Source organism: Lynx rufus, unplaced genomic scaffold (assembly GCF_022079265.1).
Source record: "Lynx rufus isolate CCGP_SWC_20201006 ecotype Redwood Valley unplaced genomic scaffold, mLynRuf1.p SCAF_1, whole genome shotgun sequence".
Taxonomy (NCBI): domain Eukaryota; kingdom Metazoa; phylum Chordata; class Mammalia; order Carnivora; family Felidae; genus Lynx; species Lynx rufus.
This window is the reverse complement of record NW_025814823.1, coordinates 77,606,082-77,678,170: the sequence shown is the minus strand read 5'-3', so window position 1 is coordinate 77,678,170 and position 72,089 is coordinate 77,606,082. Positions and strand designations below refer to the sequence as shown.

The 72,089-nt window shown below is 43.3% G+C and overlaps 1 pseudogene; it reads right to left on the bottom strand.

The window, feature by feature from the left end:
* Window positions 1-41,087: 41,087 nt before the first annotated feature.
* On the bottom strand, window positions 41,088-43,932 carry LOC124508758 (60S ribosomal protein L29-like; annotated as a pseudogene).
* Between the last annotated feature and the right edge of the window lie 28,157 nt (window positions 43,933-72,089).

Here is a 72,089-nt window from a genome sequence, read left to right as displayed (position 1 = left end):
TTATAGGTTTATATTGCAGACCGATCCTGAGGCATTTTATATCACTGGGCTTAACAGAACTCTGTGTATTGAAGGAAAACATCCTGTGGCCGCTCTTCAGGGGTAATGTCTCTAGGTATTTCCAACCTTTGCACTGTTGACACTCTGGGGTCAATAACTCTTTGTCACGGAGCGGGGCTGTCCTGTGCATTGCAGAATATTCCTCTGCATCCCTGGTCTCTACCCCTAGATGCCAGAAGCGTCCCCACTCCTGTTGTGTTATGACAAGCAAAACATCTCAGACATTGCCAAATAACCTAAGAGGGGCAAAATCAACTCCCGCCCTATATTGGATTATGACCTCCTTGAAGGAAACTGAATGGGCTCTCACTTATACAGAAATGCTAAAATGTTGGACACAATCTTATAGCTCTTAAGGTCTTTCTTTTTCTAAGAACGAATCTTTAAAAATACATGCAGTGAGTGTTGGCATTATTTATTGATAGACATTTTATGTGGAGTCACTTTGAAGGAGTTTTGTTTGGAGGTGTTTTGTGGTTAAAATCTGAACTCTTTATTCTCTCACATCAGTTTGGAATTCAATTTAAGTGGCCATAGTTGTGCCCTGATTAAAATCATTTGCTCAACAGCTACAGGTGAAATGAACAAGCAGAGGGCTGAAGGAAATGAACTTTAGAAGGGGCAGAGGCTTCCAAATGTTTTAAACATTGTTTCTGCTTTCTTTTATTTTCTTCCCGGTAAGGAAACCCATTTGGAAGGAATAAAATAACTGACCTCGTTGTGACAGCTCATTATTTATTGTTTTGTTTTTATACAACAGGTATACAATTTTACTTCTTCATACATTGATGAAAAATCCGTTACAAACTCTGAACTATTCAGATTACTATGTGGTGCAGTGGAAATGATGTCCATATTCATTAACAAAAGAAATCAATACCATTCTGAGTCATGGGGCCACTGTTTCCTATATAAAGAATCAATCTTAGCCACCCAAACCTAAGAGAATCTTACCTAATATTATGGGCCATTTACAAGGCCTATCCCCTGAAATTCGTATTTATGTTCGCAAATACTTGTGATCATAAATATTTAACTACAGCTGAATTCTGAGTAAACACAAATAATTAAGGTAGGTAATAAAGCATTATTTTAAAGAAGGAAGTTGTAACCCTAAAAAAGACAGGTAGGTATTGTAACAGTCTCACACAACAAGCTGAAAACAGTACGAAAACCAAAACACTACCAGAACAATTCACAATAAAAAAAAAAAAAGAAAAGAATTTCAGGGGTGAATAAGTGAAGGGGGTTGAGAGGTACAATCTTCCAGTTAGAAAATAAATAATACCCAGGGATAATGTACAGCATAGGGAATATAGTAGATAATATTGTACATAGACTTATCATAGAGATCATTTCATTATGTATATAAATATCAAATCATTGGGGTGCCTGGGTGGCTCAGTCGGTTAAGCGTCCGACTTCAGCTCAGATCATGATCTCGTGGTTTGTGGGTTCAAGCCCCGCCTCAGGCTCTGTGCTGACAGCTCGGAGCCTGGAGCCTGCTTCGGATTCTGTGTCTCCCTCTCTCTCTCTGCCCTTCCCCTGCTCACACTCTCTCTCTCTCTCTCTCAAAAATGAATAAATGTTAAAAAATAATAAAATAAATAATCACTATGTTGTTCACCTGAAACTACTATAATGTTGTATGTCACTTGTACTTCAATAAAAAAACAATTTCAGGGAAGTGGAGTATAAAAAGAAAAAACCGTAAGGCTATTATGAAATCATAAAGACTTATTTGTGAATCCGAAGCCAAAACATCAACAAAATGATAAGGTGAAAAGCAAATAACGTACTCCAACCATTGTGTGCCTCGTCTCCGTGATATAAACAAAACAAAACAAAACAAAACAAAACAAAACAAAACAAAACATCTCACCTAATCTAAAAGATTCCCAATGCTGGAAACTAAGTTTTTGGTTCTTAGTGAAAATTAACATTTTTCTGCAGATTAATTTTAAATAATAAGATTGTGGGGATCTTTTGAATAAGTGCTTATAATTGAATGACTCCCCCTAGAAGAGACATAGGATGACCTTCTTGTGCTCTGTGGTAGAAAGTGTGCCTGGAATCATCTTAACAGGGGCAACTCCTTAGTTCCTATCCCACCACTCCAATGCTGGGGACCCTCTCACAACCAGGGCTGTGAAGCGGGCCTGGGGTCACACTATTGCTTGATACAATCTAGGAAGAAGGAGACTGGTGCTTTCAGAGTTCATCAAAATATAGTTTTGAATTTTTCATCTACTACTCAGTTCACTGAGAAGAGAAATTCACAGCATCGGATACAGAACTATGCCATCCAAAATAATATAAAAGACCATCAGTGACCTAGATTCCAACACTGAGCTACCTAAGAGGAAGTACCTGACTCAAGGAGCTTCCTCTAAATTTCAGGAAGACATTCATACGAGGAAGGTGTTTTCCCCCTTGAAGGGCAGAGGTGTTTTTACGGGCACCTGCACCCAGTGCTGGGTGAGGAAGGGCAGAGATGCAGGCAGGACCCAGGGCTTCAGTGACCCTTTATTCCCTCCAGGAAAAAGGGTCCACAGGCTGTGTGAGTGTGCCTGTCACTCGCCACCCACCCCCCACCGTGGAAATAGGGAGCTCAACATCTGGGTGGAGAAAGACAAGGAAATATGGGAACAGAAATAGTATTTTTCTGGAGTCTCAATGAGAAACTTCTGCCCAGTTCTATTGTGACACACTACAGGCCCCAAGAGCAGAAAATGCTGTCCTTTCCATCACCCTGAAATGCCAGCCCATAAGAGGCTGAGGCACCTCACATCTGGCACTTAACGTACCCAAGAACTGTCGGTCTGAGAGGCCTCAGCAGCCAGGGAGGAGTGAGGAAACAGAACAGCTCCCTGGTGAATTCAAGCAGATGGAAGAGTTCAGTGACAACTCTTTAAAAATTAAATGAGAGCACTCCAGGATGTTAAGGCACGTCGGAAAACACATGTTTGGAGGGATGTTGTTGTTGTTTTTTAATCTGATTTTTGAAGTAAAGAGTCAGGTGCTAAATTGAATGTTGTGGAGGTCTAGAAGGTCAAACAGGAAAATTATTTCAAGTCGTCGAAAACTATAGGCGAAGATAGAAATTGTGAAGGCAAAGCTAGGGAACTTTCGGGAGCGATTCATAAGACTTACCGGAAAAATGTAATGAGTAGAAGATAGCCAATTAAACAAATAATAAAAGAAAATTTCCCTCCGAGGAGGAATTATGTCTGGAAATCGAAATTATTGAAGTATGTCTGGAATTGAGTTCCAGATGGGATTGAAGAGAAAAGACAAATATCTAAGTGTAGACTTGGTCCAAAATCTCCATATTTCAAGGTTAAAACAAAACTCCTTACGAACCTATACAGACATACGAAAACAAGCTCTTATACTGTTATTTTTAGGCTTTGCACAATGCTTGCTACTATTTTAAATACAATCAGTGGATTTCATCATTTAGTGAAAATGCAGTGTTTCAATACAAATTAATGTAATATTTTATTACAGTAGCAGCATGGTGGAAATCGCAAGACCTTTGGAGTTAGGCAGACATGACCTTTTTAACCTATGACCTCCAGAAAAGAATCTATCTTATGGAAGCCCCAGTGTATTCGCATGTAAAGTGGGGATATTTATGTTGCAGAGTTGTGTTAAGTGCAATGATTGGTTAATTTCACAGACGTGTATTGAGCCCCTACTCTGTGGGCATCATCGTGCTACGCCCAGGGCATACAGCTATGATCGACACAAATATAATCACCTTTCAAGAAGCTTAGGACATAGACTATGGCAGTATAGACAGATATTACATGGCTAACCTTATCATTTGCCATTTCTTATAGCTGCGGTAACTCTTCCAGGGAGAAGGGCGGGATGTGCTGTGACAGCAGATCGTGGGTGGGGATGAACTCAGAACTGGTGTTGGGGTTCATGTAGACTTCCTACACAGCAATCAAGGTGGGCTCTGAGGGGTGTGTTGATACAATGAGGAGAAAACAAACAAAGGGAAAAGTGGAAAACTATGGAGCCTACCAGGTAGAGGGAAAGGCATGGACATGGGGAGGTGGTGTGGAGGAGTTTGGTAGTTTCCAAAAACTGGGAGAAAACTCATGGAGGTCAGCAAATGATGGCCGTGAACCCAATCCCGCTGCCCCCCTGTTTCTATACAGCCAGTGAGCTAAGACCAATTCGTGCGTTGTTAAATGGTTAAAAAAATGTTAGATCTCATGTTGTCCTCTTACCACAAGAAAATAACATAAAATGAAATAGTTAAAAAAGAGAATATTTTGTGACACAGACACATGAGAAAGATGTGAGATTCAAATTGCAGGTTCCATAAGGTTTTATTAGAACGCAATCTCATCCATTTACTTATCGGCTGTGACTGCGTCTACATTATGGGTGGTGGGTTTGAGTGCTCGCACCAGAGATCAGGGACCTACGAAGCCTGAAGTCTGTACCATCCGCATCATTGCAGAAAATGTTTGCCAACCTCTGAAAGAGATAAAACACAAATTCAGGGAAGAGTAGAAAAATGAGGCACTGATGAGGTAAGCAGGACACAAATCATAGGCGGTATTTAACAAATAGTAGGCTGTTGATAAATGATTGTTATTATTACTGAGCTAGAAATCTAACCACAGCCCATATCACTGCATCTACAGGAAAATGCATTTCAATATCCCAGCCAAACAACTTTAATATCAACTGTTGGATCATAACCAGTTCTTTTTCGGAAAGCTCAAGAATTCCTTTATTTAAAAAATTGTTCTGTTTTCTATACAAGCTCTTAGTTCATAAACAAGTTTATAAAAAATGAGGAACCTTTCTTTATGTTCCTGGTTGTACCTAGAGCACAATTAGCTGCCCAACGGTAAAGAGAGATAGTGTTATTAGCAAATGTTGGCAGAACAATTTTTCTGCTCTGAAAGTAAAGTCAATTGTAGTGCTATGTTACGAGATTATGAGCCAAAAGAAATATTAGATTGAGCCAAATGGGCCACTTTATTCCAGGTTACTCAAATCAGAAGGGACACATCTTGGAGAGATTACAAAGCAAATTAGTTAAGAGGATATTTTCAAAGTGGGGAACGCAGCAATCACTATTGAATACTAGGAGTTGGGCAGTTTTTTATACAAATGCTGCTTTGAAATTTCAATCAACGATTAGTTTTCCTTGCTAATGGGGAAGATAAGTAGAGACGTTGCAAAAGCATGAATACCCCCAAGTCATTTTTGTCTGGCTTTGGTATGCACTCTATGTGTTCTTGGCATCCTGCTCACCTTAACAATTACATTCAATTAATTTAAAAAATGATATTTCCTAGGCACTAACAAATGATGGTAGGGAGAAGTCATTCAGAAACAGCTTGAGAAAAGCTGTCCTTGAATCTCAACACGTGCTCTTGTATCAGTGCGGATAATTCCTGGAAGTGTCGTTTAAACAGCAGAACAATGACAGCTGTCAATATTTGCCACATGGAGAGGGCACCAGCTTGGTGACGAAGGAGTATTCCAGATTCCTTTGGAGAATTCCTTTTGCCAAGTGCTACAAAATTTCATGTGACCTAAATCTCCCCATTACAACTCCATGTCCTAATTCTTGACTCAACCTGATTCTCGCGCCTTCCTAGGACCTTTATGTGTCTAGAGCTGATGCAGAAATTTCTTGACAGTGGAGAGAAAGTAATGAGACACGGCAAAAAAGGAAAGATAAGAAAACCTAGTCTGTTGAGTTGGCTATGATGGAGTAACACCTAACTAACTGTATTCTTCTCTGAAGGGACCAGGTAACAGAAAATGGAAACTCAACAATCTGGCTTATGAAATACAAATAAGCCGAACCAAATCCCCATAAATAAGTTAATTAATAGGCTGCAACCAGATAGAAACCAAAGACCATTCAGAAAAGGGAAGTGTGGTAGAAATACTCTTCTGAAACTTTTTTTCAGGTTTTATTTATATTTTTTTGAGAGAGAGAAAGAGAGAACATGAACAGGGGAGGGGCAGAAGGAGAGGGGGAGAGAGAGAATCCCAAGCAGGCTCTGTGCTGTCAGTGCAGAGCCCAATGTGGGGTTCGAACTCACAAACTGTGAGATCGTGACCTGAGCTGAAATCAGGAGTGAGATGCTTAACCGACTGAGCCACCCAGGTACTCCAGAAATACTCTTAAAGTAGCCATGTACGATCTCTGTCTCTCACTGGTTTGGGGTAATCCCACACCTTTAACTCAGGTATTGTCTATTACTCTTCCCTGTCAAAATCCCACCCTTGATCAATGTTTCTCCACGTTTTCACCCAGGATGTTAAGAACTCCAGAAGAAAAAAAGGTACAGTGATACCGTCAGATGCCGCCATTACAAATACAGGATGTCTAACAATGACAACAAACACTGGTCCCGTGCTAAATTTGCTCTCTCTATCCTGTGCTCTGCACTGGTTATTTCCAACCATCTTGTCCTGTTTCAGATCACTGACTTTCTTATTACCCACTTAATTTAAGCAGATGACCTCACCTTCCCCTTCTCAAAGAAAAGACAAGCCATCACAGGAGATGTTTTCATTTTCTGTCTCTAGTGATGACTATCTAAACACACACACACACACACACACATGCACACACACGTGCCATGCACATTGACTCTTCCTCTGCTTGCAACAGGAGATATGTTTGTCCCCGCCTAGAATAATCCCTCCATCTGCCTTAGGACACTGTTCCCTCCTGACATCTTCAAGGACTTCTTTCTCTTGATGATTTTTCCCTTACATCTTTAGCTTTTTTTCTCTCTATTGGATTCTTCCAAGCACTACTTAAACATTCTTCATCATTCATCCTAAAACAAACACTTGACCCCACTAGCTACAGCTGTAGCTCTTTCCTCCACTTCAACTAACTTTTTCAAAAACTTGTTTATACTTGCTATCTCTAGCTCTTCCCTTTCCTGCCCTCCTCTCACCCCCGAAATCCACCATCCACCCTTTTGCTTCAATGCAATGCCTCTCGTTGAGATCACCATGACTTCCTTGTCAATAAATCCAGTGGACACTTCTAGCTTTATCATTCTTGACCTTCCTGCAGTTCTCGGTCACTCCCTGCTTCTTGAAATGTTTCCTCTCATGGCTCCATGACCACAAACTCTTGTGATTGCTCTCCTGCCTCTTTTAGCCAGTCCTCTTTGCCTTCCCTCCTACTCCCTCCATCCTCCTGACCCATTTTCAGCTTCTCTTAATTTTGTCTCCTTGTCACAATGCCCCTTGGTGAGCTCGTCCTCTCCGTGACTTCAGTTACAACCAACAAGCTGCCAACTTTCAGCACAACAGAAATCCAGGCTGGGTTTCTGTTGTGTTCCATAGTCCCAACAAAATCCCAACAAAACTCTCCATCCAACAAAAGGCATCTCAAACTCAAAATATCCAAAATTGAGAACCTTCATCCGTACGGTCCTCAAACTTCTGTTTCTACCTTGATAGGTGGTTCCAACATCTGGTTAAATTACCCAGAAAGTTGAGACTCTTCATTACCCTTCCTCCTTCAAACAAACCTACAGTCTTATTGATTCTATCTCTTAAATGTCTCTCTTATGTGTTCATTGTTTTTCATTCCAACAGTCAATCCCCTAGGATGATACTACCTTTTCTAGTGAATTGTGGGAAGAGCTTTCTAAGGGACTTTGTATTCCAGTCTTGATTATCTTCAGTCCCTTCTCCACAGTGGCAGCATGACTTTTTTTAAAAAAACACAAATCTGATTATCTTTTCCTTTTGTATAACATTCTCATTAAGTTTTTTGGTCACACACTGGCAAAAATCACCCTTACCATGGCTACTAAGGATTTTATCAAATCCTCTAATTCGTCAACCCTATAATTTTCTTTTCACCCACCAATGTCTTCTTTTTCTTGTTTATGACTGCTTTGCATTGAAATCACGGGATTAAGCAAGCATTACAATTGGAAAAACCATCACGTAGGGGTTTCCAAACATAGCCATGTTTTCGTTCTGGGCTTTTCTAATTACTAGATGTGACCTTGGGCAAGTTTTTTTTTTTTTTTTTTTTAAACCTACCTGTGTCTCAGTTTCCTCACCTATAATGGGGATGCTAGTAATAATTCTACCATAACTACCTCAAGGTACTATTTTTAGGGTTGCATCGGTGATTCCTGCAAAGTAGTTTAGAAAGAGCTCGGCACATAGTCAGTGCCCTGAAGGTGTGGCCCACTGTTTTATTACAGTCATTTCCTTGCAACTACTCAGACTCCCTTGAGGCTAGTCTCCTAAGCTCTTTGCTGGGCAAACTCTAACACAGGAAAAATACAAACGTATACACCTCTGGCCTGTCCCCTACAGAAAGTAGTGGCCAGATCCCTCCAGCACACAGGTAGCCCGATTACATAAGCCCTAGGCTCCTTGCAACACTCCAACAAAACACCGGGTTTCCTTGTCATAACGAAAAGATTTGTGGATACCTTTTCCAATTCTCAAGCCTCCTATCACCTCCTCCCCACAAATCCTCATCTTCAGCTGATGAGTTTGCCTCATGTTCAGTTGAGAGACCAGAAAACGTCAGACTGAAACCCTGTGACCGTCTCCTCTCAAATCTAAAACCCTACCTGAGTCAGCGCCTACTTCTGCCTGCCCTTCCGAAGAGTGGGGCGACATTTATCTCATCCAAGAACAATACACAACCAGTCCAGGCTCCCACACCTTGCCCCTTCCCAGGGATGTGGCTCCGTTAGCTCTCTGTCCGTCCTGCCTCTGTCCACCTCGCCCTCCGCTGATCACTCTTGCGAGCATTCTGGATATTCCGCCCCTCCCCTCCCAGGCACATTCTTGTCTTCCTGTCCGTCTACAGCTATGGCTCCACTTCTCTGCTCTGCTGACAGCTAGATTTCTCAACACTTCCCATCCCAGGTCTTCCTCTTTATTTCCCCTTCTTCCAACTGAACTCTGAGCAGGTGTAAGTTTTTAAATTGCTTCCATTTATTTTGGTCACATTTCTTTTTTTCTGTTCACTCGAAGGTGACATGTGATTTGCAAAAAGTCTATGTCTGAATATGTTTAGAACAATATCTGCTGATAAGTACAAATAGAGATTCTAATTAAAGGACAGCTTAGGGTTACAGTTTAATTGGCCACATTTTTTTTTTCCTCAGTGGAACATAGAATATCAAAGTGTCTTATAATCGGTGCATCTGAGTTGTGATGAAATGCTGTGCCACAGACACACAGACACCTTCATTGGTCACCCAGGAATGCATGCTCTTCTCCCCAACCAGAATTCTTTTCTTTTCCAGGTGCTTATCCCGATCCTAAATTTGTCTCTTTATCTGCTGTGTAACTATTTCCTCAACTGGGGTCTTTGAAGACAAAACCCCATCGGTTTGGTTCACCCAGGATACATTCTGCCAACAGAATGACTGGTTCCTGATGGGCTTTCACTACATATTTGTGGGTTTGCTGAATCAGTGGATGAAAACCTCCTTTGGGGAGCTCACTGCATGGTAGTAACAGAACGTTGGTTGCTATAGGCTACGAGGAAGTAAAAGACGGCCAACTTTGCTTTTCGCCATTAGTCTTTCGGTTCTTAAGTACTAAAACAAACTTGCTGTAAAACACTTTAACATGAGAACACTCCAGGGCTTTATAAAATAAGACATGGAAAAGGCCATTGGTTTTTATTTAGCAGAACAATTAGGATAAAGCTTTCAGATTTGGTTGCCGCATTACCCAGGTGAACCTTATTAATGAGATGACCCAAATGTACAGCCAGGAATATCCTGTAAGCATGGTTGCAGACCCCCAAAACGCGACATTTCCAGAAGACAGAAGAGAAGACAAACATAAACAAAACCCTGGAAATTTCTTGCACAAATCCAAAGCAAATATTCCCCATCTGGGTTTCCCTTTGTGCAACCGTGGATATAAACCAGAGTACGGCAATCATTCCATAATCTCTCAAGTCCTTAAGCGAAGGATAAATGCAATTTTCTCTTCTGGGGACAAAAATATGAAGTAAACTCTGATTTGGAGCGGGTGTCAATGCTTAAGTGGACCATAAATCATAATTATACCTAAATGGTGCCTGATCTCATCTCTTGATCTTAGTTCTTCTTTTTAAAGACAAAATGAAATGGCAGAAATCCCTAAACAAGTTATGTTTCCCTGGAAATGTGGATTTGTCCCTTTGGTTCTGCATAAGGATCAGAGTTATTCCAAGAGACGTCATCATTTTTGTCCATGTATTTGCACAGTCTTTTGCTGCTATGGTAAGAAAAAAAAAGCATAACTGAATCACAAAAGCAATTAAATGTCTACAACTTGCATTTGAAAAATCAATTACAAGCTGCCACGACAGACCTAAGAAGTTGAACAAATAAAATATAATAATTTGTTTCCTCCTGGGGATAATGTGAGACTAAATGAGAAAACATGTATTAAGGGCTCTTTGAAAATGTCGTATCAGCGCATGATATTAACAACCATCATTATTTTTCCTACGTTTTCTGGCTCATTAATTTATATCCAGATTTCAAAAGATTTATGCACCACTTTTAATTCTAAAAAGCCAAATGAAATAACAATTTTCAAAGAGATTGTATGTAAATTCACACAGGAGACTGTTTCTAGTGTGCAAAATGATTTCGAAAATTTGGTTTCTTTTTGAAATCCTTTTTAGAAATGTTAGACCAAATGTCACCAGGAGAGGGCAGTCATGCTTCATACTTTCACAGCCTGCTCTTTCTTAGCTTGGACAGGAATAGTCATTTCAATTTTTCATTGCAAATCAAAGCATAATTATAAGCTAATGTCCTATTCTGCCACCAGCCTCAAAGGGCATCAGAGTATGTTCTATAAATGAAAAGAAATTGTTAGTTCTAATTACATGTAAAATTAGCATTGTATGCTCTGGAACTGCTTGCTTCTTCTTGGTTTCACTCTTCATCTTTAAATGGAATATCATTGGAGGGACAAAGAGTAGCTACCACTATCCTTCATGGATTAAATTCCATGCATTATAGTTTAATTCAAATATTTGATTTATTATTCCTAAAACTTCGATCACTTCCAATGAGATTACTATGTTTTCGTACCTTCTGCATTTCTCAGCAAGGACACTTACATTTACTTAGAGAAATGAAACAGAACAAAGCAGTGAATTTTGTTTTTGTCAACCAGATACCTTCTTTATGGTTTCACGTATTCAGGAAAACTAAACATCGTGGATTTGGCATAGGTCCTGACCTCGCTGGTCGGGTGAATGTGACCATGTGTACAAGTGAATCATGACTTTCTCAGAGTCTTGGAGACGGAGTGCAGTGAATCGGAACATAAGATGTATCAGCGGAATAGCACTTTGATGCGGAAGGAGTAACATTCTTAGCGACCGTGAAGAGCAGTGGAGCTCCAGGCAAAATTCTCAAGTAAGCAACTATCTCACTTGAGTGGGGCACTCTCATCCATTTGGGCACCAATACCCCCTAGTTCAAGCCAAATTTAGCCGAGCCAAGAGCACTGGATGGAAACTACCATGAAGCAGATTTTGGGTCAACTTGCACTGAACTTTATAACAATCAGGGCCAGTGATGAGATAATGGTTTCCGTGAGAAATGACTTAGCGATTAAAGACTGAAGGAGCCAATGAAGTTGAAGCAGCATGTCTTTAAGTCAGTTTGCAAATCTAGAATGCTGCAGAGTTGATACATATTTGTCGGACATCTACTATGTGCAAATTGCGGGCTCCATGACCCTGGTGTCTTTATCGTGCCCCAAATCCTACTTGGGTGCCATTCTAGAGCCAACGTTTGAAGAGATACTCAGTGGGTTTCCCTTTCCTTTCAAGTTGCAATTGGTCCATGGATCTGAATACTCTGCTGGTTTCTGAGTCTCACAAACCGGTATAGTCTACAGGAAAGGAAAGTGTAGAATAGATTGATCCTTGTTCCACTTTGCTAGGTGACTGCCGGTGAGTCAGGGGCAGCAGCAGTTGCGTTCAGATGCTGAGCTGCTATTAAAGCCTCCCTGTACCGCACCCGTCAAAATGCCCCTCCCCTTCCCAAATGTCCTTTCCCCAAAACGTGCACATCGATGTTCTCAGGATATACGAGCTCTTCACTGTGAGCAAGAAAAGCCAGGCTTGGTCTATTGCACCTGCCTCTTGTTTAGACACAGGGGCCGAGCTTCTGTTCACCTCATCTCTTCTGCCCTTGATCCCCTGCACAGGGTCTCTTATCCAAGCTACTTCTCTTTGTCCATCAGTGCCCAGGGGGATCATGAAATCCCACGGCCTTGGAAGGTCTTCAGTAATTCTCTTTTGATCCCTGTGCCCATCCCTTGAGGATACAAGCCAGGCCCCCTAAAGCACCCTCCAAATGGCCTTTTAGGCCATCTCCGAGGGGACATTTAGTAACCACTACATAGGGGCCACGTGATACCTACCAGGCAGCTAGGTGAGCCCGGCTTTACGTGAACTGCTTCGTTTCATATTCAAAACAATACTACGAAGTTAATTAAGGGAATTAATTAGCGATGGAGATCAGGAAGCCCAACCAACAAAAAGTGACCTGGGAAATAACCCTGCCACATCCTGCACCAATTTGGTTGAACCACAAATGGAAAACACATTGTGTTTCACATCCAGAATGAACACCCAGTAGTGAGTAGCCCAGGTTAAATATGCTTCATTTACTAAAACTGTGGGAGGAGACGTAGAGCCATCAAAACCCAAAGTGATCCAAGCCAACGTCTCACTTGATTCTAGTGCTCCGATTCAGTCTTTAAAAAAGCAGAGACGTGATGCCTTTTTCTCCCTACTCTTTTTTTTTTTTTTTTAATTTTTTTTTTTTAATTTTTTTTTTCAACGTTTATTTATTTTTGGGACAGAGAGAGACAGAGCATGAACGGGGGAGGGGCAGAGAGAGAGGGAGACACAGAATGGGAAACAGGCTCCAGGCTCTGAGCCATCAGCCCAGAGCCCGACGCGGGGCTCGAACTCACGGACTGAGAGATCGTGACCTGGCTGAAGTCGGACGCTTAACCGACTGCGCCACCCAGGCGCCCCTTTTTCTCCCTACTCTTACTACCACTATTCCATTTGTTTATACCAAACACTTGCAACTGAGAAATAACATTCCTTATTTATAAAGTGGAATGAAAATGTTACCTCTGCCAGAAGAACAGCTTCTAGAATTCATGAGATGACCATAGAACCAGCCCACGGGAAATGCTCGGGACGTGTCGGCTATTTTCATGATTTGCAATATCATCAGAATGTCCTTCCTAGAGACAAGCTCCTGTGTCCCTTTTTGTTCCTTCCTGTGTCTTTGGAGCCTGCAACAGTGCCTGGAAATTATACACGCCCAAGACATGACTGTTCGTTGGTGTCTGGCATAATGACACAGTCCGGGGCCATGACACCAAAATGTTCAGAGAGCAGTATTTCCACCCGGCTGTACCACGTGAGGTACATATTCTATCTCTTTTTACTTCAGGTCTTAATTAAAAAAAAAAAAAAACTTTTGTAGCATTTATTTATTTTTGAGAGAGAGGGAGAGGGAGAGAGAGAGCACGGGCAGGGCAGGGGCAAAGAGAGGGAGACAGAACCCGAAGCAGGCTCCAGGCTCCGAGCCATCAGCACAAAGCCCGACGTGGGGCTCGAACCCACGAACGGCGAGATCATGACCTGAGCCGAAGTCGGACGTTTAACCGACTGAGCCACCCAGTTGCCCCAGTGATGTGTGTGTATTTACGCGAATAATTCTTTTGGCATGAAAGCAGCCTTCCAGCACCTCAGCAACATTCTGACCCAGAACCCGGGCTGCTCGTCTGAGGTGCTCTTGGACCAGCAATGTATCTGAGCAGTGAGCAAGATGTAGTTGGAAATGCATGTGGGTAGGCAACGTAGGAAGCAGACAAAACCAAGCTAGGGCCCCATGGTGTAAGGGTTGAACGTGAGAGGGGCACCCGGGTGGCTCCGTCAGGTAAGTGTCTGACTCTTGATTTCAGCTCAGGTCGTGATCCCAGAGTTGTGGGATCGAGCCCCACATTGGGCTCTGTGGTTGGCATGGAGCCTGCTCTTGAGATTCTCTTTCCCTCTCCCTCTTCCCGTCTTCCCCACTTGTGTGCTCTCTCTCTCTCTCTCTCTCTCAAATAAAAAGAAAAAACATAGTTAAGAAAAAGATTGAACATGAAGAGTAGTTAAGAAAGGGCAAGTTGAAGTTCAGAATGAGGCAGCAAGAGAGGGGGAGCTTTGAGGGAGATGTGGGACCCCAGCTGAAGCAGTATGGAGATTCTAGAGCTTCAAGAGAGGTTGTTCCAGCCAGGCTCAGACGACGTGGGAGGTTTGTTCTTCTAAGTCCGTGACTGCTCATCTAGTCCTGTGCTTTAGACCCAACCTTGTCTTATTACAGGACTTACCCTGTCATATTCCCCCGGGGCCCGGAGGAAGCCCCGTTAGCGTTACTTGCCAATCCACACCGTGCAATTCAGGTAGCCGGTAGACCAGAAGCCCGGTCCTCCAACCTGACTGGCAATTTAAGATCTGACCTCTTTTTCTCTTCTTAGGCACATCTTTTATCTTTTGCAGCAATTGTTAACCCTTGGGGACTTCTGTCTCTTTCAGAGCAAGGGTCTGAGAGAATCCTGGGCCCCAAGTGTTGTTTCTTCTAAATGAAGGATGGTCCATAAAACTTTTTTTTAATGTTTATTTATTTTTGAGAAAGAGAGACAGAGACAGAGCATGAGCAGGGGAGGGGCAGAGAGAGAGGGAGACACAGAATCCGAAGCAGGCTCCAGGCTCCGAGCTGTCAGCCCAGAGCCCGATGCAGGGCTCAAACTCACAGACCACCAGATCATGACCTGAGCCAAAGCTGGACGCTTAACTGACTGAGCCACGCAGGTGCCCTGGTCCATATGACATTTTAAAAGACCATCTATCTAAACTATTAACATGAATTCTTTTCCCCCTCGGGATTACAGATCATCTCAGGGGTGGACTGGGGAAGGTGGCAGAGAAAGCAGGTGGATGTTACCTGAGCTAACCCTCCACACATCTCACTGAATCATGTACTTAATTCATTATTGTCTCGTGGCTGGGGTCATACATGCACAGGACTGAGAAAACTGTCTGTGTTGGGATGAAAGTCCACAGTATGGCTCACCCAGCATTTTGTTACGAGAAACGCCTGGTTAATGCTTAATTTTGTAAAGAGCAAAAAAGAAAGACGGCTTTCTTATTAACCAGGCAGAAGCAAATTCAAATATACTTTGAAGTATTAATAATTACTGATACTAAAGTGCATTCATTTGTTGATAGTTACACTACTTTATGTTTTCTGATCTTTTAAATTCAGTATTAACCGCTGTTTAGACTTTAGATCCAGATGATGAATCAGAACTATGGTTTCCCAGAGAACTGGATTCTTTCTGTCCATGGCTGACTCATGTATATTTTAGAAGCTTCCCCACCAACTCCCACTTCAACATGGAAGCATTCAGGTTCATTCATTCCTAACTGGAAGGTAAATTTTGTTCTGTAGGAAAAGGAATCTCTCTATTAAATTGGGAGCACATATGGTCTTACTGGGAGCACTTCCAGTCTTGCCAGCAAAATAAAAAACTCGTGTGTGTGCATGCCTCTGCGCCCTTCTAAATTTTGTGGTAAATTGTTTCACGTGCTATCACCTACAGGTTATTTCACGGGGCTTTCTCGGTACGGAATGGCTGTGCTGAGTTGTGCAAGTTTTCACCAGCCTTTTCGCTCTCACACGTTCCCTCACAAACTTTGAGTCACATGCCGTGGAGTTAAGATTTATGCTCACTAAAATTTATTGTCGATTATTTATGCCAGACGCTGTGCTAAGCAGCCGTGTGTTTGTGCTCTTTATACAACCCCATGATGGGAGGACTACTGTTATGTCCAGGCTGAAAGTCGGAAGATTGAGACCAAGAGATATGGAACAGCTGGTAAATGGCAGGTGTTAGATTTTAGCCCAGAGCCTTCACGTCTGAACTTTCGCTGAGCGTTTCGCTCGGACCCTAGCAATGTAAAAATCAAAGCCAGCTCGTGCCATGTGGAAAAAAGTTAGAAGATGATATGTAAACAAAAGAATTATACTATGATTAGTTTCAAAATACTGTTACTAAACGTCACGGGAGGGGGATTCTCTTACATTAAGTCCCTACGATGTGCATTCCACCACTCCGGGCGCCTTGAATATGTTATGTCATTTCATGATCGAGTTAAATTTCTAAAGAAGCTACGAAATGCAGAGGACCAATGAGTGTCAGGAGTGGTGGCTGGGGATGGCCAGGGAGCAGACTGGAGAGGCTTCTGTCTTCGTGGAATGGACACTAAGTGTGTCTTCCACGTGGTGAAGCCCGCTATGGGTTCATCAAGCACCAGGACTCATTCCAGGTGGGCACACAGCCAGACCCATTTCCCAGCCTTCCTTGAACCGAGTGGGCTCCTGGGACGGATTTCTGGCCAGTGGAATGTGAGCTTGAGTGAGACTGCCCGCTTCCGGGCTTGGCCTCTGCAAGTGCCACCTGCCCCTTCTCCCTTCCCTCCTCTGCCAGCTGGAAACAGAGCACCCCATGCCGACCCTGCGCCACAGGGCACAGTAGAGCCGCCATATGGAAGAAGGTCTCTGAACAATGGCGGGAGAGACAAATCATCCTCCGGGGCGCTCAGCGGCTGGGGGGTCACAGCTCGTTACAGCCACGAGCTTGCCCTGAGTAACTTGGATGTGAGTTTGGTTTTAGACACGGAGACAGTATGTGTTTTGAAGATGAATCTGAAGCGTCTGCTGCTTGGCAAGAACTGATGCTTGTGACAAACTATGGGCGAAAAACACTCCACTTTGGGACGGCTTGCCAATTCTTGTCAAAACGATTTCTAACTGGCCCCACAAAAACCTATACATCGACCGAAGAGGACCTTTAGTATTCTTGTAGAACACCAGCTCTCAAATTGACTGTGTACAAACAGCACCTGGGGAAAAATTCAGATTCTAACTCACAAGGTTTGAGGCCTGATGGTTTTTCCTTCTAATAATCATCCGAGTGATTCTGACGTGGATGGTTAAGGGTGAACTCCATGTTGGAAAAAGCTGCCTCAGGTCTAATCCCCGGTCGTCGAGGTCCAGGCTTTCTGAGACTAACGAGGAGAATAAAAATAGCACCAGTCAATATCAAGGGCGGCACAGGCCGGATCTCTGCACGTGACACGAGCGTTGCACTAAGGGGGGTGTGGTGCCGGTGGGAACAAATGCCTGACTCACCTTGATCCACCTGGAGGGACTTCTGCCTCCCAGCGTTCCAACGGCCCGGGTATATGGAGGGCTTAGCCAATAGGACCCAGCGGCTTCTCCAGGCCACGTATTCCTGTTATATATTGTATGGATCAGTATGACGTCAATAACTCAAATGATGCTGCATATGAAACGCATATGAGAATTTGTTCCTGAAATCACGGTTCCGTTGTGAGAGTCCGACGGCGTTTCTAATAAAGCTGAGTTCCCTTGGGGCCTTTGTCCCTGCAAACGGACCACCAGAAACCGTAAAATCTAAACTGATGCGTTTGCTCTTGCTGGTTCATGAACTTATTCGAGTACAGATGATGGCATTTCTTTCCCGACAAGCTCACCATTGTGTATTCCTCTCCTTTTCCCTCTCGAAGGTGACAGGATGGAGCAGGTTCCATTACGCCCCATCTCGGCTTAATCCCTTGCTGTTACGAGAAGTGGAAAATGCAATTAAATGCACTTCTAAAACCTGCCCCCGGAGAACTGTTTACAATATTGGCTGCATTAAACAGGCTGAGCACGGCCGTGCGGCCACTCTCTTTGCATCTGGTGGCTTTGCCGAGCTTGGTGAAACCCGTTTGTAAATTAAAGCATTCAATCAGCTGGTCTAGGAATAAATTCCAGTTTGTTATAAAAGAATATAGTTTAAATAAACACTCTTGTGAGCTTTCTGTGGGGTAGGGTTTCGGGGTGGGAGGCCTGGCAGGAGACTCCATGGCGGCTGAATTTGGGCTCCGTTTTGCTCAGAAAATGTCAGAGGAATTTAAATATTAACAGACCTTAAAATTGCCTTAAAAGTAGGATTTTTAAACCAAGCAGGACTTTTCTGCCCGCACCTTAAATGTCAATCCATTATTTGGTTAAGCGCCATTTCTTTAGGTAAGGGCTGTCGCTTTCCTGTCTGACCCTACAGTCCTTCCGCTCCTGTCACAGGGAGGGGTGCTAACAGGTGAGTAGGAGCCAAGATCAGATGAAATGTGGTCTTGGATCCACCTAGGGCTTGGTGGGTGGCTGTAATCAGGACACGTAGCCTCTCGGTGATGCCATTGGCCTGTTTGAATAGATGTCATCAGACGGATGAGGTTGTCACACTTTCTGTCCACAGCATCCTTGCTCTGTCTTTAAGTGGCTGGGGAGTGGATGGGTTGGACACTCGGGGCAGACATTCCTTCAACACGTTTCCTCCAGCGGTCAACTTCCACACCGCCACTTGCTTCTGAATATCCTTTTTCCGTCTCAAAAATGTTGCTTTTCTCTTTCCATCGGTTAACGATCATATTCCCAGGCATCCGGCACGCACGGGCCAGGCCTGTGCTGGACAGGGCTAAGTGATCGCTCTGGCCTCAGGGGTCCTTCACCGTCTTCTTCTGTGTCCTTTCTTCTCGGTCTTTCATTTTCAGTAGTTTTTTTAAAATATTTTTTAATGTTTACTTATTTTTGAGACAGAGACAGAGCATGAGCAGGGTAGGAGGCACAGAGAGAGGGAGACACAGAATCTGAAGCGGGCTCCAGGCTCTGAGCTGTCAGCACAGAGCCCGACACGGGGCTCGAACCCACGAACAGCAAGATCATGACCCGAGCTGAAGTCGGACGCTCAACTGACTGAGCCACCCAGGTGGCCCTCATTTTCAGTGTTAACAGTGTTTGCATTTTAGTGCAAAAAATAAAGAGCTGATTTCTGCCACTCACTGCTCATCCCAACACGGGGAGTTTCAGAGCACGGACATTTTGTCTCCAGGCTATTATTTGTCACTGCGTCTCTGTCTTCCTGTCCCCCAGTCTGTTTCTCCATCTCTGTCCCCATCCCGTCCCCCCTCTGTTACCCTGTGTCTCCATCTGTCCCCTCTCTGTCTGTCTCTGTCCCCTCACTTTCCCTTCTGTTGTTTCATCTCTGTCCCCCCGTCCTCCACGCATCCCTCTCCTCCTGTAAGGTGTTAAGTAAACCCAAGATGACTTGGCCATTCTCATCAGGAGCAGCAGCAAATGTGTTGAGAGGCCGATGGGAGTCAAAGCACAGAACTAAGTGCTCGGGATCAAAAGAGGCATCATAGAAAGACACCGGTTCCTGTGTCCCCAGAACCTTCCATCAGAGAACACTCTCAGCTTCAACAAAGGTTTAGCCCCACTGATCCACCAGCCCAAACTGACTAAGGAGCTTGTGGGTCAGTCTTCTTGGACCACGTGCCCACGGGTCTCACTGCCCCTAGAGGTTGAGAACCCCCTGTGCTCATACAGTCGTGGCCTCTCACCGTCCCCGGCACACTGGACCAGCCTTCGTAACTGTCTTCAGTTCAGAATCCATGGTTTTCCTCTCAGCTTTCTTTTTCCTTGTTGGGATTAAGGTCTTAACATGCCTCCAAGCCCTGGGAGCTAGTGTCCCACCATCAAACCTGTCCCACCATCAAAGCCGAGTCTCATCAGCTCCACCTTCTATGCTCCATAGACCTCCAACTGCATCCTGAAACCAGGGGCCAGGGGCCCTCTTGTGTACCACCTGACCCTGGCATTCTGCACACATGGGGTCTGTCAGTGTGCTTCTCAACCAAGATGGAAGCTGTGTACACAGACACGTTCACCAGAAGGAAACCAGAGTGGACTTCCAGTCACCCTCCCCAAGGGTGCTCAGCTTTGCTCTTCGCAGCACGCAGCCCTTCCAGGCCCAGCTTCTTCCCCCCACTGGAATCCCCGGCTTTGGATTCCAGGCTTCAGCGTGTCCCACAAGCCCTACCACCCCACTCATAACTCCGTGAAGGAGCAGGCTCACAATACGGTTAGAAAGACTTACATTTGGCGGAACGTAATATGAGTCAGTAATGGTTATAGTATTGCCACAAACAAGGAATCTCACAACAAGGGAAGCAGGGCGCTTGGGAAGGGAGGAAATTCGTGGTAGACTCGTAGAGGTAAGTGTTCTCAGGGGGGCTAACAACAAATACAAAGTAGAGAGGGGGGCGTAGAATGTAGGAACAAGGGCTAAGATTAAAATGCAAAGGTGGGAAATGGGAACATCTTGCAGAACTGTAGGTTTCATTTAGGATGATCATAACAAATCTTCAGAGACGTCACTGAGATCGGACAGGGGTGTATACCAAGCTAAGTAGTCAAAAGAAGTTTCCATTGACAGCCAAGAGAGTTAGATTATAATCCCAGCTCTGCCTTGGCCAGGATGTATAATTTTAGACAAGTTATTTATCCCCCAGTGACCTCATTTAATTCAGGTTTTAGGTGTTAAGGTGTGTGTACATGTGACCCATATTGCTTTTTGTGATAAAGCACTATATAATAAGGTGACTCTGTGAGATATTCTAATGAGGGACTCCATAAGAGTTCTGAAGGAAAGACGATGTTGTGAAGTTAGGAAAATTAATAAGGAGTCCATCACATGATGATCAATGGGACAGAAATGTAACAGTAGGGAATTAGCCAAAGGTCCTCTATAATTATGGTGTCGACTAGTGTAGTGAGTCTAAGAAAACAGAATAGAATATGAGAGTCTTTAAAAAGAAGGAAATTTACAGAATGTCTTTGTAATTAGAAATGGAAGAGGTGAAAAAAGTCATAATGACATAGTTTTTAACTGAGTTATAGCAAGAATGATATTGCCATCACTCAAAATTAAGAAATTTGAAATAGAAACGAGATGTGGGGTTGGCAAATGTTTTCTATAAAAAGCCAGATGGTAAAAAATTTTTGTGGCCCTATTGTCTCTGTCAGCACTGCTTAATTATGCTGTTAAAGCACAATGGTAGACAACATGTAAGCAAATGGCCATGGATGAGTTCTAATAAAACTTTATTTATAAAAACAGGCAGTAGGCCAGATTTGGGCCTTGGATGGATGGTAATTTGCTGACCCCTAAGCTAGATGAGTTGACATTGGAAAGGTTGAGTTTTGAGAAATCACAAACTTAAATGCCTATAGTATCTACCAGCTCCCCCAACTGTGTGAATCAGTTCAAAATAAGTACTAAAGAATGGTGGGTCTGCAGCAAAATGAAAAGCGTATGTTATACGTGATGAAATTTAAATTCAAAACCCTGAAAGTAAATGTTGTGTCAGCCAATCAAAACAAGTGGCAGACAAGTGAAGAGGGCATCCAGTCAGAGACAACGTGAAGTAGATATATCACAGGTTGATATTATGGAGTTATCTATACCAATTGGATGACTAATTCTATGAGGTTGACTTGTCTAGGAAGAAATTAGAAGAAAAAAAAAATTATGAATTTCAGTGTCAAGTTCTGGAACATGCCCACTTTCGAAAACAGAAGCATGTGGAAGTCACCAAAGGTGTGACCCAAGCAAGACACAAGAGGATAATCAAGGGGAAAATATTTTCCTGAGGAGCTGAAGACAGAGGAGTCCGAAGAGGAAGGAGAAGTCAGGTCAACAGGATGCCATGATGCTTGGCAATCACAGAGAGCGCAAGCTGACAGGAGGCCGCTTGGTTTGGAGTGTGCAGGGCATTGGTGTCCTTGGAGAGGCTGTCTCGGTGATGAAGTGTGAGCAGAAATTTTAGGATTTTAGGTTACATTGTAAGGATAAGACATGGACAGGAACACATTTGTAGACGGAACATTCGATGTAGGGACAGACAAGCCTGGGTTCAACCCTCTATTCAATCCTTCTTAGCTACTTAGGTAATCCTGTTATAGTTAATTTACTCTCTTTGAGAGTCAGTTCTGTTGTTTTTAAAATGACGAAATTAACATCCCCCTTCAGGATTGAGATACAGCAGAAATGAAACAGAGGCGTGCACACGGTGGTGTGGGTGCCCGGCACGTCTCAGCCTCTCAACATTTGCTGCCCTGTCGCCTTACCTCCCAATCCTCTTGGAATGTAGATCTGTGTTTTGAAAGCTATGGTGGTCAACACTCAGCTCTATCCTGGCCTAAATCGACCACAAGTTCTTGTCCATGTGACAAACTATAGGGTCAAGTTGAAGCCATGAGATAGCCCATTGCTTCGTGTGAGGGAATGTACCATCAAAAACCAGACCTTGCTTGTATGTCTGCTCAACCAGTTGTCATCCAATGCAATGTTGGTTTTTTTCACTCTAGGTGGTTTTATGCTAAAGGAGAAGACAGCAAGATTTTTTTTTTTCTTAATGGTAAATAACTCTCTTTACTATCGTTTGAAGAAAAAGGACTTTCACTTCAAAATTAATAATAGATAAGGAAAAAGGATTCTACCCTATGATTAAGTCAATATGAACATAAGACAATTGTGAACTCTTTTCCCCTAATTGTTAAGCACATAAATTAAAGTTTCAAGGTCTCAGGGAATTAATAGTTAACACTACTTCAATTGCTCTAAGATCATTTCATCCTACAGAACAAACTTTGAGAGAGTTTTTAATAAGAATATTTTGTAGCTCATATTTAATATACAGTTGACTTGAACAATACAGGTTTGAACTGCATGGGTCCACTTACACGTGGACTTTTTACAGTTCGCACTATGAATGTATTTTCTCTTTTTAATGATTTTCTTGAGAACATTTTCTTTTCTCTAGATTACTTTATTGTAAGATAGTACAAAATAAATATAATGTAAAACATAACACACGTTAATCAACTGTTTATATTATCGGAAAGTCTTCCGGTTAACAGTAGGCTACTAGTAAGGAAGTGTTGGGAGGGTCAAAATTCTACATGTATTTTTGACTGCCTGGGGATTGAACACCCCTAACGCCTACATTATTTAAGGGTCAACTATAATCCGTAATAAAATTAATGAATTTTGTAAGCTTCATATGAAGCCCTGGCATACTTTTGATATTATTTGCCTGATTTAAATAATACTTTACAGTGATTTTTGCTTAGTACTTTATTAAATATCAGTTCCCAAATGCTTAAGATGAACTTTATAATACCTGTATTTAAGATGAGGAAATTGATCCTACAAAGGTTAATGAATTATTACCAAAGGTCTCAACTTTTTTCTACCTGGTCTCATCTCTGATGTTTCTCCTTGCACAGGAGAAATACCCACTTCTCCAGAGATCCCTCTAAAGCCTGAAAACCACTGAGAAAACTGGGTTTGTATCTTCATCCTCATTTGAGGCAGATCCAGAGCCTGGGATAATTGTCTGCCATTCTAAGAGTGAGAGGCTGAGGTGATTGGAAAATATGAGGAAGCCAAGTAGTGTTAGGGAGCATGGCTATAGAACTGAGACCCAAGGTGGGTGACCAGCAGTCCAAATCACAACTCCATAAGTTACGGCACAAAACAGATTTCAATCTGCAGTTCTCCCTAGTACCAGAAGCCTTATCTGCCAGATGGACACCTAAGAGAAATCTTAAGCCTAATACTTCTAGGAGACTTATATATTTTTTTTTTATTTTTTTTTTTAAATTTTTTTTTCAACGTTTATTTATTTTTGGGACAGAGAGAGACAGAGCATGAACGGGGGAGGGGGAGAGAGAGAGGGAGACACAGAATCGGAAACAGGCTCCAGGCTCTGAGCCATCAGCCCAGAGCCTGATGCGGGGCTCGAACTCACGGACCGCGAGATCGTGACCTGGCTGAAGTCGGACGCTTAACCGACTGCGCCACCCAGGCGCCCCGAGACTTATATTTTGTAAAGGGAAGAGGAGAGAGTTAGTAAGGATGAGTCTTTGCAAAATTTGACTGTAAAGGCAAGGGATAGACAGTGGAGTTGGGGTCGTTATTTCAAAGAGAAAACAGACTTAATGCATTCTTTCATCCATTGGCCAGATAATTGTCATCTCCTCCGTAGTAGATGAATGCGAGGCATGGGGAAGACAATGATGAACAAACACAATGAGTCCTCTGCAGGATCTTTCCACCTGACACAGCCTTGGGTTTTGAAGCAGTGAGTGGCTGGGGAGGTGGGCACCAATCCAGCCCCTGAGGAGAAGGGCTTGGCCAGCCAAACCAAGTCAGCTGGAATCCAGGGCAGAATTCCATTCTTAGAAGGGACTAATGGTACAAGACAGGAAACCAAGACAGACACTCAGCCCCAGACTAAACAAACACGGGGGAGTTGTAGGGCAAGATTATAACGTGATGCACGGGGAGTGCACAGGCGCTCTGCACGGGCTCTAGGAAGGACAGCCATGAGCTGAGACTGACTGTACACCCCACTCAATGTGCAGGAAAGGACCCACCGACTAAAGAACATATGTAGCTGGGGGGGGGGCTTAAGCCAAGATAAAACGAGACTTAGCCTTTAAAGGACAATCATTACATGGCATCTCTTAAATGGTCAATTTTGGTGTGTGTGTGTGTTTTAATTTTTTTTTTAAGTTTTTATTTATTTTTGAGACAGAGAGACACAGAGCATGAGCAGGGGAGGGGCAGAGAGAGAGGGAGACACAGAATCCGAAGCAGGCTCCAGGCTCCGAGCTGTCAGCACAGAGCCCGACGCGGGGCTTGAACTCACCGACTGCGAGATCATGACCTGAGCCGAAGTCAGACGCTCAACCGACTGAGCCACCTAGGTGTCCCTGGTGTGTGTGTTTTTTTTTTTTTTCAACGTTTATTTATTTATTTTTGGGACAGAGAGAGACAGAGCATGAACGGGGGAGGAGCAGAGAGAGAGGGAGACACAGAATCGGAAACAGGCTCCAGGCTCTGAGCCATCAGCCCAGAGCCCGACGCGGGGCTCGAACTCCCGGACCGCGAGATCGTGACCTGGCTGAAGTCGGACGCTTAACCGACTGCGCCACCCAGGCGCCCCTCTGGTGTGTGTTTTTAAAGTTAACTTTTATTTCTGAAACTCTCACATTTTCCCTCAGTCCAAAATTTAGATTACCATGAATGTTATAAAAGAAATCCAATTTGATTGTACCTTCTAAAAAAGTAAGACAATGTTTTTTTGTTATTTTTGGTGTATTCATGTCACTCAACAAACATCCATGGTATTATCCCCTCAGATGTGAAAGAAGGATTGAAATCTGTCTGAAGTTGGTGAACCTGAATTTAGAATTTAGCCTTGTCTATACGACATGCAAATATACAGTCAAGTAGATCAAGTATCCTGGAGATTTAACGCAAACTCTTTCAAACTATTTCCTGATATGTGGTTAAATAGTTCATCAATTGAAATGTTTGGGTTGAGCATCAGAATAATGCCAATTTCCAAGTACTTCCAGATTTTTCAAATTTTCGTGATTTTTTAAAATACTATAAACTACTAAAGCAATCCACATTTTTACATAAAGAGATTACATAAAGCATTTCCTACAGGGCTTGCTGGCAAAGATTATGGCTTTAGTTCTCTTGCACCCCAAGTACCCGAAAGTCTACTGGGAGTGTTAGCAATTGCTAAAAAATTATTTGATTCGTATTTCATGTAAATGTGAGCTGACTCAATATCAACAGGTAATGTTGGGTATACAGATGGTCCCCCACTTAGGATGGTTTGACAAGACTTTACAGTGATGCAAAAGTAACACACATTCAGGAGAAACTGAACCTCAAATTTGGAATTTGGATCTTGTCCAAATCTTGTCCCAGGCCAGCTTGTCCAGCTGAGTCACCCAGGCATCCCCTGGTTGTTACTTTCAGTACGGTATTCAATACATGACATGAGATATCCCACATCTTATTATCAAATAGGCTTTGTGTGAGACGACTGCCCACCTGCAGGCTACTATAAATGTTCTGAGCACATTCAAGGCAGGCAGGGGTCAGATGTGGTGTTGGGTAGGCTAGGTGTTTTAGATGCATTTTTGCTGTTACGACATTTGCAACCTACAATAGGTTTTTCGGGATGTAACCCCATCATAAGTTGAGGAAGTGAGTTTTGTGCCCTGCTGGCAAAGGACCACCAGGATGACTATGGGTGATATCCTGAAAAGCTGATCTGGAGGGTCTCTGAGGGCAAGAACATATCTATTCTGCTACCATAACTGAAATGTTTGGAATACTTAGATGGACAGAGAGGGCTGTCCCTCTAGAAGGACCCATAGAACCGCCACGGAATCAAGACTGAGTGTTCATTCATTCAACAAATTTTTATAGAATACATGTTCCATGCCGCATACAGTGTAGGCTGGGGATACAGGGTAGCCTAAGTCAAAGGCTCTAACCCCAGTGAACTCCCGCTCTTATGAGGAACACAGAAAGTAAGCAAGAAATCAAAAAGAGCACAGTCCCTGGTTGACAGCTATAGCCGTAGTAGGTGGCCAGGAGCAAACAGCTAGCATATATAAGGGTGTTAAAATCCAGAAATAGTCTTAGAAATAAATGCTAATACTACTAGTTCTTTCCTTAAAATATCTTTACAATTATTCCATTTTGTTCCTTCCTTCCTTCATCAGACTACCTGTTAAGTGCCTAATGCCAGACATTTTGTGATCCGATAGGACTACAAGCTTGACAAGCATGTGCTTTGAAGAATAATGCATGTAAACAGCATTACTGAATGTGCTGATAGATAGATAGATAAGATATGATACAGATATCCCTATAGGAATTCACAAGATGGAGTGCTCAGTTCTGTGTGCAGGACGTAAGGAGGGCTTCCAAGAAGAAGGATGTTTCACTGGAGTTGAGCAGAATTTCATTACGTGATGAAGAACTCACGAAAACCCTCCCAGGCACAGGGGCAGCTAGGATAAAGGTGAAAGTATTTTGGAAATGGCGAGTCAGGTGGCTGAGCAAAGGAATTTTGGGAACAGCACCAAGATGGCTCCCCGGAGAAGGGAAATGTAGATGTGTTCTATGACGCTCAAAGATCATCTGGAGCGGGGAGGAAAAGGTTTTGCTGATTTTCATTTGATTCGATTCATCCAATTGTCTACATGAAGCACTGAGAACGCCGTCTTTGTGTTCTCTTATGTTTATCCTCCTATAACTTCAAGTGGGGAGGAAAGCACCATGTACACAACCTTAGAAGGCAATTATTTATGACTATATTATAATCTGCATAGAGCTCTTATTAGCACTCACTCTTCTCAGCCACAAAAGATCATTAATAAGGTGAAAGACCTAGATATACAGTGAGGGGGATTTGCTCAGGGTTTTATTTCAGTGATGGAGAACACTATATAAATCATGTTTTAGCAATGATAAAATGTGCGGCAGCAAATCTAAGTGTCATATATCATAAGGAGGATTTTGTCAAACAATATATTTCATCCTGCTGACATAACACTATCAAACATCTCAGACACAGTCTCTGCCTGGCTACATAAATTTAGTGTCAATTGTATTGCCATTTTGTTAATGAAATACAAAAATTAAATGTATTGCAGTGAAACTTGGAAGTAAGTCGTATTCTACATGCCTTTGGCTTTAAGGAAAATAGAGTGGAATTCATGATAATCGGGTACTGAGCCCTGACAGGAAAAAAAAGAGCAAAAGTCTGTGAAAGTAATCTGATGGGTGTTCTCCATCACGAAAATTTAGTTTTCTTGGGAACCTATGTTGAGATAAGTTATAGATCATTCTCTATGAGACAGGATTGATTGATTGATTGATTGATTGATTGACTGACTTTTTTACATTACTGGGTATGGTAAACCAAAGCTAACACTTTGTTTAATTAATTTCATGATAGCACTCTGATGAAGAAAAAAAGGGGTCAAATAATAGAGCCCTGCTCTAGAAAACCCATGAAGTTGCAAGAAAAAATGAAACTCACAAATGGCCGGTCATTTCCATTCGACATTAATTTGTCTCCAGCTCTGTGCCAGGCCCCGTGCTCGCAAATTGCTTCATCATATCCTCCTTATGTCTGTGCTCAGGTTTTCAACATCATTTCTATATTTCCCCAACCCATTCTACACAGAATGGATGATATTAGGAAAGTGACCCATGTGGAAGATGCTGGAAGACACCGACATAAGCTGGAGGCGCCCCAGCCCAGCCAGATTTCTGAGCTTCCACAAGATTAGATATATTTACAGCAGAATGTCAGGATGTCAGGGCTAAACCGCCAGATGAGATGACTCCAGAGGCCGTGTCCCTGCTCCCACGGGCAACACACAGATCCTCTGACTCAATAAAGATCACGTAAAGGTGCAGGAAATGTGAGCACAAAACCCGAGACAGACATTTGGGCCCATGAGAGGACTTTAAACAAACATCACAGATCGAGTTTCCTAATGGTTACTGCGATACATGACCCGGAAAACAATCATTTCTATAAATTGGGTTTCGACTTAAAGACAACAGAAATATATGCAAACAGGGACTAAGGGCATTTGATGTAGGCTAAGGCTTGCTTTTCTCAGGCTCGGTCTCTTCTAGCAAGGAGTGAATCAGCCCTAAGCTTATCTAACTGTTGCAGAAGCAAAGGATCGGCTCATCAGATTCTGGCCCAGAATTCTTCTTTATAAAGGTGGAGAAAATTATGCCTACTAAGAATTCCATTTCAGTTCAAATCACTCTCAGCTATATAGAGCATCTGAAGTGGGAACAATATAAAGGGATTAGGGGAGCTTTAAGAATAGAAGAGGAGAATGGAGTATGCGGGCCAGGTGCATTGACGTTTTAGCATTAAGCAGAATGCTTTTGCAGGGTAATTGCATGCATGTGTGTGTGTGTGTGTGTGTGTGTGTGTGTGTGTGTGTTTAACACCAAGCAAACAAACAAATAACACTTGCTTATTTTCTTGTCTTTCAATTTATGTATCACCTCCTTTTGTAACACTTTTTCCCACCACAAAAAATAAAGTTTTATTTTTTGAAGATTTGTATGTGGGAGCGAGACTCAGAAACAACTCTCTTTTTTCCTCTCAAAGGCCATATCCTGTATCCTAACAGCAAGTATCACTGAGGAAAGCCTTTGTGCCTAGCGACGGACTGACTCCTGTCCATACTTCCAAAGCATATAATACATAACACAGAATAATCATCAGGATCCGTTAACGAAACTCATACAGTCTTACCCTGATTATTATATAAACAAAAGCAGAAGTTCTTAAGCATCATTAAAGCTTTGTAACTATTAAGTTGACAATAAATATCACGAATAGGGTAACTTCCCCATTAGTAAGAAATTCATTATTTATATATTTAAATTACTGGTCTAGCATCCGTTTTGTTTGCTGCAGGAACTGAACAATGCTGAGACAGACAGCAACCCTTCTATTCAAAAAATTCCTACTATTTTGCTACTTATTAAGTAGGTCTCCATATTTTACAACCACCCTGCCCGGGACATTAGACACTACATAAATATTTGTAATTTATTTTCTTCCTGTCTCACCAAGAGAAGATCAAAAGGTTTTATCATATATGTTAACTTGGTAAAGAACTAGTCAAATGTCCACCTGCAAAAGTAAGCAATAAAGGCTCCTTATCTCTTTTACTGCATGCTTGGGTCAGTAGAATTCCATAAGCTCATACTACTTATCAAAACGTCTTTTCTGAGCAGGATTTATCAGTAATGTATATGATGCCGTCCATTGGTCACCTTACAATTTATTTTATTCATAACAGGGGCACAGGCAAGAGTAAAATGCCGGCTGCTATTTGAAAGCCCATCCTGTTATCCGTATCTGTGCCTATAATCAAGATCGGATAGGTCACCTTCATGATTGTGACCTATGTGCCTATCAATTACCTTGATGCAGTTACCCTCAAAACCAGAGTCCCCCAGTTGGATGTGATTTTTTTCGAAGTTTAGAATAACACGGGAGTAAATCATTTCCTCCATTCTGTTGCGCTTTAAGAACGTTCTAAACTCTGCGTTCACAGTGAAGCCCGGCTGAGTGAATTCTTCCCTTTTGAATGGGCTGGGGCTTTGTTCTTTTTTATCATCTACGTGCAGGCACCGAGGGGTCTCTTGGCTGAAGTAGGTTCCGCGGGGCTGTGGTTTTCGTTGTGATAACCTGACCATTCAAGGCTCTGCCCTTTAGATGGGCCCTTCAGACTGTTTAATGAAGCGAAGAGCTAGAAAAGGACTTTGTTCTCTCAAGGCCCCTTTCACCGTTTGGGCCATATTGTTTTACAATGCACTGATAGCACATGTTTATAAGATTTGTCCGAACTGAGTGCATTTTAAGAAATTCACATAATGCGTGGAGGAACAAGATAATCCAAGGTGGAAGAGGGAAATGTGATGTGTATTGCATTTTAAGAGCAGAGCGTATGATGGGATGTTACCAACAACCATCCCAATTTTCAAAAGTACCAGATTTTAGTATTCGCATGTAGAAAAGGCCATGACGAATTGAACAGAACTGCTTCACTTTCAAATGAAGAAAGTTAGGAAGCAAACTGTGGTCAGGTTCTGAGTAAAGACTTTCAGACACAGAAGCTGAAATTCTAGTGCAGTGGGTGGTTCTGAGGGTCCTGCGGAGCGCCGTGACCCCCGGCAAGGAAAAACTCTTGGTAAGCACAAAGCGTTATGACAGTTTGAGACGTCCTCAGCTGCAATCATTTAAAAGACCGGTTGCTCTCGCCACCAAAACATTACCAAATTAACCTTTTGGGGAATTGCCAGGCAGTTATAAAGCATTTGGAATAGAGAACGATTTAAGGGAGCCATCAGAAACTCCACGCTCTCCTAAGACTGGGGTTGTTGAAGATTGTGTCCAGAGCAGGAACAGAATCCTGGATCCCACCATCCTGAACGCACTCCGCAAGAAGCAGACATGTCAGACAATGGAGACTGTGATTCGTCTTCTCCGGGGATAAATGGGTCTCTTCTCGTCTCACCTGTATGCACGTGCCTCAGTGAACATGCAAGGGGCCTTCACAGAGAGGGGAATGAGGATGACTCCTTTTAGAGCAGATCCAACCCTCCTTAGACATTGCAGAGCTTTTTGGGGAGTCCATTGCCGGTAGTACTTAACCTATCTTATCAAATCATACACAGTTAATCATACCATCGGAGATGACCACGTTGACGGAGAAATAAGAACATTTGAATGGGCTTCTGGAGACTTGGATTTGTGTCCCAGGGATTCCTGTACCTAGTTAAGTGCTCTGAGTCAAATGGCCGAATCTAATGAGCCTGCTCGTCAGCTGTCACAGGGAAGGTTCTGGACAAGACAATTGCTGAAGTGACCTCTGACGCTCCATGTTTAAAAGTCAATATACCTAACATCTAGCTCAATACATCTGAGCTCTTCTGGCTTAAGTTCTTCAGTTTAAAACATTGTCTGGGGACAAGATTCCCATGACAATGGGAAGGGGAAATGAAGAGAGGTGCATATTGATACATTTGGGGGAAATCATGGTGGTGTTAGCATTTTCAAGTTGCAGCCTGAAAATAAAAACACCGGGTATGGTGTCTAGGAAACAAAAATGTAAGGAAAACATGTGATTAATATGTGTTTAGTGCTGTCCAGATGAGAGGACACCTCCCTGTGCTGAGCACTGGGCTTGGGGCCGGGTTACAATAAACCCATCCAAACCTCTACTCCCAGTCCAGGTGGAAAGCTGTTGCAAATAAATAGACAATTAAATTACAGTGTGATCAATATTATGACAAATGCTTTTTCCTAATATTTCTGTGTGTATTTTCACGTCTACAAGACACAGCTTTATATTTGCTGCGCTGAAAGTCTATCTATGAATCACAACACAGCTTTATATTTGCTGCGCTGAAAGTCTATCTATGAATAACACCGACGTAATGTCACAAATTTTGGTAAAAGCTTTCTGTTAAGAAATGTGAAAAACATGGGGCGCCTGGGTGGCTCCGTCGGTTATGCGTGTGACTTTAGCTCAGGTCATGATCTTGTGGTTTGTGAGTTCGAGCCCCGCGTCGGGCTCTGTGCTCACAGCTTGGAGCCTGGAGCCTGCTTCGGATTCTGTGTCACCCTCTCTCGCTGCCCCTCCCCATTCATGCTCTGTCTCTCTCTCTCTCTCAAAAATAAACATTAAAAAAAAATGCAGAAAATGTATTTTTTATGTGCCATGTTGGGCCTCTGTTCTAGACTTATGCCTGGAACCCTCCTCCATTCACCTCGCTAAATCGCACCCCATACTTTAGGCCAGCTTCCACTGCAACTGACCATGCCTTCGTCAGTCGACCTGCACACTCTACCATCATGGTCCTTAGAGTTTACCTCCTTGGGCAGCAGCATCAGATTAGAATGCAGATTCTCTGGCCCCATCTCAGACCTACTGAATCGGTAGTACTGGGAAGGGAACCCAGCAATCTATGGTTGAACAAGCCTTCCGGGTGATTCTGATTCTGCTAACTCACAAGAACCACTGTTGTGTCGCCGTTGGTCACTTGCATGCCGTGTAGACCATCAGCCCCATGTATGGAGGGACCACGCTTCCCAACACCCTGTTATTCCCCGTGTATGATACATGTTGGGTACCCAATAAATATTTTTGAATGAACAACCAAAATAATGAATGAAATGGCTTCTTAAAAGTCATTTCTTCTTCTACTAGATTCCTTTACAAGCATCCATTGAAAACACTCTCAAATACCGTACAAATAGATAGTTTATAAAGTTTAAACAAAGAATCCATCTGCTAGAGATGACAAATTAATCTCCCTTAAAGTCTTCATCATGTACTTCCTTCCTTACTAATTCCCAGAGGCTTCTAGCTACTGATGTAGTTAGATCAGCACGGCTCTTTACTGGGATGATTTTGCCCCCCAAGGGACGTGTGGCAATATGTGGAAACATTTTCAGTCTTGACAACTTGGATAGAGGGGTACTCCTTACATCTAATGAGTAGGGGCCAGGGATGCTGCTTACTATCCTACAGCACCCAAGACGAACCCCACTACAAAGAAGGACCCAGCCCCGAATTTCAACAGTGTCGAGATGGAGAAACCCTGATCTGAGGCATGAGAAACCCTGAGTGATTCCAGCATCCTGCATGGCATTCAACCCCTTCATCAAATACTTATCTGCACACCACCGGCTCTTCAAAAAAGTCCCTGATTTCCTCCTCATATAGTATGTCTCGCCAATGTAATTTTTAATAATCTGTAGGACCTCAATTAAACATTACAGCAGTTTATTAGACATAAAACTCTCGACTCCTAAATATTCACTAAGACTTGGGGGCAGACTGTAGCTCAACGTCTTTATCACAATGGCATATCTAAACCAGAGATGCTGAACTTCCAGATCCAACAGAATTCCCTGTGAGGAGTGATTATTTTTATTGTTCATAGCAAAGAGGCTAATGAAAGAGCAGCTATCCCCAAGGTTAGGAAGTCAATGATTCTTTTCTCTTCCTCTGATCTATTTTGGGTTGGTAAAGGAGAATGCAGGCACTTTATAAATCTCTTTCCCCAGCTGAAAAGTGAGAGGCTCGAACAAGCCTAGGAATGGCTTACACTTGGAAGATATTTCAAGAGGTGCTTTGACATACATGGCCAACATGACCAATCAGCAGGGCCCTTTTAGCATTGAGTCTGGATAGAACTTCAGTCTTGCCCTAACACAGAACTTGAGCCACTGGGTTGGAGGCTACAACCAATCATCTGGAAATGACTTGGGAGCTGAGACCCATTTTCCAGTCCCTAAGATACTCTCTAAGGCCATGTTCCTTCTTCAAAACCACACCTCCTTGCTCTCTGAGCGGGGACTTCACCTTCACCTGGCACACCACCTCCCTCACACAGTGGTAACTCTAAAGAGCATCAGGAGCACACAATTGGTGGGTTGTAAATACTCACTTCCAACAACGGAACAAAACCGTTACTCCTGCCATTGTACTGGAAGCAACATATTCAACTGTGACTTTTGTAGATCTGTAGGACCCAAGCTGCCAGGGGTTGCTTCTCACCACAACCTGCGAGGACAGATGACAACAGATTGCCACATGGTGGCTGTGTGGCCAAAAAGCTCTGGCATGAGCCTTGTCCAGAGCCTGACTCAGGGCATCATCTTCAGTGCGTACCTTCCTCAACTCTCCTTGAAGCAAGAATACAGAGGAGGCTTGCAATGACACAGGTTTCTAGGAAGTGTGGCAAAACCCCAAATCCTATCCCAAGAAGTGTGGACACACAAAGAACATCGCAGTTACACATGTGCGCTCCCCTTTATGCTCGGTCCAAGGTTCCAGAAATTATAGGATGCAGGTGCATAATTAGGGGTTGGCAATACTGACTTCAGAGCAACATTTAATTTATTGATGTGGTTAGAACAAAGAGGATAATGACTGGCTGTCTGTTCAGTTAGGACTTCCCTGGTCGTAAAGGATTCAATGGGGTCCCCATGTGAAAGGTTTGGGCTCTCAGACTCCATGTGCAGAAGCTTGATATTTACCAGTATATTAGAAGGGGGGAGATTTGGAGGACCAACTTACAAGAGATCAATGTATAGGCCAGTAACCCAAGTTATAATATTGAAGAAGAACGTGTGTTTTACAGAGATCAAAATACTTGAACTTACTATGCAGAATTCACAGGTTCACTCTGCAGTTTTCAGCACAGGGGGGCATCAGAGCAAATGTTCAACAGTGTTAGTAAATAATTGTCCCAGATAATATATAAACCTAGTGGACTCTGCAGGTCTTGAAATTGAGCACGCTACTCTAGTGATTCAATAATTCAAATATGAGAGAAAGTTGAATGAATACTATAATTTTGTACTTTCTGACTTCCATTTTTCTGAGCTCTGTACAGTTTTTTCCCTCTTTGGTTGATATTGACCTTTTTTCATATAGTCAATAGGCTAATTCTATCACAGAAAATTCACAATTAATCATTCCAACCTTAGACTGTCATCCTCTGATTTTCTTTTTTTTTAATTTTTTAAATGTTTGTATTTATTTTTGAGAGAAAGAGAGAGAGAGAGAGAGAGAGAGAGAGAGCACAAGTGGGGGGTGGGGCAGAGAGAGAGGGAGACACAGAATCCAAAGCAGGTTCCAGGCTCTGAGCTGTCAGCACAGAGTCCCACGTGGGGCTCGAACTCACAACCCGTGAGATCATAACACATTCAAATAAAGAGTGGAAACCACAGACAATAACCTATTTTTGGTTTACCCAATACTAAGCGTCAACTCTGACTACCTTTTTCCTCATGGAATTAACTACTTTGACAACATTTTCTTTTCCTTTTTTTTTTTTTAATTTTTTTTTTCAACGTTTATTTTATTTTTGGGACAGAGAGAGACAGAGCATGAACGGGGGAGGGGCAGAGAGAGAGGGAGACACAGAATCAGAAACAGGCTCCAGGCTCTGAGCCATCAGCCCAGAGCCCGACGCGGGGCTCGAACTCTCGGACCGCGAGATCGTGACCTGGCTGAAGTCGGACGCTTAACCGACTGCGCCACCCAGGCGCCCCTCCTTTTTTTTTTTTTAACGTTCATTTATTTTTGAGAGAAACAGAGAGGAAGTGAGAGCAGGGGACAGGAAGAGAGAGGTAGAAAGAAAATCCAAAGCAGGCTCCTTGCTGACAGCAGAGAGCCCCATGTAGGGCTCGAACTCACAACCACAAGATCATGACCTGAGCCGAAGTCAGATACTTAACCGACTGAGACACCCAGGTGCTCCCGACTACATTTTCTGAATCACGTACACATACAATATTTCTCAAAAAATTTTTACTGTTGCTTATGCATAAGATAAATATGTAAAAGTTGTTTTATGAAGTTGATTTTTTAAAATTATTGAGCAATCTTTCCCCCGAAATGCAACGAGAAGCATGGAGCATAAACATCTAGGAAGTTGGGGTTCGGCCACGGACATTCCTGGAGCATCCATTCACACAGCACTCACCGCACTCAACAGTTCTGGAACATTTGCCTCTTGAAGACATTCGTTATTTTTTCCCTCCCCTTTGCCATATGCTTTACAAGCAATCTTCCAAAGATAGAAAAATACAAAGCTAATCCAGAGAAGCCAATAGCACCAAGCAATCATTCTGTGCCCTCCTCAGGCTGCCTCCTGCCCAAAGTCCTGAAGCCTCAGATGGAACGGCAGCTGGTGAAGAAGGGGCGGTTGATAACGGGGTGTGATAGGTCCATTCGTTTTGGTTCACGGCTGCTGCCATTAAGCACTTATTTGGGGCTATTTCAATATGGGTTTTCAACGGCAGCAGAAGCCTCCCACGTGTCCTTAAATGAGCCACCTTTCAGATGAACGGAGACTGCGTGGGCATCCCAGAGGCAGCAGGCTAGCCCCACGTGGTGATGCTGCCTCAGAATGGTACCGAGGGATCCAATATTCTGATTACTTCTCCATGTTAAAAGGCCCCTTTCAGGGAAAGCCAGGATTTTACCAGCTTGCAAAACCTCAGTTATGCTACTGAGGGAGCCTTGATGTCTTAGCACAAAACTTTACTTGAAAGGCAAAGCACACCAAAATCTATTGAAGGTGGATGAGTTGTGTTAGCCACCAACTGGCGAGCTTGACATCGGACGTGACCATGTAATGGGTCACGATTATTTAAAGTACTTTAGCTCGTTGGTTTGAAATAGGCAAGAGTAGCCAGAATGACCTATTCTAGTTCTGTGACTTTCTGAAAGTCAATGTTGGTGGTGATAACTTTAGATAAATAAAACCTTCATTGGTCCTAAGAACTTGGACATTATTCTTTCGCGAGAATTATTCAGCCACTACAGCCAAAATGTGTGATTTAGCATCTTCTCTTTCCAGCATTTCATTCTCCTTCTTTGATGGTATGCTATTAAGTTTTATACTTAAATCCTTCTGTAATTCAGAAGTGTGTAATGAATGTCTTAAAACCTAACCACAATACATAAAAATGTATTTGCACTATCCTAATATAAAATGGTATCTATGAGAAAAGAAAATGTGTTAAAGATCAAGGAATATTGTTTATAAGTGCAATGAAAAGTGACACATTTGGTACCAGCCACCTAAAAATTGCTTCTTTCAATATTCATTCATGCACTTGATTATGAGGATGTCTCACGTCCGTGTTGTTTTTCCTTCGCAGAAAACAAATATTTAACAAGTTTGATTGACGTTGAGGCTGACTGGGATATCATGCCAATAAATTTTGAAGAACCAGCTAACAGCGGAGTACTGAGAAATGCAATGTCACTTCATCATTGCAGAAATAAAACTACATTTTCAATTTTTCATGACGTTTAACCATCCTTTCCTGAACTCAATGAATCTAAAATATGTGGTTTGACAAAAGTAATTAAAGCGTGGACATTTTGAGTTATTTTGATATTTGAAATGAGAACTTGTCTACCTTACCATTCCTCATCCATCAACCTTTTTTTTTTTTTTAGCTTCAAGTGACCTTAGAGTTATTTAGACATGGTAACCTTGAAGACCGGTTCTGAAACTTTGGTAAGCAGCCCTTCCTTATTTCAGTAAGATTTCCTTGTATAAGACCAAGAGCGCATTCAGTTTCACTGGAAACTGAGGCCACGAGTGCAATCTGGGATCTACACTCAAAGAGCCGATCCTCAAAGACAATGTTTTTATGAGTCAGATAGACATAACCAAGCTGTCACCTCTCTCTGGCTCCAGAAAACATTGCAGCACCCAGGGAGCAAAAGCTATGTTGTTCTTGAACATGATCTTGGCTTATGATAACATGTCCATGGCATATTTCTAATATCCTATTCTCTTCCAAGTTGGCAGTCTGAAAAGGAGATAGCAATAACATCACTCAAGTGATTTTGCTTCCCAAATTATGGACATGTTAATTTGGTACAAAATGCAATGCTAGATGGTGCAGGGATATAGGACGTGCTTATAACTGCATGGATAGGGATCTTAACATCCAAGTAAGAGATGGATATTGTAGAAGTTGTACGTTAAAGGACTGGATTTCCCTTCATCTGCAGCACTGGTTCTCAAACTGAGTTCTCCAGAATCAGCAGCGCCACCTGGCAAGTTGTCAGAAATACAGACTCTTGAGCTCACGCAGACCTACCTGGTCAGGATCTCTGGTGGTAGGGCCCAGAAATCTGCATTTCACTGAGCACTACAGGCCAATCTGATGCACACGGATCTGAGAACCACAGTTTTCTGTAGCCGTGGTTCTCAGAGCATGGCTGCAGGTCTCTGCAGATCCCAGAGACCTTTTTGAGCTGCAAGGAAATGTACCTTTGTCATTACACTAAGATGCTGTTTGCCTTTTATACTGTGCTAGCATTTGCCCTCCTCCTGTAAAAGCAAGGATGAATGACACTGCCGATTCTTCAATACCAGTCAAGGCAGTGGTGGCACCAAACTCTATTAATAGTCAATATATTTTTTACCAGCATGAGCATACAATTTTTAAAAAGAAATGCTAATTTCACTTAAATACATTCTTTTTTAAATTTTTTTTTCAACGTTTATTTATTTTTGGGACAGAGAGAGACAGAGCATGAACGGGGGAGGGGCAGAGAGAGAGGGAGACACAGAATCGGAAACAGGCTCCAGGCTCTGAGCCATCAGCCCAGAGCCTGACGCGGGGCTCGAACTCCCGGACCGCGAGATCGTGACCTGGCTGAAGTCGGACGCTTAACTGACTGCACCACCCAGGAGCCCCTCACTTAAATACATTCTTAATTACACAGTAAAAAAAATTACTTTTACTAATACTTGACCTTCGGGTGACTACTTTTTGTTATTCTCTGTGATGAAATGGGAAGTATGCGCAAAGCCCTTTGCTTCAAAAGCAGAGAAGGATGGTTGTCTGCAGGAAAAGTAATGATATTCCTTGAGTTGCGAGCTGAACTAGCAGCTGGCAGCTTTGATTCATGGAACAATATTTTTACTTGAAAGAAAAACTGACAGAGAAACTGGTTATTCAGATATGAGTATCTGGCAGGCATTTTCTCCAAAATGAATAAAGTGAATTCATCACCACAAGAAAAACAATCGACGGTATTTGTTGCCAAACGTTGAGTTTGGAGCAAAAATTAGAATTTTTGGACAACTGGTGTTTGTCATTGTGAAGCTTAACAGTTTTCCAATGTTTGAGAGGCTTTCTAATTAGATTAGTTATGATAATAACGAATGTGATTTGTAAAATATCATGTAGGAATATGTTAGCTGCATACTTTATCAAATTGTGCACCGGTAAAATAGCCAACCAAAGCACAAGCTAGACTGAAGTGCTTCTAAAGCAAAAGCACATGGGAAGTTCGTGATGTGATTTTAGGTCCCGTGTTTCACCTGACCTTCCTGAAACAACCACTTAGTGAATTTTGCTGAAGTAACAAAGCAGAACATCAGAGTTACCTGAAAACGTTGAGATCATACTCCTTTCTTCTCAAACCTCATATTTGTGCGAGGCCAGATTTTTTTCTCCTATACCTAAGCCAAAACAATAGCTTACAACAGATTGAATGCAAAAGCAGATATCTTCTGTTAAGGCAGACATTAGAGAGATTTGCAAAACGCAAACCAATGTCATGCTTCTCACTTTTTCACTTGTTGGAAAATATGGTTATTTTCATACAGAGATGTTGTTTTCCTGAGCATATAATGGTTTTGTTATTATTATCTGTAAACAAATTTTAAAGTTTATTTATTTTGAGAGAGCAAGTGAGCAGGGGAGGGAGAGAGAGAGAAAGGAGAGCCAGCACAGAGCCAGATGTGGGGCTTGAACCCATGAACCATGAGATCATGACCTGAGTCGAAATCAAGAGTCAGATGCTCAGCTCAACTGACTGAGCACCTAAGGTGCCCCTTTAAAAAATTAATAACTAAATATGTTAATGAGTTTAAAGTCTAATATCACAAATGTCCATAATTATAACCCACACAAACAAAAGTTCTTGGGGATCCCCAGTAAATCTCACCTTCCTTTGAGAAGTGCTCCCCTGTCAGAGTGATACAAGGATGGTGTTGGTCACCAGATGGAGACATGACCCACCAGGGTCCCTGGTTCTGCACGTAGAAGAGTCTTTTCTATTTCAGGGACCCAGCTCCCACGTCATCCTCTCTGGGAAGACTAGCTTCTCCTGACCCCCTCTTGCTCAGATCCTGGCTAAGGCTTTCACTGCAGTAGAAAAGATCCTGGTTTGTTCAGGCCATTGCTAATGAATAGCCGTGAAATTAACACCTTATTTTTTTCCTAATAGGGAGTTATTTTTCTCCCATAGAAATATAGAATCTGTGGTCCAGGGTGGGAAGCTGCACGCAGTGTCATCGGGACGTGACATCTCTCCCCTCCCTTCTCCTAGGACCTCTGTTTCTCATCTTCAAGATGGCAAGTTCCCTGTGGAGCCTCCAGGCACCACACCGATGTTCTGGGGGGCAGGTGGGGAAGGGTGGTGGACGTTCTCCAACTACATTTGTCTTCTTCTTTGGAAAGGGAAGCCTTCTTCAGGGACTGCTGCTTGCCCCCTGCTGGCCAGAACTGGGCCATGTGACTATCCCAATTGCAAGAAGGCAGAAATAGTAAAGATTTGACTTCCCCAGCCATTACGGCAGAAGAAGGCTGAAGGGGAAGGGGTTGTATAGGCTTTCAGAGAGCAAATCCACGGTGTGCGTCTGCCATGCTCATCCATTAACATGCCAGCCATTCTCCTTTATGCCTCTCCCACCCTGGACCATGCCTGCTCCACAGCAAAGACCTGCCCAACATGCCTTCTTCATCCTGTGGCCATCCCCGTGCCTGGCTTCATGGTCTGAGGGGTCCCTTGCCAATAGCCTATTTTAAAGTTATCACATTATTAATTATTCCCACCTTGGCCTCCTTACCCCTTTTCCTGCTTCTTCTTTTTTCAACGGCAATTGTTAACATCTAATATTCTCTCTACGTAGAGATAGATGGATAGATAGATAGATAGATAGATCTCCCCTGTGATACCACCTCATTGATGTAGAAATTTTTTCCTCTATTTTTTCTTCTTTGACAGATCTCAGGGTCACACCAGTACTTCTGTCCTCATATCAGCCTACTTAAGTTTTGACACCGGAGCCTTCGTAGGGCCCTGGGCATCTCTGGCAGCCTGAGCTGGAGCTGGAGCTACAGCCCGGGACTTGGTTTGAGACTTGGCCTTGGCCTCTGGCCAACAGAGCCCGAGACCCTTGGCAAGACGGGCATGGGCACGTTTCCTGAGCTTGGGATGAGTCATGTAGGCAAGTCGATTAAGCTCTCGGCTGCCACCCTTTGGGATCTTGGGCTTGATCTCGTTGGGCTTGAAGATGGTCCTGATGGCCTGGGCTGTGCCTGCCTACATCTTGTTTGGGCCCTTCTTGCATTCTTGGTAAAGCACATGTTCCTCAGGAACGTGGAGTTCACCCTCTCTGGAGATTTATTATCTTTGTGATGAGGTTTCTTGGTGCCATTTCTGTGCCATTTTCATGAGTAGTTACACGCGGTGTGGTTCTTGGACTTGATTATGTCGGCACCGAAGCTGGTGGCTCCCAATGTGTCTGGGACCAGAAGAGAAAGAGGAAATTTTCCCCAGGACCTGGTACAATGTAGGGCATGCAGTAGGTGTTCAATAAATACTTGTTGAATGAATAAATAACTGCAGCAGATGTTCACGGAAGGCAGAGGAAGAATGAAGGAAAGAAAGAGGAGGAAGGAACAATGAGAAAAACTCATCATTTTTTTCCACACCAGTATTTTGTAAACAATTATTGACGGAGAGTCATTTCGTAGGAGATAGGAAGTATGAGTCTACCCTCAACTTATTGCCAACTTTAGAATTACAGAGTGTTTCTTTGTATTACCGTCTTTTGGAATATAGCATCCCGCTGACTTTCAGAGGCTTTACAAGTAAATGTGATTATATGACCGTCTCTATACTCTTCATAATAAATGTTATATGAGTTCAAGGTGTTATCATTATAATAATTTTATTTTGCTGACATTACTTTGAATCATGCTATGCAGGCAATTGACACCTCGCGATGACTCATCACAAAGCAGTAGGCCATCTTCTGGAATCTGAAAGACGCCCTTTCTCAAAATACACATTTCGCAAAAAAAGAAACCATTGCTAATATGAATGTTATATTTCTTCCTTTGGAAGCGGCTGTTGGAAATTCTGAAGATGGACAGAGACCCTCACACGGGCTTGACTTGTTATTTTCTCCAGAAAAAAGCCTCCTGAGGAGGCGATAGCGGCTCTCAGAATGGAGAGTAACAGCGCACCCTTCACTTTACGACAGCGACCTGCTGTTTTGTCATTTAGCCGTGCGACGCTGCTGTGTCACGCGACACAGCGCATCAGAAAAGATTCAGTAATCGTTCCTTCACTGATGTTAATTGTGACTGACAATTTGCTGCTGTGCTCGACTGGTAAGCACGCTCCCAGAAGCGATGTTCCAATTCTGTGTCCTTTTAAACAAATAAAACACATAAAGCCGCTCAATCCTCAGAATGAATCTTACACAAAATTTCCAAGGGCCAAGCAAGTGTTCCACCATCCATCATGACAAGCAGGCGGCAGGCAGACCGTATTATTTTGCTGTTCAAGGTGGGAAGCCAAACGACGCGGGCCTTCCAATATGGAGCCAGTAACAGACTAGTAATGGCCGGCACCTGGTGCCTGTGTGTCAGCCTCTATTCTGAAAAACACTTCACACAAGTTCATTAGAACGGTGCTGACTTTTCAAACCCTCATTATCAACATTCATTGTCATGAACTTCTCAAGCAGCGATCGTCCCACGCCTCCCCAAGAGCTGGCCCCAGAGGCTCAAAACCACTTTGCTCAAACCAGGAAACGGAAAGTAACTTGCTTTTAGTGAGAGGGTCCTGTGAAATGTTAGAAACAAACTTGAGTTTTTTATTTGATGTTTAAGAATATGGAATGTCTCATTCCTCATCTTCCCCCAGCCCCCTCAATGTACGGTACAATATCAGGCAGTGGGGAGGAGCAAGGTGTTCCGGAACATCAGGACTTAATTATGGAGGTTGTATCAATCCGTTAGTAAATGGTGGAACCAGAGAAGGCAACAGTTCGGTGGGAAGCTGAGGTTTCTAAAACAGTTTCCAGGACCGACTGTGGCATGGATATTTGTGCATAGACCTGTACCAGAATCAATAATATTTTCGAGGATAATGATAAGGAGGCCATTTTCATAGGGATAAAAGCAGGAAGGAGATTGTACAGAGAAGCCATTTGGACAGCTGCCCGAGCCTCTACATCAAGTCAACAGGAGGATCTTGTTACAATACCCAAGAAGGCACGGACCTCACGTGGAAGGCTGCTGTAACCCTGCAAGAGCAAAAGAAGGGCAAGAAACTGCCTGTTTCCATGCATAATTGATGTAGCTCAGGAGCCAACTCAAGCCCTAGAAGAAGCCCTAACGACATGCCATTCAGAGCAGAAAGAAGGAAGAGGGCCAGGCTGGTGCAAAGGTTTCCTTCAAGGCTCTGAGAGCTGGAAGGAGGCAGAAATCTCCCGTGCAGACCCTCTGATCTCTGATATTCTGGAATACGTGCTGAGCCTGATTTTCAACCTTGCCTGACTTTCAGTGAGTGTTGAGAGCGGGCCAGCGTGGCTGCTGGGTGCCCAAGTCGTGGGAGCGGTTCGTGGAACCCTGGTATCCATCTATGACAAAGACAAGAGGGCTGAGTCACCCAGGCACGCTGCCAGCACCCCAGGCTTGTTCTCCCCCAAGGCGCAAGGGGAAGAATGAAAGCGCCTCAGTGCGGACACCCAGAACCTTTGCTGTTCACTGATCACAGGTGACAGGAGCTTCTGAATGTACCACCGTGCCAGCTGCGTTCCGCCAGGGAGGGCCTGCTGCTGTGTCCCAATGTGTCGTCCCAGCTGGCACCTCATTTCCAGTATTGGTAAGTACTTAACGCATATGGATGAGAATGGGCACACCTGCCATTCAAAGTAGGCTTCCTTTAATCAGAATGTTTCATACTCTAGTCTCCCAGTTTATGAACCCTTGTGATGGATGTAGCTTCTTTTAGATAATTGCTTGGGATGAATGAATGCCCCAATATTTATTTAGCAAGGATGTCGATGAATTATGAATGGGAGCAAATAGTTCCAATGGGCAAGCACTCTAATTAATAAAGCCAGTTTCCCGTGGTCGCGTGTATGCGAGAGCGGTACCGGGGCTCTGTGGCAATGTAAGTGATGCGTGTAACAGATGTTAGAGGTTTTCCTGGAGGCAGAACAAGGCCCACGGGAGACGAGCTGGCTGGACTCCGGAACGGCCCCCTTTTATTCTCTGCAAGTCTTTCTCTCTTCCCCACCGTAAAGACCTGGACCACATCAAGGCATTTGCATAAGACAACCTTTCCCCCAGAACCTCATGGTTTAATCACTAGCCCTGAAAATGGTTTTAACAGGTTGCCTCTCCTGAGAATTCTCTTGGGAGGTAAATATTCTTTTTTTTTTCTTATTTTTTAATGTTTATTTTTGTTATGTTTGAGAGAGAGAGACAGAACACAAGCAGGGGAGGGACAGAGAGAGAGAGACAGACAGAATCTGAAGCAGGCTCTGGGCTGTCAACACAGAGCCCGACGCGGGGCTCGAACCCACGAACTACGTGATCAGGTCAAGAGTCAGATGCTTAACCGACTGAGCTACCCAGGTGCCTGGAGGTAAATATTCTTAAACTACAAACGGGGCCAATCTCTAGCCCGTATGCATGTCTTGCATACCAACTGATAAAATATCCAAACATCTCTACAACTTTAGGTAAATAAACTACTCATAAGCCCTGGGCCCCACCTTAGATGATGGAACATCATGATTATCCAGTAACTGAAGAGTTAATGTCTGGCCCCACAAAGAGTCTTTAGGTCCAGCTCCACATAGCAATCTGGGCTGTCCTTACTGGAAGTTTCTGGTACCTTACTAGTTGTTATATGTTTGGGATACGATGTCTGAATGTCCCCCTCAACCCCCGAATATTACGTTGTTATATTTTACCCACACCAATAGAGACTGGAATGCTGTTGGAGTCTACAGGAATGCAGGCACTTTTTCCTCCCCGGTATAGGCATCCGTCTCCCTGGGCACCCTGGGAGGAAGAGTGGAAGGCACTTAAAATATGTTACATTCTGCTGCAGCAGGAATGTGAAGCAATACTAAGCCTCTGGTCGGTTCGGTGTGGCTCTTTTCAACAAGTCACTCGGAGCCGGACCATGTTGCTAGGTGCTTTGATGAATGAATGTTCTGTGTCACTTAATCCTCATGATCCGGGCACGGGTGGAGGTAACACAGTGCACAATGTGCAGATGCGTACAAAAGTTTTGTCTCTCTTCGGTGGCACAGGGGATGTCATGTTTTACGATGGCCCCTGCGATCCCTGCCCCATCGTGTACACATTCTCTACAACAGATCCCTTTGGGCATGGGTAAGACCTCTGAACATGTGCCAAAGGGAAAGAGATTTGCAGGTGTCATTAAGGTCTCCAATCAGTTGACTTCAAGTTAATCAAAGGAGAGATTAATCTGAATGCATCTGACCAATCAGGGAAGCACTTGAAAAAAATTAAAAAAAAATTTTTTTTCAACATTTATTTATTTTTGAGAGACAGAGAGAGACAGAGCATGAGCAGGGGAGGGGCAGAGAGAGAGGGAGACACAGAATCTGAAGCAGGCTCCAAGCTCCGAGCTGTCAGCACAGAGCCCGACGTGGGGTTTAAACTCTGAAAGATCATGACTTGAGCCGAAGTTGGATGCTCAACTGGCTGAGCCACCCAGGCCCCCCCCCAAATTTTTTAATGTTTATGAGAGAGATTGAGAGAGAGAGAGAGAGAGAGAGCGAGCAAGGGAGGGGCAGTGACAAAGGGAGAGAGAGAATCCCAGGCAGGCTCCACACTGTCAACACAGAGCCTGACACAGGGCCCAAATCCATGGACCACAAACATCAGAGCATCAGCAGCAAACGCCCACCTTCTGGCCTTGAAGAAGGAAACAGCCATGATGTGGAGCGGGCCATGTGGCAGAGAGCGGCAGCCAGCCTCCAGGAGCTGAGGCCCGCAGGCCCACGACCACAGAGAACAGAATTCTGCCAACAACACCTGCGAGCTGGGGCAGAGATACCAGCCTCGGATGAGACCACAGACCCAGCCGGCACCTGGATCCGCACCTTGATGAGAACCCGGGATGAGGACCCACAGCATCTTGTTTGTACTTCACACCCATGAAAACTGGGAGAAGATAGCAACGTTTTAAGTGGTAAGTTGGTGGTAGCTTTTATCCTAGGCCACTGGCCAGGTCCGAGGTTACGCACACAGAATTAAGACACAGTTGACAGTTCACAGGAAACACATGAGGTAATCTAATGTGTGACCCGCCTAAGAGTGGGTAGCCTCTAAGAGCCCGACGTTCAATTCGCACGAGGTGTTGACTACTTAGGAGGCTAATGGAATACCAGCATTTATCCTAAATGTGGATGAACGGAAGCTCAGGCCTAAAGTCAGTCTGGCAAACATTGGATGCCTAGCACATGTCAATCAAGAAACTAAAGGATGTTAAGCTTTCAATAGCGATAAAAGAAATGGGGTAGTTCTTTACCCTATGAAGTATTAAAGGCCACGTAAATATTAATTATAACTAAATTGGCACAAATGCTGTGAACACCTACCTTGAGGGGCAGGGTGAGTTGAAGGCATCTCATCATCAGCGAGTGAACCTACAGCGGGTTAAGCTGATGTCTGGGTTGATCAATCTGAAAGTTGGCCAAAGATAATGAGGTCTTTCCATTTTGATTCAATATCATTGTACATCATTTATTTAGGATAATTCAAATTACTTTCTCTTAAGACTGCCGTAACGGACACAAATGACACCAACAAATATGGGAATCAGAGTCATCAAAAATTTACCATATTACACTGAACTTGGCTTGAAGCCTTGAGACATGATATCTGTCGGGTATCTGTCATTACAAGGAGCCCGCTGGTAGAGATTAGAGTAGCTATTAAGCCCTGTAATGTGGAGAAAGGTCCTTTAGGCATCAAGACAGCATTGTACATACAGCTACTCATTCAAGCACCAGTTTCCCTTCAAAGCGGGCTATTTCTCTCTCTCCATAGCTAACGAGGATGCAGGGTTGTTCCGCTGCTGCTCCAATATGCTTGTTTGGGGTTCCCTCCACCAGAATCATACGGGGTACCCTGTTATACCTTCACTTAAGACAGCTGGAGAATTAATTCACAAGCATCATGTTCTGCCAAGGCCGTAAAGGTAGGTGGGTGTTAGAGATGTCTCCCCAACCTTGCTACCAAATCAGATCCCCCCTGGGACCAGAAGTGGAAAGCTTTAGTAATTATACGTGGACAACAGGCATAAACCGAGACTGTGCTGGCGAATTGGGTCTTATGGTCACCTTCCTTATGAGGATCATTGATTTCAGCAAAATGCAGCCATACTTGTAGACAGTTGATGGCAAACAAAATGGACAACCACCTGTAATGGGAGCTGTGGGGTTCTGGCTCTTTCCTTTTGGTGATCTGAAAAATGTTCCATTAAGGATACATCTTGGGCAAACATGGCAGTGTTACCGTGGCAGGTTTCACATGACCAACCAGAGTCAGGTTGGAGGAGGCCTCACAAGATCACCTAGAATCAGGTGACCATGAACCTTCTGACCAGTGACAGAACAGAAAGCCACGCAGGGTTTACTGCCTAGGATGCATTCCCACGGTTAGAAAGTGAAGGTTCTACTAGATTCTTAGAATCCTTTCATGCAAGACTGGGAGAAACTCAAAAATACTTGAACCAACCCAAGGGCCTTGAATGCCCTTGAATTGTGTACCCCCCAAAAATGTACGTTGGAGTCCTAACCCCTAATACTTCAGAATATGACCTTATTTGGAGAGAGGGTTTTTTACGGAAGTGTAAAGTGAGGTTATTAGGGTGCCCCTTAACCCCAAATGACCATTGACCTTATCAAAACAGTTCAGAAATAGAGACAGACAAGCACACAAGGAGAACACCATGTAAAGATGAAGACAGGGATCAGGGTGAGGCTTCTACAAGCCAAGGAATGCCAAAGATTGCTGGCAAACTTCCAGCAGCTAGGAAGAGGCAGGAAGAATTCTGCCCAGAGTCTCAAGGGACCATGGCCCTGCTGACAGCTTGATTTCATATTTTTTACTCTCCAGAACTGTGAGGCAAACATTTCTGACATTTTAAGCCACTCAGTTTGTAGCGTTTTATCATAGTAGCCCCAGGAAAACAAATACAGCCACATTCACAAACAAACCAGCTGTCACAATTAATGTGATCCTATTTTGAAAAAGAAAGGTGTACACACCCAGGGGCTCCAAATTCCAAGTAACTGAGCACACACACAAAGGTGAATGCCAATGTCAGGAGAGGGAAGAATGTAAGTAACATGCAAGAGGGGCCGCTTGCCAAGTGAGTAAGGAGACATGTAAATGAGTGACAGACTATATCCCTCTTAGACACTTCCCAGGAAACACCCTCTGCTCAAGGATTTTTCCATCCCAGGACACACAGGGTGGTCATAGCACAAACTTCCGCAGGATACGCAAACTCTGTAGATGTATTCTCATCAGAGCAAAGCCAAAATCACCCCCTGACCCCTCCCACAGACCCACCTTCCCAAGTAGTCACACAGGTCAGGAGGACATCTCGCTGTCCCTTAAAGCCACTGGCATCCTGGACCCTGACTCAAGGTGATTATCCTTCACTTTTGTCTCCATCCCCCAGCACCCTCATCACAGCACATGACCTTTATGTCTACCCACAAGAATGTAAGGTTCCCCCTGGAGACATGCCCTCAGTTTCCACCCCCTTCTACTTGAATAAATCAATTTCAGACCGATTCCTATCTCTTTCTCTCTGGTCAAGGAGAAGTATCACTGCTCTTCTCCTAGAGTAACCCTCTTTATTCATCTTTCCATCAAGTATCTGGTGATTTGCCGGTTTACGTCAGACACTGTTCCAGGAACTCTCCATGAAAAATACCTCTGCTCCCACAGACTTGAAAGCTGCTTGGAAAAGACAAATAAACAGAAAGAAATATATAGTGCAGAGTGATGGGTTTAAAGGCAGGATACGATGGAACCATTCTGTCCCTACCCCTAAGCTATGATTTTTAATCAGGCAACATAGATCCCCTCCCCTCCTGAGCCCTCTCAGCTATGGCATCAATGAGCTCCGTCTTTGCCTTTCTGCATTTCATTTTAAATTTTTTTTTCAACGTTTTTTATTTATTTTTGGGACAGAGAGAGACAGAGCATGAACGGGGGAGGGGCAGAGAGAGAGGGAGACACAGAATCGGAAACAGGCTCCAGGCTCCGAGCCATCAGCCCAGAGCCTGACGCGGGGCTCGAACTCACGGACCGCGAGATCGTGACCTGGCTGAAGTCGGACGCTAAACCGACTGCGCCACCCAGGCGCCCCTGCATTTCATTTTAGATTTTGCTTCATGATTCTCTCACTAAAACCTTGATGCACAATCATTATTTTAGAGTATATAAGTAAGAAAAGGTCCCAACCTCATAGGACAACCCATGTGTTTTACATTTGGTGTGGCTCAGCCTGCCTCTAGGAATAGATAAGTATTTTTAATTGAATCTTACAATACACACAGTTTTGAAACCTTTTTAATTTTGCCTAGTACCATATTATGTCATAATGTAACCTTCCTTCCCACATGGTACATGCATGTTAAAGTATTTAGCCTTATTGTATATAGTTAGATATTTCCCAGATTTGTGTTAACGAAAGCAACGCTCTCATCAATATCCATCCTTATAGGCAAATCTTTTGCACATCTCTGATTATTTCCTCTGGAATTCCTGGATCCATATGTACATACAGTTACAATAACTTACATAGTTACATATTCATGCAAAGCTTTTTTTTTTTTTCTTAAATCAGCTTATTCTCCCACATGCAGTATAAAGGCTCGCCTCTTTTAATTGAAAAGAACAATGACTCATTCAAGTTTCTTAAGTACTAGGAAGGGGGTGGGAGTAATATGAAGACACACAGGAAAGGGAGCCTGGAGAAAGCCAAATTATCGGAGAACAAATAAGACAAGGACCATAAAGAGACCATATTCTCAGTGACCCTAAAAATTAAACTCACAGGTTTGTACATGCTCCTTAATTTTCATCATACCTCTCCACTGTGATTATGATTCTATTATTTTCTACATTCTCCTTTCCAGAAGTTCCCACTTAATACTTTCTCTGCTGCTGGCTGCTTAGTGCTTTCATTGCATCTGTATATTTCTCCATCTCCCAGGCCCTTGCAGTTTTTCCTTCTTCAAAACATGGGTCTATCATGACACATTTTGAACCTGGATCCTCTTCCCCTGCCCAGCATAGCCTCACTCTGTTTGTGTTGGGAAGTACCATCTGTCTGAATACCAAATTACTTGCCCTACTCCCTTCTGCCATTTAGATCTCAATATCTAACTACAATATGTGGAACCACTGGTACAGAATGGAAGGTATTCTCTTCCTCCTAAATCATGCTCTTCCTTCTATATTCTGGGCCTCAATTAATAACCTCGTTGTCATCTAGCTTTCTAAATTCGGAAACTTGCAACCTCTGACTTCTCACTAATAACCAAATGGTATCCATTGTAAGGCTTTGGCACGGTTCTCCCTTTACGTTAACACTATGTGATGCTGGTATGTTTTCTTCAAAGTATTAAAACAGTTTCCATCAGGATTTACTGACCATAGTTTAGTCCCGACTTCCAAACATGCATAGTTCAATCCCTTTATCATATCACATATCATATCATATCATATCATATCACATATCATATCAATCTTTCCCAAAAGGGGTGATCAAGCAACTCCAAAGCTTATAATATTCTGTCGGCTTTCCAGAATATAAAATGTAAACTCAGTGCAACAAGGACCTTCAACTCAGCAACAGTCTACCCTTTTTCTGACATTTGCTCCTGCTTGTCACCACGTACTGTGTCTCCACCACATTCCTCAAACTTGTTGATTTCTTCGGCCACCATACAAGCCATGAGTGCCTCACGATTGCCATTCACAACATTCTTTGCTGGGAAAACTCCTGCTGTGGGCTCAGTTCAAATCACTCTCCCCGTGGAGCCTCCCTGACTGAAGGCAGAAACTTGGCTCCCCTCTGTATCTGTATATCATTGTGTATATTCATCTACTTGTGATGCCCATACTATACGATCATATGTTTCTCATACGTACCTTTTTCATTGAATTTCACACTCCTGAATTTCATTTGTCATTTTCTTTTCCATCTCTAAAAATTAACATGATACTTATCACAGAGCAAAAGCTCAGTAGTATTTGATAAATGACTAGATAGGTAAGATAATAACAATGATTATAGACATTATACACAACACATATAAATCTGTTACATATAATATATTCATATGTAATTATTTAAAAATATTAAAGTGTGCGTGTTGAACCAAACCTCACTACTTGTACTTGAATGTGTGATATCTGATTGTACTGTTCTATGGACATATGGTTCAAGAGGAACCACTGACAAGGGGTGTATCTCTGTCTCCTTAAAAATAGACAGTGTAGTGAGGGTTTGCAGCAGTTGGAGAAAGAAGAGAGTTCAAAAGCACTTGAGAAATGGCTGATGCCAGCCTCTTAGACAGTCAGCAAAGCAAGGGCCACTTACATTTAAAAATGAGGAGATGCCAGGGGTACCTGGGTGGCTCAGTCGGTTGAGCATCCAACTTCAGCTCAGGTCATGATCTCACAGCTTGTGAGTTTGAGCCCTGCATCAGACTCTGTGCTGACAGCTCAGAGCCCCCTTTGGATCATCTGTCCCCCTCTGTCTCTTCCCTTCCCTGCTCCCACTCTCCCTCAAAGCTAAATAAAACATTAAAAAAAATTTTTTTTAAATGAGGAAATGCTCAAGCAAGATCATACAAGTTGTAACATTTTGAAGCTTCCTTTTATACTCATTAATAATATTTTCACACACACCATTAATGAACGCATTATCTCATTTAGAGTCTGAATGTGAGGCCCTCCTTTGTTTGTTTGTTTGTTTGTAAAAAGTTGGCTTTATTTGTCACTTACTCATCTTAACTCAGCTATGCCATTTCGGTGTCCACAGTGACAGTGCCCTGGAAGCTGAGGTTAGCTCCCACCCACCATGATCACTGCCCAGCAAGCACGAGCCACACAGGGCCCCACCATTAGCTGGTGCCTGCAGTGTCCCCGTGGGTGGGGCCGAGCGGACTGTGTGTGGCACAGAGTGAAAGTCTCTGCTCAGGACTGGGTGTGACAAGGCCACGTGCAATATGGCGGTATACCCTGGACTGGGGGTTGACAGACATGCTGGGCCCATCCTGGTTCTGCTTCTGACTTGCCCAGTGGCTTTAGACAAGTCGCTTCTTGTCCCTCAGCAGGTCTGTTTCCTGGTTAGCGCTGCTGGTAAGGTCTCCCAGGAGCTTGGACAGGTGCCAGCTTTGCTGCCACTCCTGAGTCGTGACCATGTGAGACCCTCTTTTCAGATGGGACCCGGACCAAGTAGACGTGTTGATTAGACCTCACCGGTGGGGAACGGTGGTACATGAGGATCCATTTATTCGCATATGCGTAAATATTGGTAAGCATTTCCCAAGGCCAAGTGCTGAGAAGGCAAGTGACGAAGCAGCACACCAGATGAAGATCCTTGTCCTCATGCCATTTTTTTCTGGTGGCAAGTAGACAATAAAGAGGCAAAACATTAATGACTTCAGAGCAGGCAAGTGCCAGAAAGAGAGTCAGTAGGATGAAGACCCAGCACGTTGCTGAGGGTGAGCACTAGGCAACGTCACGCCATGGACGCCTCCTCCCAGAAGTGTATCGGGAGTGAGCTCCCAGTGGAACCAACCATGGGAAAATTAGGGGAAAGGATGCCCCCAGCAGAGAAAGCAGTGTGTTCAGGGTCTGGAATAAGCCTGGGACACTGGAGAAACAGAGACAAATAGTGTGGCTGCAGCAGTGTGAGGGGAAGAGGCCATGAGCGAGATGAGGCAGGAGATAGAGCCATGTGACAGAGCCTGACTGCTGGCAGAGAGAAGGAAACGGATTTCAGTGTGTATTCACTTATTTATTTTGCTCCTCTGCCCTGGAGGGTCAGCTCTGTGAGGAAAGAAAGCCTGTATTATTAACCACCATGTCTCCAGTGGCATTTGAACAGGTGCTCTGTAACTGCTGGCTGAATCACTGTATGAGTGAATGGGGTTGGACATGGCAGGAAACAAGATACCTATAAGAAATTCACTAGAGATAATATGATCCAGAATGCACTGAGCACTTACTATGGACCGAGCATGGTTTAAGCATTTTATCAGTATTTGACTCATTTAGTCTTTGTAACACACCAGAAATAGGTATTACTAGTACCCAATTAACAAACGAGGCAGTTGAGGCACAGAGGGTAACTTTGCAGTAGCACGTAGCATTGGAGACGGAAGCATCTAGACAATGCTCACCCTTCTCTTTAGCATCCCTCCGACGGCCACGTAGACCGTGGATAAACAAACCTCGGATTCAGGCTTGAGGTTGGGCCAGGAGGTGTAAGCAAGTGAGCCATCAGCACAGAGGTGCTGGTCAGGCGGAAGGGTCCAGTTGAACAGCCAGCAGCGCAAGGTGAGCAAAAGGGGTCGCCAGCACCACCAACTGCATCATGGGAGCGTTTTACATTCATATCATTTGATCCGCAATCCGATAAGGTAGCGACTTTATCCCTGCTCTACAGATAAAAGAAAACCAAAACTGAGGTGCAGAAAGCCGAAATCACCTGACCCAAGCCAGATGGCTGGAGAATTCAAACCCTGGGAGTCTAGTCCTGGCAGAACTCAATGACACTGAAATGGTTTATTATTCAGTGGAAATCAGAGATATGAGAAACATTTTTCTCCTTAAGACTCTTGGCCTGAACTGAGAATACGAGTGGCCCGTGTTCTCCTGGGGTAAAAATAACAGTATTTCTGGCTCCATCCCCAGTTGGAGGATTGAGAGACTGTCTCTAATCCCTCAAGAACTTTCCAAAGGGGGCAGAGATTTGAGATTGACTATAGTGTCACATGAGGTGCCTCCTGGCCACTTTCGTGGGGTTTTCCTCAACATGAAAAGCACCTAGATCTCTGATGTCTGCCTCCTTTCCTGTTCCTTCACTGCCGAAAGAGGCAGGGGGCTCCATCTTCTGAACTGAGCCCCATGCTCTGTTCCACATTCATGTGTGCAGCTGACCCCTCACGAGTGGTGAGGGTCATGGGAGTGCAGGTGCTGCCTTCTTTCTCTGCTTCATTCTTTCCACGGGACACAAGGCCACGCTTCTCTGCTGCAGGACCTTTCAGAGATCTTACATGCCCACATCTATTCTCTTGACTCATTCTCTGAAAAGCGTTCTCACTCCAGGACGTTGGCGTGGGTTCACAGGTCCCCAGCTGCAAGTCGATCAGCTGATATGGTTCCTCACAACCACCTCTCTTTCTACCCTTCTTTCTAACCCTAACACACAGCCCTTGGGTCTAGCGGGCCCATCACTCAACTTTGGTGAGTGGCTTCACACAACACAAATGTATGGACAGATTCTAGCCCTTCATACTGAAACGGATGTTTCTGAATCCACATTACAGACAGAGCTTAGCCTCCCATGCAAAAACCCCTGTAACCAATTCTTGAGGAGGAAAAGCGAAAATGGAAATGATTGGACCTATTTATTCTTTTTTGCATATCTAAGTGCTATTTGTGTCATTTTCTTCTTATTTGTTTAATCCCTGTTTCAAAGTGGCATGTTTGAACTTATGAACGCCTATCTGAAAACGTGCTGTTAAAAGAAGGAGCATGAAAAATAGAACTAAAAATAAATTCACAAAGTTGTAGCCATTGAAATCTTTTCAGCTACCTTCAGGGAGTGGCAAATAAGGCCATCAAGAGTCCAGTTGGCCAATAGGGCACTTCCAAATCTCCAGGGATTGAGTAGTTGGAAAGGCCTACTCAATACCATTAATTGGTGTCTTTGGCTGCATTTATAACTGTGTACATGTCTAGTGACATTAAAAAAGGATTTTTTGTTTGTTTGTTTGTTTATCAGAAGGTAGAATAGGTAGTTCAAAAGTACAAACGAAAGCAAGCAAACCTGAGACTCTTCCCTGAAGTCCGTGGTGGCAGGGACCTTCTGCCACTGAAGAATCCAAACCATGTTCCGCAGGTATTCAGTCCAAATTGTGTTTTTAAAAAAAACTAGAAAGCATTTTGACACCTGAAAGAATTCAGTTCAGATAAATCATCTCAGTAGCCAATGACATTTATTTGTTTGACACTGTTGGGGCAAGTCCCGCGGTGTACTCTGGGATACCTCCTATAAACCACTCCCTTGCAAGCCCCACCTCCCAGAAATAAATAATAGTCTTTCCTTTCCTCACTTCTTCGTTGGAAATCGCCAGGTAAGAATCTCCATTGGAGAAGACCATCCTTTTCCCTTGAGGAAAAATATAACCTTCCCCTCCCACCCCCAGAACACCTTACTCCCACACTCTCATTAAGGTAAACATCCTCAAAGCCCCACAGTAAGAGGTGAGATCTGTAATTGCACATCTTAAAAGAATAGCTTGATAATCGTGACAGATTTGGCCACTGCATTCTCTCTTTTTGTCTACATGGCACCAAACAATCCTGGTGGCCAATATTTCCACCAAATTAATTGGACAAGCATCAGGCGTGCCCTGATTTTGCAATGTACCTGCCCCCCATGCGGCCCTGGGGCAGGGGCGGGGAGGGGGGGAGAGCGGACATGCTGGTCTGCCTTTGAAGTTACTGCTTTGGGAGTTGAGCTGTGAAGTCCTCAGCTCCTTAGTGCCCCTCAGTGACTGGCAACAGACTACAGTACCTCCTTCAGCCTACCCCTGAAAGTGCAGCCTTCTGCTAAAGCTGAAGACAGCAGGCCTTGCTTCCCGACTCTCTTCCAGACCCTCTCCATACCTCAGATCTATCCATCATAACTCCCAGCTCCTACCAAGCAATTTCCCTCACATATGTCTCCGCTGATCCCTTTCTTCCCTCACATTTCTTGTTCTATTTTTAAAATCACTCCGTGTGCCAATACTCAAATGCCGCCTTGTGTTATTATTTAACGGTTTTCTGTATATCTAGTTGATGGTAGAAATTATCTATATTTAACTGGGTTTACTGCCCTCCTTATTTATCTTGTCTGGTCCCATGCCCCCCACAAGGTATATATTATATATATTATATACATATAATATATATATTTCCATAAATAATTGCATTAAATTATGGCTTTTTAAATTCATAACTTGCAGTGTGTCCTTGTATTGTATAATTACCAAAGCGTGTGTGCTTTCAAAGAAATGTGTCTTCCCTCTGTTTTTTACCATTCCTAAATGGTATTTCTACAATTCCTAAAATCCATCCAACGGGTGGATTCTCCTCTTCCAGATCCCCCTCTTAACTGTTTCTGGAATTTCATCAAAGAACAAACTTAGGAATTCTCAAGGTCCAGTGCACAACATCTATTTTCTTTCACTCTGTGTGCATTGCAACTACATCACGTAATCTGCTTTTCTTGGAATATATACACGCTACATGGATTATATTATTTTGACCTTTGGCTCACCTTTGGTGGGAGGGTGGTTTAAAAAAAACCTTTTACTTTAACCACATCGGCACCCCATGCTTTTGGTTCGATAGAAATAATAAAATTTACAAAAACATTTCATTAACAACTTTTCATCCCATTTGTATTTTTATGCGCATTCACCAGTAAGGTAATTATCATTGAGTTTTCCAAAATTCTTCGTTGATGAATCTCCAGTATGCCAATTCGCAAGAAGTCTTGATTATTTCCAATATCTTTGGTCTGGCTCGTGGCTTTTTCACTAGACTCAGTCATCAGTTCTAGCTAAAAATCCCAATTCTTAACATTGGCTGACCTACCTCCAGTTCAGCCTGACCCTAAACACAAGTTCACCTATTAAATCACAAGAAAAATGGACTAAGTTTCTTACAGATAATCTATAATAGGGGTTCTTGACCCACTATCTTTCTATTTCCTAAAAATTATAAACAGAATTTGGTGTGTGTGGATATATTTTTTTCCTGGGTGAGGAACCATATCTTTGTCAGATTCCCCCAAAAGGTCTATGATTCCAAAAGAATAGTGAATATGCTAGAAATAAGTGCTGAATCTGAAGCAGAAGCAAGAAGAACTCTGAGATTTTTTGGAATTTTTACTGATCTTTTCACACCCTGTATTCATTACTGTGGCCTGCATTGGTGATAAATGTATAAATACCTAATTTTTCACATGAGCAGAAATATATAGTTATTTCAGAGGGTTTAGGGAGACCATTGGCTCTCATCCCTCATGGCTTGATTTGACATCCTCTAAATTAGGGTTCAGAGGAATAGGAAGAAAGGAGATTGGATTTAAACATAGACAGCAGTCAAAATGAGAAATTTGGACCCCTTCCAATAAGTTTACGTTCTGACATGAGGATGGTCTGAGGAATACAGCTTCATTCTTTCACACTCTGAATTTCTTGGCTATCGTGCACTCACGCGTGAAGTCCAAAAAGAAAGATGTGAGTGACCCCCCCTTTTATCTGCCTTTCCCACCCCACGTCCGGTGTAATTAAGAGTTGATTCTCAAAGAAGACATCATATAGACAAAAACAAACAAAAAGTATTGAAAGCCCTCGAGGAAGAAAGCAAAGAGAAACACGAAATCATCCTTTTCAAAATCTTTTAACCTCACTGGGTCTCAGACCACGTTTTATCCTAGAAGAGGGAATTAAGCTAGATGTTCTCCACAGTCCCTTTCAAGTCTACAATCCTTGGATTTCTGTGATCTTGTGGTTTCATTATTTTTATTTCTAGTTTCAATAAGCAATTTCATCGTCAGCCTGCTGAGAAATTCTTCGCCCACGTCCCCCTGCCACAGCCCCACGGGGCCTGTACTGTGAGGACCCCCGAGGGACCCTTCGATCCCCGCTGGCTGAGGGCCACCAGTGGGCGAGTTTCAGGAACAGGGTTTGCAAACAAACCCCCGCGCACACAAAGAAGCCTCCTTGTGACATGGCAGCAGCTGTAGGTGTGTCCCCTCCCTCCTCCTCACAGTCTAGGTCGTTGAAACCAGCAGGAGCCAAGGGTGGGATTTAGCACGGTGGCTGGAAAATGAAAGGCATGCACGGTGCCCATCTTGGGAATAACATGATTCTGGAACAGCCAAGAAGCGCGCAGCATCCGGGCATGACAAGACACGTAAGTGCTGCCTGGAGACCCATGCTTGCCAATTAAGTCGGCAATTACCGAAGTTGTTTTCTCCTGTCTGGATGTGAAGTGATCACAGGAGACGCATCCAGGGTGAAAGTGGAAAAGCTTGCTCAGAAACACGGGTTTTAATTTGGGGAAATCAGACGAGCATTTTAGAAAGTATCCCTTTGCCCTGTAGAGATGCAAAGTAAACGAACTTGAAGCCAGGGCCGGCCGGGCCCCCTGTTGTCTGTCGCTTCCCCCAGAATCCACAGAAAACTTATGCTTCTTATATAAGCCAGAGAGGCCAAACCCTACTGAGGTTATTAGTGCCGCCGGAGACACAGCGGTCGATAAGTGGGTTGTCCCACGAAAACAAAGAGAGCGCCTGATTTCCATTTCGGTAACTCCCAGTCAGTGTTATAGGAGGGAAGACAGATGTTTCTGGGAGAAACACTGGCTCCTCTATGTAATAAACTAGGAGGGGGTGGGTGGGGGAGTGTAAGGGAATTAGTCTCCCCAGGAGAAAGAAACCCACTTGCCACAAGAAAAGACAATGCCTTGCTCTCCCTGTGTTGGGACCTGTCCCCAAACACCCAGCCCTGCGCCCTCCTGTGGCTCTGCTCCCTGACACGTAAGGTGGAAGCAAGCAGGTTGACCACCCCTTACTCCTTTACAGCAGTGTTATGAAAAAATATCAATTATTCAACAACTACAGAGGTTTGTAAGATTCACGAGGGACTATTCCCTTTGGGTTATTAATGACAGTGACTCCACCACCCCCTGGAGAATACTAATGAGGGATCACAGTCTAGCGCCACGTCTCCCGGAATCGGGCAGACGCCTTGAACGGAAGCAGGGGCTAAAGAATCCCGTTTTCCCCGCAGGAAAGGAGAATATTCTGCCTTAATCAGTCCTTCTTTCTCCAACCTCAGCTTTCTAGAGGTGAGAGAGTATGGCCTTTTGGCTAAGAAAGGGGTGTCGCTGGAAGGGGGAAGAGGCATTTGGTATGCTTATATTTTCAACCTGTGGTTCCACTGTCTGTCCTCAGAGTTGATCTTTCGACACCTTCCATGCCATGTGCACCAGTGAGAATAAATTTGTTTCCATCACCTCGTACCCATGCAATAGTCAGCGCCTCCCGGAGCGTTGTGTTGAGGAAGATTCTGAGCCTGTATGGCCTCTCAAAGACTCCCCTATCTTTATTCTGCGATGGAAGGCAAGTTTGTGGGGGGGGGGTGTTGGCCTGAGTCAACTCACTGAATTGATTATAGGAGAGGAAGATCAATGAGTGATCCCCAACATAGGGGTCACACCAACTCAAAACGCGGAAGAAAGGCTAGAAAAGCTTTTAAAAATGTCAACTTCATTCTTATGTTCAAACGTCTCTTGACTTTCAAGAATAACTCATCATTCTTTTTGAAGGCCTTGAACCTACTGGGCCTAAATGATATTAACTTAGCCCTTGGACTTCCATTTAACACGTCTCTCAGATTCTCGTTAGCATTTACAACCATGAAATGAATTTCATTCATTTCTTTTTCCCACAAGAAAGAGTATATAACTTGAAGGTTTGTTTTGCTTCTAAAATAATTATCTACCAATTACTACTGTGGGGGGGGTGGGACTGGGAGGGGGGGTAGAGAGAGGAAAAGACAAGTGGTTCATTCCATTTAGGAGTTAATTATCCTGCCAGAAGTCGTCCTCCCTGTCAACATGGATTTGTATGCCAGGGTGTGACATGCCCTTATCTGTTTCACAGAACCAGATAACCACATACCAAAGAATGGGCTCTTTTTTAAAACTACTGTATTTAAAGAGAGTAGTTAATACCGGAAGTGTGAAGTCTGCCGTTACTCCCAGAGCACTGTCAAAAGTGCAGTATCCCATACCTGCTGAATTTTTTTTAGCACGTCATTTTTTAATAGTAGAACTTATGGGCCATTATTGTGCATGGATTGTTTTCACATGTAAACGTTTCATTGATCTGTCGATGAGCATTTGCTTACAGAAGTCAGAAGGCACAGAGATGGGGCCTCGGAGGTTCCCTTTTTAGAGTTCCAGCCAGCCTGCTCGGTGACTGCCTTTTGAAAAATATATATTTTTTTAATGTTTATTTATTTTTGAGGAAGAGAGAGAGAGAGACAGATGCGAGCGGGGGAGGGGCAGAAGAGAGGGAGACACAGAATCCGAGGGGGGCTCCAGGCTCCGAGCTGTCAGCACAGAGCCTGATGCAGGGCTCGAACTCACAAACCATGAGATCGTGAGCTGAGCCGAAGTTGGATCCTCAACTGACCGAGACACCCAGGCGCCCTGGTGACTGCCTTTTGAGTAAGACTGACTCTGTTTTTTAAGAACTTTACTGAAATATGATTGACAAATAACAAACTGTACATATGTCAAATGTACAGGTTTATAAACCTTAACTTACGTACACATAAAAACTGTCACCACAATTAAGATAATCAGCATGTGCAAAAACCCCCAAATTTCCTCATGGCCTTTATAATCCTCACTCTTGTCCCTCCCTGTAATGGTTCATTTTATGGTTAACTTGTCTGGGCCACAGTGCCCAGATATTTGGTGAAACATTATTCTGGATATTTCTGTGACCGTGTTTTTATGAGTAATATTTAAGTTGGTAGATGCCAACTAAAACAGATTGTCCCCTATTATGTGGGTGGGCCTCACCCAATCAGTTCAAGGCCTTACGAGAAAAGATGGGGTCCCCAAGTGAGGAGACATCCTGCCTCCAGATGGCCTTTGGGCTTGAGCTATAGCAACAACTCTTCCCTCCAGATTTTGGACTTGTACCTACACAATCCTGTGAGTCTGTTCCTGAAAATAAATCTCCCTCTCTCTACATCCTGTTGGTCCTGATTCTCTGGAGAACCATGACTAATAGATCCCCCCACTAGCCCCGGCCTACTCCCCTCCCCAGGCCCCAGGCCCCAGGCAACACTGATCTGTTCTCTGTCACTAGAGATTAATTTGGATTTTTAAGAACTTGATACAAATGAAATAATACAGTGTGTGCTCTTTGATTGTCTGGTTCATTCATTCCATCAATGCCGTATATACTGATAATTTGTATTTTTATTGCTGAGTCATATAGCATAGTATGTACAGGCCACAACTTTTTAAAATATATATCTATTATGGGGAGAGTACAAGTTGGGGGGGGGCGCATAGAGACAGGGATAGAGGATGTGAAGCGGGCTCCGCGCCGACAGGCTGACAGCAAGGAGCCCGCGTGGGGCTTGAACTCACAAACCGCAAGACCACGACCTGAGCTGAAGTCAGACGCTTCACCAACTGAGCCACTCAGGTGCCCTGGAGCCACAATCATTATTATTATTATTTTTTATCCATTCATCTGTTACTGGCCATGGCAGTAGTTTCCAGTTTGGGGCTCTTACCATAATTTTCTGCCAACATTTGTGTACAGAAATTTTCTTTCAGCTCTCTTGAATAAATGCCTAGGAGAATGGCTTGGGGTCATGTGGTAAGTGTATGTGGCTAATAGGCTTTTTAACTCGGTGCTGTGCTCTATTATATGTAACCGAGAGGTCAGAAGCCCGGTGTATCATCTTCTATAAATTCTAGCTGTGAACTATGATTTATTTCTTCATTAGAGTTCAGCTTAACTTTTTGAATGACTATTTATAGGTATGTCTTTGAAAGTCTAAGGGAAATAAATCTACACTCACAAGTTCTGAAAAATAAACCCATTTCAGTTCAAAAGAGGATTGCTTTAATATTCCTTCCATTTAACTTCAGTCAGCAAAGAATAGAATCAAACTCAATGAAGAATAGAATTACAAGCTTTTTGTAGGTGTCAAACATTTTAAATATATGCTTCAGTCTAATAAATATATGTAGTCATTTTTTTCCCATTGCCAAGTACTCTGTAGGGCAAAGGAGGACCCGGGTTGGGAGGCCAGAGATGTATTTATTGGAAAAAATGCCAAGCTTTTGGAGCTGCAGAACCATGCTTAAAGTTACCTAGAAACTGAGAATTAGGTAGACCTTTTGACCAACTACACTTGCCTTCCTGCCTTTCTTAGATTCAGATCTGTTTGCCCTCACCTGCATGGGGGGGGGGAGGGGGTTGTCACCAAGCAATGTTTTCCCCATTATCTTCCAGAATCTTCCTTGTTGGCAAATGTAGGGACTCAGAAGCAAAAACATATGAAGTACGGGGACACTAAGGGAAACATTATTTGAAGTGGTATTATCATTGCTCTGTAAGTGAATCCTTGGCTTATCTCTAGCATCAGAAAGATAATTTTAAAATAAATAAAATAAATTCAATCAGTTATTGAGCCCTCAGGCACCATCAGATAGGAAGAGTAATAAATCAGGCTGATAGCCTTAGAACAGCCCCTGATTTTTCCTACTAATCAAATGAGATCAGAACTCCTCCATCACTACAGGAGGAAAGCCAAAATTAATTAGCTTATCCAACAGTGTCATTTACTAAATCAAAAGCCTTTGAAAGGTCAATGAATCTTGCCCTTATCATCCCATTATCTTCTATCAGTAATGAGGTATCATTAACCAGCCCCAAAGAAATAGTTATTTTAGACTCGTGCAATAGCTTACTGTAGCTGGTGACACTTCAACAACGGTAGTGTCTGGAAAAGTCCATTCTCTCCCTTCCAGCTCTGTTTTGATACTTGAACATCTCCACGGCTGTGATGGAAATAACAGTTTCCCTCTCTTAATAAATTGTAAATGTAAACATACCGTAAATTCATCGATGTTGGTACCCACGCCAAACACAGTAATTTAAGGAAAACCTTTCTACTGATTATTGTTTTCCACTCAATAGTATGTATTGAGCACCTATTGTGTGCCAGGCATTTAGTGAGGCGCCCATAACGTCGACGTCCCTGAACACTGGTAGTGAAGAACTAACTCACTCCTTGTTTGATATTTATTTTGGCAACGGGGATGAGCTACTTTGAAATGATGCATTGATGGGCGCCTGGGTGGCTCTGTCTGTTGAGCATCTGACTCTTGATGTCGGCTCAGGTCATGATCTCATGGTTTGTGAGCCCAAGCCCCGTGTCGGGCTCTATGCTGACAGCATGGAGGCTTTTGGGAATTCTCTCTTTCCCTCTCTCTCTGTGTCTCTCTAAAAATAAACTTTAAAAAAAATGATGCATTGGGGCGCCTGGGTGGCGCAGTCGGTTAAGCGTCCGACTTCAGCCAGGTCACGATCTCGCGGTCCGTGAGTTCGAGCCCCGCGTCGGGCTCTGGGCTGATGGCTCGGAGCCTGGAGCCTGTTTCCAATTCTGTGTCTCCCTCTCTCTCTGCCCCTCTCCCGTTCATGCTCTGTCTCTCTCTGTCCCAAAAATAAATAAACGTTGAAAAAAAAAATTAAAAAAAAAAAATGATGCATTGAACACACTGTATATGAGGGTCTACTCTGCATCCTAGGATTGACTGGTTGGATGAGACCCTGATGAGTAGAACATTGGGTCACAGAGGCAAGGCCGCTCTTGCAACTTAGTCTTGTAGGATGGATGGTGGTCTGGGAAGCGTTGCATCACCCTGGACCGGCTAAGTGAACTTTGGGGAGATGAGGACTTCTAGCAGGGGAGCAAGAGGGCTGAGGGGGGAGCTGGCCCGCGGATGGGGTGCAAGAGTGTCACTCGGAGAGCAAACTTCAGGGAAGAAGGCAGAGGCCCAGATGCAGGAACAGCACAGTAAACCAAGGCTCCGCCCTCAACAGCTGGCGTGGGGCCATAGTTCCCGGACATTTTTTGGCCACAGGACCCCTTCAAGCACCTACTGATGTGACGAGGATAATAGTAGCAGTAACGATACCTCTAGCGACATAAATAGTCACACGCACACCCCACAATGTCAATGTGCTGCGCGCTGTGTCACAGACAGGCACTTTTGACTAATTTAATCCTCACGACTCCATCATTTCCCTTCATACCAGGCAACGAGACCAAAATGGTGTAAAGGTCCCTCAGCAGGAAGTGGGTGACCTGGAATTTGAGCTCAGCACCGCTCTGCCTCTCTAAGACAGTCCCTTTTTCTAAGGGGGGGAGGGGTGGGGAGGGAGCTGCATTCTGCATTTCCCACAATTTCAGAGGGTTCGTGGATGTCCTGGGTCTCCAGGACTTTAGGATCCAGCAGTTTCGATCTGTGGGCTGGTTGGTAAAAATGCCGCACGAGTTGCCTTCTGTGGGAAACGAGGAACACTGGATGTTCCTCAACAGGGAACGACACGAAGGAGCCGCTTAGTTTGCGAAGCTTGGAGAGAAAGTTCCCGCGGGCAACTGAGGCACGCAAGGTGCTGTGTCGGGCACTTTCACACGGTCGTGTGTCCCTTTATCCTCCACCGTGCTGTCTTTGCAGGCAACCCCTCTCCCACCTCCACAGCCACACACCCCTTCTCCTACAGGGAAGGAACCCCGTCCTCTGAAAGTGTCATTTTCCCAAGGTCGGTGTAGCAGGAAGAGTTTGTGTTCGTGTCCTCCCTCCCCAGCTAGTAAAGTCTGTCTTTCACCAGCTCCGAGCATCCTTCTCCCAGCTTCCGTGAACTGGCTGCTAATGGTTCACATTGGCCACCTTCGGAGACTGGTGTGGACCACCCAGTTCACTGCCCACTTGGTAAAAACAGCCAGAAATCCTCTTGCCCACCCCCACCCCCACCCCCACCAGCAGCAGCTCAAAGTCAACGACTGGTATGGAAGTGCAAACACCTGATACTGGGCCTTGAGTCTGGACACGTTCTCAGGGTCCCTGCAGAATCCTGGGGAGTCTAGGTCTGCTGAAATCCCATCCTTGCCTAGCTACGTCCCCTCCTCTGTTCTGCTTTCCCTGGAGCACTTCCTAATAAATTGCTGGCACTCAGATCCTTTGCTCAGGCACTGTTTCTAGAAGAACCGGAGCTTAGATGCTCATACCAACAGTAAGACTAAAAGGATAACAAGCCTGTATTTGATCTGCTTTTACTGATTTCATTACAGCACGAAAGCCAGCAGTTACAGAATCATCAAGAATCAGCATCCGGAAGGGTGCCTGGGTGGCTAAGTCAGATAGCATCTGACTCTTGATTTCAGCTCAGGGCATAATCTCACAGTTGCGGGACCCAGTCCCACATCAGACTCCAGGCTGAACATGCAGTCTGCTTGGGATTCTGTCTTTCTCTCCCTCTGCCCCTCTCCCCGGCTCACACTGTCTCTTTCTCTAAAATAAAAAAAAAGTCAAAAGTCAAACATTTTTAAAAAATATATATAACTTCCAATGTCTTGATTTTCAAAGGTGGGGATTATAAATATGTAGATTACACAGATCATACTAAAACACATTGTGTGGACTCCCAAAGGCTTCTGATACAAGCCTAGAGGTGAGAACTCTTGAGTAAACCTCTGTATTATGAATGAGGGCAAATCTAAAAGAAATATGAAAAGAAATTGTACAAGGGTTAGTATCCAAAATCTGTAAAGAACTTATCAAACTCAACCCCCCAAAAACAAATAATCCAGTGAAGAAATGGGTAAAAGGCAAGAATGGACACTTCCAAAGAAGACATCCAGATGGCTAACAGACACGAAAAGATGCTCAACGTCACTCATCATCAGGGAAGCACAAACCAAAACCACAATGAGATACCACCTCATACCTGCCAGAATGGCTAAAATTAACATCTCAGAAAACAACAGATGCTGGTGAGGATGCGGAAGAAGGGGAACCCTTTTGCGCTGCTGGTGGGAATGCAAACTGGTCCAGCCACTCTGAAGAACAGTATGGAGGTTCCTCAAAAAAATTAAAAATAGAAGTACTCTATGACCCAACAATTGCACTACTAGGTATTTATCCAAAGGGTACAAAAATGCTGATTCAAAGAGGCACACGTGCCCCAATGTTTATAGCAGCACTATCAACAATAGACAAATTATGGAAAGAGTCCAAATGCCCGTCGACTGGTGAATGGAAAATATTGGAATATTACACAATGGAATATTACTCTGAGATCAGAAAGAATGAAATCTTGCCATTTGCAACCACGTGGATGGAACTAGAATGCATTATGTTAAGTGAAATAAGTTAGAGAGAGATAAACATCATATGATTTTCACTCATAGAGCAGATGAACATAAGGGAAGGGAAAGAAAAATAAGATAAAAAACAGGGAGGCAAACCATAAGAGACTCTTCAATATAGAGAACAAACTGAGGATTGCTGGAGGGGAGGTGGGTGGGGGATGGGCTAGATGGGGGATGGGCATTAAGGAGGGCTCTTGTTGAGATGTGCATTGGGTGTTCTATGTAAGCGATGAATCACTACATTCTACCCCCTGAAACAATTATTACACTGTATGTTAACAAACTTGGATTTCAATAAAATTCTAAACATAAATAATTTAAAAAAAGGAAGAAATGTTACCAGGAACGCACAATTAATAGGCTCCAGTCCGATGCAGATTTTGGAAGGTCTATCTCTCCTTGTCCTGTCCCTGATCCACGGATGGAGACCCCCATACCGCATACCTTCGTTGCCCACGGTGATGACTGTGGACTCCCATGGTGTCCAGGATGAACGAACTGTGGGTGACCACAGATGTGAGGGGTGTGGCCGCTGGGGGTGAACATGTGAAGAGGCAGCACATACACAAACACAATTCCGGAGGCGCATTTCGTGATCCTGTGTGCTTATTGTTTCTTTAAGGAAACAACAACAATAACAACAACAACAACAACAACAATTAAGTTGAATTAGAGTTCTGTAAGGCACAAGGTTTGATGAAAGCAAGCATGTTGGTCATCATAATTTAATATGTTGCAGGATTTTCCTTCAATAAGTCATGGATATGAATTTATTTTAAATACGTATTTTTTCTGTAGCATGCTCACTGAGTCAAAGATATTCTGATTTTTTGAAGAGATATTTTTCTTTCCCTTAGGAAAAGTTATACTCAACATGATTTTTGAAAAAAATCACCATTTGTCCCGGGGAAAGTCAGTTAGTTCTCTTCCTAGCAGAGAAAAACAAAATAAACAGAACTTTACATTTTATAGCCCTTTTCGCATTTTGATGTCAAAATATTGTACAGCCTTTTTAAAATTAGGTGTTGTATTCCTCCATTAGCTACATGTGTGGTATTTTAAAAACACTTTCTATATTTGTGCAACAGAGGACTCAGTCACACACAAGAAGAATTTTATAAAACGGAAAAAGGCACTACAAAGCAGAGACTCTCCAGAAGTGGGTCTGGATGAAGGGTTCAGGTGACGACTATCCCAGATAAAGCTGCTTCCTTTCATCATGAATGAAGTTGTTCCTTCCGCTCACGGGTGGGAGTTCTGCAGGGGGCTTGTAGGACCCAATCTGAGATAGCATGCCTTTGGCCAAAATACGTGGGACTTTTTTACACAAATAATCAGATGGAGAAACCCAGTTGGGAAAAAGAACAATCTTCTTAAAATGTAAACATTAGCGAGAACACGAAGAAAGCTGTAAGAAAAATAAATGCCTTTTAGAACATCATTTTCTAAAAGGAAGCAACGAGTCTTGGACTAAAACCACCTCTGATGTGCATAAAGTTGCTATTTAGAATTCAATTGTTTCTTTGTGATGTCTTAAACATTAGCGGTTTTGTCTTTAGATTTTCTGGAGTTTGTTTGATCAGAATCACCGAAAATGTACTTGTGTGAACTTCTGTCAAGTGTCTGAATGACAGTGTGAAAGAATGTTTAGGGATGGGAAAAATCAGCGCATATGGGATTGAGTGACAACTTCTTAAGGAAAACCTAAAAAAAGGAGGTTTCTAGCCAAAATGTTTAATTACCGCCTAATCAAGACAGGCCAAGCCATCTGTTGGCTGGGATCTTGTCCCCACCTTTGGGGAGCGCCTGGTGATTGGTCCGCCATGTGTGAGAGAGCCATCTCCAACTGACATCTGTCATCTGTCAACCCCCCAACTATAATGATGAGCAAAGTTGCTACCAGCTGTCAATGGGCCATATGGAAGGATGAGTAACGAACAGATTGTTCGTCATCACACAGACTCCGAGTGTTTAAACAGGCAAACCACCATGCCACCCCCTGGCCACTTCCACCTACGTTGGACCCCTGCGAGGGAAGGTGAAGGAAGAGGGGTCATGGCTGTATGTTAGAGGCCATCGTGTTTTCACTTTTTACTGGAAAATGGAATAGAATGAATGCGTAAATAAGCCCGTAAATCAATCGATCGATCAACTAATCAATCAATATATATTTGGTAGGGTGGAACTAAAATAAATCTATATACAGCAATCTGCTAATGTCACAGACAGTAGTAGCCTCAGGAGTGCTGTCAGTAGGAAAAAAAGTCTACCTTTATTGATTAGTTGGAAAACGAAGGCCAAAACAGCCAGGAACAAGGCTTTAATACTGTCTCACTCTGCTTTCGGGAGCCTCATGTAGACAAGCAAATCACTGAGGGAGGACGTTTCGGTCTAAATATATATAAAGTGCACTTGAATACTTGGCAAATAAGGCTGCGATCATAATGTCATGTTCACACATTAGGCTTTCCCAGCAGCCTTGTACAACACAGGTATTCTCTGTTGTTCTAACATCTATTCATGAGGATATATTATGGTGAGTTACTTCACTTAAAGAGTTATCTTATAGCCTTTAAACTGTGGAATGCATTCATATTACCTACATTAAATTAAAATTTGATATCGAACCCAAGACAATAGTCATTTCTAGAGCTAGAGTCAAGAGTAAGGGGGTGGCAACATCTTTTTATAACTGAGGAAGCAATTTGCAATCCCAAATTTTTCAACTCCATTTAGCTGTGGACACTAATGAATTTGGCTCAGAGGTTCTCATTCCCGGCTACACCAGGAATTCAATTAGACCAACTGAATAAAAATCGTAAGGAGTGGGACCCACATAGGAACGTAATTTTAAAATGTTTATTTGTCATTCCAACGTATAGTTAAGAGGCATTATTTGTAAATTCGGTTCAACTGGATTTTGAACTAAACCTGATGAAGCCCGGAGGGCGGACGAGACCCCGACCCACCTCAAGCAAACTGAAAGCTGAAACAAATTGGCTTTATCCAGTAGCCAGCGTGGCTGCAGTGAACCAGGGACCTCAGGGTTTAACAAGGTCCAGTCATTTTCTAGCATTCCTGTGTGTGTCCATTTCATGTAAATTGTGTTCTGTGTAAATATCCTGCCCGCACTCCAGTTCTGTGTGTGCCACAGCTGGTCTCTGAATCCCCACCTGTCTTTCAATTCCTCTGCTGTACAAAGTGGATTGTCTAGGATCACAAAAATGTCACCTGTCCGGACTGGACCAGCCTCAGAGCAAATATGAGGTATTATTATCACTATTTTGAAGACAGGAAAAAATCCACCTTGAAGAGGTCAAATAATTTGGTTGTGTAATTACGGTGCTAGATCTTGTCCCAGGCCTGATTGACTCCAAAGCTGACAGGTGCCTGTTTTAGGCACGAACATCGATTGACAGCCCCCCTCCCTCAAATCCGGATCTAAGGTGTCTAGGGAGGAGCCAGTTCTGGAGTGCTGGCCCATCCAGCTCCAGCCAGTTCCATTAACTTCCTCCTTCCCACCGGAGGATGATGTTTCTAGGTCGGGTCTGATCCCCAACTGAATTACAGAAGAGCCACATCTACACCATCTTCTCTTCTCCATTTACCACTGACCAACTTCCACATCTTGGATTTTCCTTTTCATGACTGTCACACTCTGTCTGTGTAGGTCCTTCTATGCTTAAATGCTTTATGTTTGATCAATAAAATAAAAAGAGCCTAATAAATGGACTGTCTTTTCCTCTACCTGTGGAGCAAGATTTTTTTTTTTTTGTATGTCTTCTTGATGGATTTCACTTAAACTTTGGAGATTTGTGTTTCTTAAGATGAAAGGAAAATAATTTTGGCTTAAACATTAATAGTAATATTAATTAATTAAATTTACTCAGAAGTAATGAAACTCTTCATTCAAAGGAAGATTTGGTTTACTGAATTTTTAAAAAGTAAAAGATTGGGGCGCCTGGGTGTCTCAGTCGGTTGAGCGTCCGACTTCGGCCCAGGTCATGATCTCGTGGTCCGTGGGTTCGAGCCCCGCATCGGGCTCTGTGCTGACAGCTCGGATCCCGGAGCCTGTTTCAGATTCTGTGTCTCCCTCTCTCTCTGACCCACCCCTGTTCATGCTCTGTCTCTCTCTGTCTCAAAAATAAATAAACATTTAAAAAAATTAAAAAAAAAAAAAGTAAAAGAAATAAACAGCATAACAGAATGAAAATCTACTTCATCTCTTATTAGTTCTAAGCTTTTTTCTGGAATTGGCTTGCAATGTTATAAATAAAGCTGTTAAAGATACTTGTTTTGTACTTTTATTTTTTTGTTTTTTATTTTCTTGAGAGAGAAAGTGACTGGGGAAGGGACAGAGGAAGAGAAAGAAAGAGAGACAGAGAGAGAGAGAATCTTTAAAAAAATTTTTTTAAATATTTATTTATTTCTGAGACAGACACAGAGCATGAGTGGGGGAGGGGCAGAGAGAGAGGGAGACACAGAATCCGAAGCAGGATCCAGGCTCTGAGCTGTCAGCACAGAGTCCCGGGCTCAAACTCACAAACTGTGAGATCATGACCTGAGCTGAAGTCGGTTGCTCGACCGACTGAGCCACCCAGGCACCCCTAGAGAGAACCTTAAGCAGGTTCCATACTCAGTATGGAGCCAACACAGGGCTCGATCTCACAACCCTGAGATCGTGACTAGAGCTGAAATCAAGAGTTGGACACTTAACCACCTGAGCCACCCAGGTGCTCTGGTTAAAATGATATAGTATGTTTTTGTTTTAAAAATAATATGTACTTGTGCTATAAAATTTGGAAAAGTAGAGAAACGAGTTATCATGGGAAAACAAGTGTTAATATTTTAATCAAAACGTTGTACTTCATTTTACTCAGATTTATTGGAAAAAAGAAATAAAACTGAAGAAGTTGCTAGACATAAATAAAAAATTCCTCTCAACAATATGTATAAATTCGTGAGGTGCCCCGGTGGCTCAGTCAGTTAAGCATCTAACCTGAGTTAAGCTCAGGTCATGATCTCTCGGTTCTTGAGTTTGAGCCCATATGCACTCTCAGTGCAGAGCCTGCTTGGGATTCTCTCTCTCCCTCTCTCCCCACCACTCTCCCACTTACACACGTGTGCACGCACACACACACACACACACACACACACACCCCACATGTACTCTCTCAAAATAAATAACTAAAAATGTAAATATATGTCTAAATTTGTAAAGGTTCCAATAAAGTATGCCATTTTTCAAAAACTTTACAAAGTTGGCCATTATCCAAAAAGTGACAAATGACTCCCTAGAAAAGAAAATGATGGTACAGTAATTATGGCTTGTGGCTATCATAAATCTACAGTGATTATACCTGAATTGATAATATCAGTCAGTGTTCTCTCTTCCTAGGAATTACCTGAATATTGTTTGACTTTGTTGTTTCAGAAGGCACTGCTCTTTAAACTCCATCAACTGTTAAAAAAATTAGATCAGAGTTTCATTTGGGGGACCGTGATTTATTTTCATTTAGTTTTTTTTTTAAACCTCACTTTGTAACTACCTTTTTTTCTTGACAGAAAACATAATCTTTCATTTTGGATGACACTATCTATTTTCTTCTTGAAGCCATTTTCATGCAATCCTCAGACTTCATGTTCTAATTTGGAATGATATTTCTTTACCAGCAGTAAAGAAGTCA